The sequence below is a fragment of the Sphaerodactylus townsendi genome, linkage group LG14 (assembly GCF_021028975.2).
Source record: "Sphaerodactylus townsendi isolate TG3544 linkage group LG14, MPM_Stown_v2.3, whole genome shotgun sequence".
NCBI lineage: Eukaryota > Metazoa > Chordata > Lepidosauria > Squamata > Sphaerodactylidae > Sphaerodactylus > Sphaerodactylus townsendi.
The window spans coordinates 26916059-26977036 of NC_059438.1; the positions used below are offsets into that span (position 1 = coordinate 26916059).

The window sequence follows — 60978 nt, forward strand, 5'->3', positions numbered from 1 at the left end:
TTTGATAACATGGTGTTTAAATTTGACAGCAAACTTTGAGAAATGTAAGTTTCCAACCAGACTCTTTGTTACAAAAAGATCAAGCTAGCTTAATATTTGCATTATGCATAGACTTCCTTGAACATTTCAGCGGAGATTTCAAATAACCAAAATGTTAATGGAAGTAAAATGTCATCTGAACTTTCAATCTGTCTTGGGTGCTGTGTGGTTTCCGGGCTGTATGGCCGTGTTCTTGCTAGAACACGGCCATACAGCCTGGAAACCACACAGCACCCAAGTGATTCCGGCCGTGAAAGCCTTCAACAATACTTTCAATCTGTCCTTAACTTCCAGAGGAGAATCAAGGCTGGTCACAAAAACACTTTTTAAAAAATAAAACAAAAATCTTACTGCACCTAGAAGTTTAACATCACTTATTCCAGCACTAGATTTCATGAGTCAAAGCTAACTTCTTTGATTGCTATGATGGAATAAATTATTCTTTAAGGTGTCACCGGACTTCTCTTTCATTTTTCTACAACAGATTAACACAGCCACTCCTCTGTAATTGTCTGAAATAATACATCTTAAAGACCCTGTCAAGGTAAAATGGTTTGTGCTGTCCCATTCAAAATCACGACGACAGTTGCATTTAACTGATAATCTTACAATGCATTTAACTGATACAGATAATTGTGACAATTCCTCAACAAGTGGAGTCAGGGAAAGAAATGCAACTTCAGGCATCTTACCGAGCTCACATCCCAGATTTTTAGAGTTTTGTCATCAGAGGCAGAGACAAGAAGGTTGGAATCTGATGACCAAGCAACATCGGAGATTCCCTGTAATGAAGAACCATTTAATTCACTGAAATGTGAATTCATGAATGTCTCATTTATCAATCCTGTACATATTGTGCAAAATAGTGGCAGAATTATGGTCAGTATGCTTTCGGAAGGAGAAACAGCATTTTTAGTGTTCACCTAGGTTATAAAGGTTCCCTGGCTTGGAGTAAAATAAGACATAGGTATACTGAACTTTCCCTCTTTACTACATGCATCCAACTAAGTCAAAGGTGACCATGTTTTCCGATTGCCAGGTCCAAGGTAGAATACACACACAAACTGCCACTAAGTTGGTCCTTGATTAGAAGAAGAAGAGTTTGGATTTATATCCCCACCTTTCTCTCAAAGGGGCTTACAATCTCCTTGCCCTTCCCCCCTCACAACAAACACCCTGTGAGGTGGATGGGGCTGAGAGAGGACCGAAAAGCTGTGACTAGCCCAAGGTCACCCAGCTGACGTGTGTGGGAGTGCACAGGCTAATCTGAATTCCCCAGATAAGCCTCCACAGCTCAAGCGGCAGAGCAGGGAATTAAACCCAGTTCCTCCAGATTAGAATGCATCTGCTCTTAACCACTATGCCACTGCTGTTCCTTACCTTGAAATGATTACCTCAAAGTAACCCTCAAAATCCAGCCGGCAACATTCCCTAAACAAAAAGCAGGAGCAAATGAAGCTCTCTAAAGGAGTCTCGCAGGTCAGGCCCACAGCTATCAGCAAGGGTGCTGCAGGAGTTTCAACCTCCTTTCATATGGAGTCATAAGGAGAAGAACGCAACATTCTCTGCAACTGCTAAGAGGGAACCTGCATTGATTCCATCAGTTGTGGTGCATCAGTCATATACAAAATCAATAAAATAGTTGGCTGTTGTGGGTTTTCCAGATGGTGAGACTATGATCTAGTAGTTGTTTTTGCTCCTAACATTTCGCCCCTATCTACAGTTGGCATGTCATGGCACGATGTGTTTCTCATCTTACCATGACATGCCTCTGAAGATGCCAGTTATAGACATGGGAGAAACGTGAAGAAGAAGAAGGAGGAGGAGGAGTTTGGATTTATATCCCCCCTTTCTCTCCTGCAGGAGACTCCGAGGGGCTTACAATCTCCTTGCCCTTCCCCCTCACAACAAACACCCTATGAGGTAGGTGGGGCTGAGAGAGCTCCAAGAAGCTGTGACTAGCCCAAGATCACCCAGCTGGCGTGTGTGGGAGTGCACAGGCTAACTTGAATTCCCCAGATAAGCCTCCACAGCTCAGGTGGCAGAGCTGGGATTCAAACCCGGTTCCTCCAGATTAGATACATGAGCTCTTAACCTCCTACGCCACTGCTGCTCCTGGTCTGGAAGCAAAACCTTCCAGACCACAGTCACAAAGCCCAGAAAACCCACAACAGCTAGTTGATTATTGCTGTGAAAGCCTTCCACAATATAATAAAATGGAACACTGGTAACAATCAGCAGTTCTCCCCTTTTCACCCACAATGCTCCCAATATTTCCAGGAATCTTTGACAGTGGCAGTTCTTTTTCCTATTGTAGAGCAGAAATGTGATTTCTGGGTTGCCGATGAAATTTGCACAACTATTCAGAGGACTGCATCCAAAGTTTGTGCCAGACAAGAGGCTGCGGATACCCCAAGAATATCAGAGGGGCTTTGCTTGATCCTATTCCTTGCTGGCTGTGATGCACCACGTCCATGTCCAGGTCCTTGGAAAAGCAGCTTTAATAGAGACTGGATTTGATTCCCTGACTGCACATTTCAAGGTGACAAAAAACAGATTTACCTGCCTGTTGTAACCAGCTGCTTTTATACAGAACTTGTAACAGGAAAGAAGAAGAAAAACAAGAGTTTGGATTTATACCCTGCTTACAAACTCCTTTCCCTTCTTCTTCCCACTAAAGACACCTTATAAGGTAGGTGGGGCTGACAGAGTTCTGAACGGACTGTGACTAACCCACCGTCATCCATAAGGAATGCAGGAGTGGGAAACAAATCTGGTTCACCAGATAAGAGTCCACTGGTCATGTGGAGGAGTGAGAAATCAAATCCAGTTCTCCAGATTACAGTTCACTGCTCTTAACCATACCTTCATCTCCACATTTCAGCACACTGACCAGGGCAGGCATTAACTGAAATTCAAAGATTCTCTTGCTGTGGCAATTGGGGCAAGGTGGGACAGCCGTCTTGATGTCTGACGAAGGGCAGGTTATAAATAAAGGCTGGCCACCCCAAGAATATCTGAGGAGACAGAGACACAGATGTGCATGCATCAATATTTATACCCTTCATCTTTGCATGAAACTGACCCCTCCATCACTTCCCTCTGGCTCACCCAGCCAGCATGAGGAAAGATCCACCTGAGATGCTCTCACTGATGACACCAGGGATTGAAGCCAGAAGCTTCTATAAGCACAGCACCTGCCCTGCTGCTGAGTTACTGGGGTCCATTCCAGAAATAGATGAGGTCACCTCTTCTGAACTCCTTATAAACACCTCATGTTTGTACCACAGTGATTTGGGATATTCCAGCAGAATCACAGACTAATAGATAATGCCACGTCTCAATAAAGATCTTGGAGGACTGAACATTGCTTTGTGCATCAGCTGCAAGATTAGGTCACCCAAGAGCCAGTGATTAGACCAGGGGTAGGGAACCTGCGGCTCTCCAGATGTTCAGGAACTACAATTCCCATCAGCCCCTACCAGCATGGCCAATTGGCCATGCTGACAGAGGCTGATGGGAATTGTAGTTCCTGAACATCTGGAGAGCCGCAGGTTCCCTACCCCTGGATTAGACTGATGGGCCAGGAACAAGAAGCCAGAGGCCCCATTTCCCATTGTACTACTCCTGAACCTTGAGAGATCTTGAGCTAGGCATTCTCTCTCAACCTAAGCTACCTCACAGGGCTACTGTTCTGAGAATAAAATGGAAGAAGGGTGAACAATGTTATAAGCGGCCTGGAGGGGAAGAACAGTGGAGTATAAATAATTTAACATATCTCTTGCTTTGGCCACTGACCAAAACTTTACGGAGCAAATTTGCTGGTCTCATATAGCAGCATTCTTGGTATTGTGTTCAAGAGTTCCTTTTGCCCCCTTACTGGGGTGGATCCTCCCTATCCTACCAGCCTACTGGGCAAATTTTATTTGTTATTTATACCACACCTTTCTTTTTGGCCCAGTTTTGAAGCCCTCCTCCAATTTAATGGACTGTAAGTGGACCTTCCATTACAGGAAGGTTCACTTAAGTGGGGTAGAGGAAGGCTACTTGGAGGATGGCTGCATCCCACTCACTGATTTTAACTAGTGTCTCAAGACAGCCTCATTTAATTCTTGCCCAGTGTTCCCTTCCTTAACTGACAAACCCTGAACTGATCAGCTCACCTTAAGATCTGTTCTTGGCAAGGAGAGATCCTTTTCAGAAACTTGTGGAACACGGCGTCTCTCTTCTCAACATCACTCTTCTCATATTTCTCACCACAACTGTCAGCCATGTTGCTGCAAATAACAGCCGTCAAGTTACATACGTGGATGCCCCTTTTTATTAATTCTGGTTTTATCCCCCTCTGCCATGCAGAAGATAGACAAGACCAAAATGGACTAGACCAGACAGTCTCACCTTTCTGACACCAGCTGTTCCAAATCAACCCCCTCCCTCTGTTGATATTCCTTTAAGAGTTTTTGGGCGTGGCCCGTATCATCATAGGTAAGATAATCTTCCTCCTCCACAGCGCTGATGTAGTATGGTTGCCATATGGGAATGTTTGGGTCTTCCCCAATTGGATTATCACAGTTTCCTGAGACGTCTTGCAGGCTAAGACCTTGCAACCAAGATGCACAGTCTCCTTCTCTGGGGAAGGGATCTGATGCTGCGAGTGAGGCAAGGTTTGGGCTGCACACGTCTTCAGTCAAGGCCATGTCACCGTCTTCTCCCCAGTCATCTGCTCCATCACACCAATCCTTGGCTGCAATCAGACTTTCTTGGTTCTATGAATTCAAGAACACAAGCATAAGCACAGCAGGCATATTTCAGAAAAGATCCAGGTCAGATTATAGGTTTTACAGAGAGCCCCAAATTTGTGGGCATTTAAAAAATGACCGGTATTGAAGTGATTACCTTGCTAAAGGGTGCAAACTTACTAAACTTAAAGAAGGAAGTCCCACTGAACACAGGAAGATTTTCCTCCAAGGAAGTTATGCTTAGGAGTGACTGCAAAGATAACAAGGGCTGCCCTCCTAGTGCCTTTGTTTCAAGAATATGTTTGCAACTATCATTTTGCCGACATCTTAAGGGTTAAAAGGATTTGTTATGGCTTGAGGGAGCTATGTTCGCCACTGTTCAGGGCTGTCGGTGTGTTAGAACACATATATTGCTGCAATGCTATGAACATGTACTTTGAAGGAAACCTAAGTGAATATCATGAGACTTACTTAAATCTGAATCAGCTGAAGCTACCAGTTATTATGCAAAATGCTAAGCAATGTAAATTCTTGTGCACCTCCTACCTGAGGCCACTTGTTATATAAAGCAAAACAAATGCACTGATTGGCATAGGATACCTGCTTTGGTTTGCAGTCTTGCATTTCTTCTCTGTGCACTTCCAAATATTGGGACCGTAATACCTTCCAGCTGCAGGAGAAGGTGAGCATGAAAGAAAAAATCAGCAAGGTTTGCAAAGAAAACTACAACACACATGAATCTGCCTTATATTGAATCAGCCCCTCAGTCCTTCAAGGTCAGGAAGAAGAGTTTGTATTTGTATCCCCCCCCCCCTTTCTTTCCTGTAAGGAGACTCAAGGTGACTTACAAGCTCCTTTCTCTTCCTCTCCCCACAACAGACATCTTGTAAGGTAGGTGGGGTTGAGAGCATTCTGAGAGAACTGTGACTAGCCCAAGGTCACCCAACAGGAATGTAGGAGTGCAGAAACACATCTGGTTCACCAGATAAGCCTCTGTCACTCAAGTGGAGGAGAGGGGAATCAAACCCAGTTCTCCAGATTAGAATCCACCTGCTTTTAACCACTACACCATGCTGGCTCTATTAGCTACTCAGGCTTAAAACGGCTCCATGGGTCTCAGGCAGAGGTTTTTTACACTTACTGCCAGATTCTTCAACTGGAAATGCTGGGGCTGAACCTGGGACTTTCTGCATGCCAAGCAAATGTTCTGCCACTAAGTTATGACTCCTTTCCAAATTTCATAGCATTAAAAAAATTATTGACAAACCAGCATCTTAGGTGAGGTGTGACAAGAACTCTGTAGGAAACCTTAGAGAGCTCCCCCACCCATCTGTAATATGAGAATAATAACACTGAACTACCTTACAAGATTACTGCACAGATTGCTGAGCTAACGTACATGAAGATCTCTGAACATCTAAAATATTACATAAATGCTTGTCATCATCATATCTGCATTTTAGTACCAGCATCTATGCAAGGCACAAAACAGATCAACCAGTAAGGTTGCAAAACACCCTTCCGCCTGCTCACCTTTCCAATTTCCCCCAGCAGCTTTTCGTTGCACAGGCAAACACATTAAGGATTCGATGGAATGGGGAGGCTTCAAGAGGGCAATACAGTTGCACAACATGCATCAGGCCAGCCCTACAAATCCCACAGAAAGGATGTTCCCAAGTTACAGAAGGGGCATGATCCTGGAATCAAAGGAAACAAAGCAGCCTCAATTAAAGATGAGCTTTTGCTTTCAATAGAGAATAGTTCCATTGCAATGAAGACAAGCTCTTCTAGCATAGGGTGGCTCTGAGTTGATGAAGGCACAAAGTAGGATTTTACCACATCAGCAAAACACATCAGCAAAATGTATCCCGATGTATGCTTATGCAAATTAGAGATCTATTCCACAGCCGCACTTAAAACGGACACACCAATGCCTCTGATAAAGTGAACTCCATGCATCACAGCCTACTGGACAGCAATTTGTCACTCAGGCATTTAACCACAGACCTATAGGTCAAAACCTCTACCCTATCTCCAGGAAATTTGGATAGATATACAACTGAGTGTCATCAACACATTGAAGGGACCCAATTCTGAAACTCTGATTTATTTATTTCTCATAAGGGTTATTTTTTAAAGTAAATATTGAACAGCATGGGGGATAAGAAGACTATGTGCTGCGGAACCCCATAGGTGAGATCCCATGCAGAACTTGGGAGAGGAGTTTACCTACGAGTAACAAGGCGGATACTCCTAAGTCAGCGACCTCGAAACGTGTCCCAAAGTAACAAAAAAGTGGGATACGTGTGATTTGGGGGCGGGGGGGGGACGAGCTGCCCCTGGGGCGCTGCTACAGAAGCTGCCGTCGCCACCGCCGCCTCCTCCTACTCACCGGAGCTCCGCCCAGCTTGCTTGCAACTCCTTGGAACTGAAGGCGGCTCTGGCAGGAGCTCGCCGGGGGGACGGTGGCATCGCATAAGCCTAGAAGCACCGGAGGCCGCCGAGAAGCTGGCGTAGAGGCAGACATCGGGCATGACACACACGTGCGGGGTAAGGGAACCCGGAAAAACAGAACCATTCTGTCGTCACAACTCATGTGGGTACGGTAGGTGAGGAGGGACAAATACAGTCGTCCGCGAGAAAAATGAACACTAAGAACGGGTGTCAAACTCGCAGCCCTCCAGATGGACTACAGCTCCCACCATCCCCTGCCAGCATGATGGTTACAGGGGATGATGGGAACTGTAGTCCATAATATCTGGAGGTCCGTGAGTTTGACACCTAGAATAGAGGCCACACACAGCTGCTTCCTTTTAAATAGATTTAGGAAACGTGTGGTTTCAACCCAATCACCCAATCACCAGTCCAATGTCTATTCCTGCAGTTATTTTTAATTGCTTTCAGCACCTGCTCCTGAAGACAATGCTGGTGTCAGAAATTTTGCAGCCCAAGGAAATCTATATATGCATGTTCAAAATATATATACTTTTCTAAGTCTCCTTATTTTAACAGGCTTAGATGGGTGTAACTGTCCTGGTTGCAGAATTTTGATGTAAAAAAAGGTTAATTGGGGTTTGCCTCTTCAGTCCCTAGTCCCTCTTTTTAAACTTTAAAAATATTCCGGAATAAATAACCAGAATTTGGGAGTACATAGCATGAGTTCTTGATTTATTTATTTCTGAAACCTTTCTCCTGCATTATTCCACCACAAAACCCTCCAGGTGACTTCCAAAAATGTAAGTTTTGTATAAGCTATGTGACAACTTTTGTGATATTTTTGTTAGTATTATTTATAAATATTATTCATGATTTAAATCTCTAGTCAGTGAGACTTGGTTTAAATCATGGTGTTTTACAAAAAAACCTCATGCTTACTGGTATAATGTTAATATTTACAACCAGATGAAGGTTCCGTTTTTTAGAATGATGAGCACCTTAACCATAGGTAGAGAAGTTTCATTAAAATATTCCCAGACCATGTCTCTTTTATGGCCTGCTGTCATCATTACAGATTTTCTCCTCCAGGGAGAGAATTATATGATAAACCTCAGATTATACACAGAAAGATCCCAAGGCTTGTGGAATAGTCTGCTCAAAAGATTTTACTTTCATTTTTACTGCTTAGTGAGATGTGTCTGATTGCCCCTGATGTTCCCTTAAGAATGGAAGAAGAACCCATGATCAGAGATCGTGTTTTCTTATTGGCAGATTTCCTCTGCCTGCTCAACCTGATAGCTATAACTTTGAAATCACAACTGGCTGTTCACATGATTATGTTTTCCTTCCGAAGTCTTCACATTGGTGTAACCCGTAGCAGGACAGTGGCACCGGGACTTCCACGTGGAGAGTTTCCCTGCTACCCGTGATCTCCAGCAGGTCTTTCGCACCATCTGCATCCTAGGGTCCTTTAGCTGGAAATGGTCGGGATGTTGTATTTCTGAGTTACAGCTCTGTTTCTGATCCTGTTAATTCTCTTTGATAGCACAAATGTGGGGTGGAGGGGAGCATTTTAAAATAAAACAAATAGCAAACATTGTTTTTGTTTTATTTATTAAAGTATTAATGCTTCAGATTTCTCCAGAGCCAAAGCAGATTGACTTTATTTGATACCAGAATAGTTCTGTAGAAGAAAATGACAAAGAGAATAGTGGATTGTTGTGCATTGTGGGAAACAGAGATCTCCCCAAGGGACTTAAGGGAGCCCTTTAACTCTTCTGCCCCCATGTACTCCAAAAGTGTGGCTGTTCCAAGTATCTTTTCTTCATTTGGCCAGATGTTCAATACCTTGATTGTTTGGCATTTTTCCTTTCACCTTTTTCCAGCATCAGAATGTGCATCTTTCTGAGGTGACCACAACTGTCTAACAAAGCAACTGTAATCACAAGGATTATGCAAACTATAGGAAACATGAGTCAGTTAAATCTTCTGCAGCAATTTATGACAGTATTATGAGAACAGGAATGCACACAAATGCTATTCAGCAGAGAAATTTGTTGTTCTTGGTTTTCATTTTGGAACCCGAAAAAGATGCTAGAAAGTTAGAAATGTTGGCTTAGTTGTTCTGACTTCACTTGTAGATCTGCAATCATACTTCTCTCCATTGGTGCCCTTCTAAATCCGTTGCGGAGCAGGTTCTTTGGATGCAGAGTGCATGTTTACAGCGTTAGGTGTTTCTGCTCAAGCAAAGCTAGCATCTTTCACCAGAGGACTCATTTCCTAACAAAGAGGGATCCACACAAAAGCAAGGCATAAGATCTAGACTGTTATCTTCAGCCAAACCCAACCTATAAACCACACATCATAGCTATAAAAGAGCCAGTAGCTTCTGTCTGCAGAAGCTCCACTGAAGGACACAAAGATTTCAGATTGCAAACAGGTGTGTTGGAAGAGAAGCAGTGAAGGTACTTCGGCAATATAAAAATCAGAAGTTACCTGTCATTAATTGAGATCCTCAATTTTCTTGGACGAAGAGACAATTTTATTGAAAAATTCCCTGTCATTCTCTGCAGCATCATTTTGGTAGGACCAGCAGGAGAGAATTTGATTTATAGTAAATTTGACAATAGATGCTTCTGGCAATTAAGATCCCTGGTGAACAGCAGACTGACCAATATCACAACCCAAGACAAAAATTCTCCAAAATGACAAACAATCCACCAGAAGAAAACAATTCATTTCACTTCTCAATAGCAGCATGGCTTCTTGATGCCACTGAGGTCTTATAATTCTGTGCGCACTCTTTTGATTTCAGCTATCTTCTCAGGCAAGATCTTGGTCCAGAAGACAACTTGCTCCTCTTTTAGCTTTGTTGCCACCTTTTGCGTTAAGCCAATTTCCAGGTATTGCTCCTTCTGGTCATACTTGGGCCAGGTCGGCAGACCTTCACCATTAGGGTTCCTAAAAACATTACACGTGGAGAATTAGTTTGCTGTTGAATCCATATGGGCAGTTAGAATCATAGAGTTGGAAGAGACCACAAGGGCCATCAAGTCCAACCCCCTGCCACACAGGAATGCACAATCAAAGTACTCCTGACATATGTTCATCATCCAGCCTCTGTTTAAAAACCTCCAAAGAAGGAGACTCCACCACTCTCTGAGGCAGTGAATTCCACTGTTGAACAGCCCTGACAGAAAGTTCTTCCTAATGTTTAGGTGGAATCTCTTTTCCTGCGCCTTGAATCCATTGCTCCATGTCCTAGTCTCTATTCTATTCTATTCTATTCTATTCTATTCTATTCTATTCTATTCTATTCTATTCTATTCTATTCTATTCTATTCTAGTCTCTGAGGCTGCAGAAAACAAGCTTGCTCCCTCTTCGACATGACATCCCTTCAAATATTTAAACATAGCTATCATGTCCTCTTTTAACCTTTGTTTCTACAGACTAAACATCCCCAGCTCCCTAAGCCTCTCTTCGTAGGGCATGAATTCCAGACCTTTTACCATTTTGGTTGCCCTACTGTGGACATGTTCCAGCTTGTCAATATCCTTCTTAAACTGCAATGTCTAGAACTGAACACAATACTCTAGGTGAGGTCTGACCAATGCAGAGTAGAGTGGTACAATTACTTCCCTCAATCTAGACCTATACTCTTATTGATGCACGCCAGAATTGCTGCGCTTTGAGGAAAAAGAGGCAAAGACTGCTGTAAACTAAAAAAAAGACAGTGGGTTCTTCATGGGAGACTTGAGTCCAGCTTTGCTAAGCTGGTGCATCAAACAGACTACTTGTTCTACTGAGATCACTTTTAAAACCAAGGCTGCCCCCAGACTGACTGTGTTAAGGAAGACAATTCTTAGACCTGAACACAGGAAGCTGAATTATACTGATGGACCCGTGGTCCCTCTTGTTATGCTAGTCTACTCCACAAATGCTACTGAGGCCGTTTCCCCACTTTTAAAATGACATCCGTTTCGTCTGGTCCAGGACCTTTTTAGCGCAAGGGTCCTGTTCCCTGGGCCTCCCCACTGCCCCGCGCCCTGCGCAGGGTCATCAAAAGGCGCCGTTTTGAGCAGTGCCAGAATGACCTGCACTGAGGGGACGCAAGAGCAGCAGAGTCGGGGCGGCTGCATTGTAGCCGCCCCTGTAGTGGGGAGTGCAGTTGGACCCCGCGCTACTCGGCCAGAGTAGCGCGCAGTAAACAGTGAGTGGGGTAAGGGCCTGAATCTTTCCAAAGAGAAGGGCAGGGCTTTCACTCCTCTGGGGAGGGTAAGATCAACGTCTTTGACTGGAACCTAAAGTACTACAAACAGAAGGTTGATAAGAACGGGCAGAAGGCCAAGCCAATCTAGGAGCACCAATCTGCCTCCTGCAGATGGTTGGAGGTTGCAGGTTCCATTTCAGGCAAAATAATCCATGCCCGTTACTGCTAGATCTTTTTCCATTTTACATCGCCTAACTTTGCCACCATAACAATATGCTTACCCAGTACGAGCAAAATTAGCCCAGTATTTCATAACTGTTTTGCTAAGATTTCTTTCTTCTTTGGTGGTATCATCTGCAAAGCAAGGCATACAACAGTAGCATCAGCTATCATCAAATTGTAGATTTGTGGCTTTTATAAAGAATTAAATAATTGCTCAAACAAGCAACCTGGTGATTGTTATAGTGGAACGTTGAGTGGAACAAAAAAGGAACAGCTGCAACAAAAATCAAAACCAAAGGATGAGAAGTTGCACACAAACAATTTTTTTTGGGCTGTCAAATCACAGCTGACTTGTGGCAACGCTGTAGGGTTTCCAAGGCGAGAGATGCTCCGAGGTGGTTTTGCCACTGCTTGCCTTCCCAGCATGTCCCTGGTATCCCTTGGAGGCTTCCCATCCAAATACTTGCCAGGGTCGAGGCTGAGAGTGTGTGACTGGTCCAAAGTCACCCTTCAAGTTTCCATGGCAGAGTAGGGATTCGAACTGGGTTTCCCAGATCCTAGTCCAGCACCTTAACCACCGCACCACACTGGCTCCTCAGACTAGCTTAGCTGCAAGACAATCCTCCCTCCTTACAGCTCCATGTCTGTCTCGTGCAACCACCGCAAATCTTGCTCATGCCAACATCATCCTGAGATTTGGCTGTCATGACCTTATGTACATGGCTTTGTCTACAAGGAGTACTTAGGGCCTACAATAACAGCCACCTTCAGTTTGTGCATGATCCCAACTATGAACATGCTTCGGGCCCTCAAGGGAGACCAAAATGCTCTTAATTGCTACAGTGTTTTTGGTCAGGAGGAATGTCTGTGTGGGTAGATTTTATCCCACCCTTTCTCCAATGTGATAGAAATGGTCACGCTTCCCATTTTTAGCTTCACAACAACCTTGAGAGGTAGATAATGCTAACCAAGAAAGAGCGACTAGACCAAGAACACTTAATTAGCTTCATGGCAGGAGATCTGACTCAAGCACGGGTCTCCCAGGCTATGACATTCTAACCCCCGCAGCACACCAACTCACCTCCTAAAAGGGGCCTTCCAAAGACAAAGCCGATTTCATCACCGTGGTCAGCTTTAACAAAGTCTGGCTTAAGAGCTCTGTGTAAACTTGGCCGATGCTGGAATTCATACACGTAGGTTGGATATCCAGTATCTGGACAAAGGAAGAAGATTCTGTTGCAGCTGGATTCTGCTCAAACCAGGCACAGACTCATCTCTGCGCATTGCCTCCCCTCCCCCCTCCCTTGCTTCCCTTCTGGAATTCCACATCTCTCACTCAGAAAGCAAACACCCTCTGTGATCTTTTCCCTCAGTCCCTCCTGGCTGTTTCAATGATTTTAGATTGATTGAATTATGATATTATTTTGGTATGTGCATGAACTCTTCAGTGCATGAATTACGGTATTATGTTGGTATGTGCATGAGCTCTTCAGTCATGAAAGAGTTAATGATGCTGTTCATTAGTAAACACTAGCTAGTTTAGCATAGCTAATGGGGAGTTGAGTAACTGGTAACCTGTGTTAACGAAGTGATCCATTGTCATTAGGTAATCAATGCATTGCCATAGTAGATTGTGTGCTTTCAAGCACCTATGTACTTGAGAGGAAGTTGTAAAAGTAGTGTCGAAGGCTTTCACGGCCAGATTCAACTGGTTCTGGTGAGTCTTCTGGGCTGTGTGACCATGATCTGGTGGAAAACCCTGGAAAACCCACCAGAACCAGTAAAAGTAGCTTCCCATCTTTGTTCTCAGAGTCGCACCTTCTCGCAATGTAGAAGCAGCATGTAGCTCAGAATAGAGAGGACTGTTTTACTGTTTTATACCATATTACTTTTCCCTTCTATTTTTTTTAGTAAACTGGTTGTGGTGGGTTTTCCGGGCTGTGTGGCCGTGGTCTGGTAGATTTTGTTCCTAATGTTTTGCTTGCATCTGGCCTGCATCTGGCATCTTCAGAGGTGTATCACACAGAGAAGTCTAGCGACATAGTGCGTAACAGTGTCTAGACACAGTGTGTAACAGACTTCTCTCTGTGATACACCTCCGAAGCGTCAGCCACAGACTCTGAGCAAAATGTTAAAACAAGATCCTGAACCAGATAATACCACAACCTAAATCAGACAATGGTGAATCGACCATGAAAGCCTTCGACAATACATTTCTTAGTAAACTTTATTTAAGCAAGGCAGCAGAGTTTGTGATTATTTACTCTATTTATGTTTTTCATCAACATATTATCTTTACTTACAAGATGAACAGTCAACAAGGTCTCTGGAGAGACAACAGATTCCCCAAATAAATAAATCTTTGCCATTCCTAAAACTTGGCTTTGTTCGTCTGACACTGACACTGTTGCTGCTCTCTCATTTGGAAGACTTTGCTTGTCCCGCACACTTCCCCCTGAAGACTACTGTGGTGACCTCCTACTTTCCAAATCCTGCTACTTCCAGGCCTTACTGTTAACCCCATGTAATTGCTTTTTAACCATCAAAATTAATTCAATAAGCCTCTACTCCCCTCGGTAGCTGCAGCCAGTGGTGGGATTCAAATAGCTTAACAACTGGTTGCATATAAGCCCCATGTTAACAACCGCTTCTGCTGAAGTGGTGCGAACCTGCTGAATCCTACCACCGGCTGCAGCCCAATATTGCTCCCTCCCCCCAGCCTTGAGTTCGACCTACCTGGTTACCTCATTCAGCTGGCCCAGCAGTTTCCAATTTCCGAATGTCTGAGTACCACTTACATGCATTGCCATGTGTTCACTCCTGATCTTGTCTTTATTGATTTAGATATTTATACTCTACTTTTCTCCCCATCTGGGCTCAAAGCAGCTTACAACATTGTTCCCCACTCTGCTCCATTTTATTGCCTCGACAACTCCACAAAGTAGGTTCAGATAGGAGAAAGTGACTGACCTCTGGTAATCCAATTAGTATTACTGAATCTAGCAACAGGTAATTCTGTGTTGGATCCCACTACTGCCACCACTTTCTCCCTTGACCACTGCTTGAAGGGTGGATTGTTTGCTGAACAGTTGTCCTTCAAGGCCTCTTCCTGGCAGAGAGCTGTCTTTGTAAACCACTCTTGTGGCTGTCATGAGAACCATTCCCAAACCAAGCTGTTGTGACAGAAACTCACCTCTGTGGTACCTCGCTGTTTGAATGGTGGGAACAACAAAGACCACGTCTCCCAGCATATCAAGAAGCTGATCCCGGAGTTGTATAGGATCTTCAGTATCCTTCAGATATTCGTTGGTAATGAGGTGAGCATATTCGGAGTCAACGTTCTGCCACAGGCAAATAAAAATCATGGAGTGTCATTGGTCTTCTGTAATCTTAGGAGGATTGCTTGCTCTATGGCTCACAGTCAGAATAGGTAAGCAATGGTATTAGGGCCAATAGGTATTAGGGCCAACAGCAGCATACCTTGAGATGGAGCAGCTGCCAGGCTCCAGTGTTTTTGGCTGCCAGGCTCCAGTGTTTTGGCAGGGTCCTCTGCTGCCAGCACCCCCTGCCCACTCATTTGCTAGCATTCTACCACCCATGCTCTCTACTGCACACACTTTCTGGTGCCACTGGGGAAAGCTGTACAGGCTGCTGTGAGCATGAGCAGTGGAAATGCTTGTGAACAGACAAGAGAACGTCACACAAACAGATGGGAGGCATGCAGATGGGTGGGAGGAAACGAGGGCATGGGTGCAGATGGGGGGGAGAAGAAAAGTTGGATTTATATCCCCCCTTTCTGTCCTGCAAGGAGACTCATAGGGGCTTACAAACTCCTTTCCCTTCCCCGCTCACAACAAACACCCTGTGAGGTGGGTGGGGCTGAGAGAGCTCAGAAGAACTGTGACTAGCCCAAGGTCACCCAGCTGGCATGTGTTGGAGTGCACAGGCTAATCTGAATTCCCCAGATAAGCCTCCACAGTTCAAGCGGCAGAGCAGGGAATCAAACCCGGTTCCTCCAGATTAGAGTACACCTGCTCTTAACCACTACGCCACTGCTGCTCCTCAGGGAACCCAGAGAACTCTCTGCCTCAGCCCCCTCAAAAATGGAACCTATTTTCCTCTTCACAAAATCTCAGTATTTATTTCCCTGGACCATTTCACATTGGTCTCAAGTGGGAGGGGACACCTCTTTTTACACATTGAGCAACCAACAACAGGCTACAACGGGTCTCTGAGAATCTCTCCCACCGACACTTGTTTCTCCCATCCCTCTCCCCTCTATATATTAAAGTAACACAATGTTAAATTCCATTTGGGGAAAGGATGAAATGTACAGGATGGCTGCAAACATAAAATGAAGAATTTCTTTCTCACCGTGAATTGATCTAAGCCGGGGAGCAGAGCATTTACTGTTGCTTTGTCTAGGCCCTTTGTTAAATCTGGAAAGCGCAGCATCTAGAACAGTGGACATAGAATGTGGACAGCGTAGGAAACACAGGGAGTTTCTCAAATGGCAAACAAGCTTAAGTTGTGGCATTAAAAGAAAGAGAAATATCTTACATGTGGAATAATCCATCCAGACTCATGATTATTGACCCCAATCATGTAGGGTACGTTATTGATTTTTTTTGCTATTAGGAGATCCTTGGGTGGTTTGGGGAGAAACACACCATCGATAACTGCGGTAGTAAGCACAGTGTGCTGAAATAAGAAAATAATTAAGAACATTAGAATGGCATTCAAGCTATAACTTATTAATTTATTTATTGGCAAGGATTTTTAAATGCCCCCTCTCTGGAGAGTATTTTTAGCAGAATAGCTGTCCCAGAATAGCTGTCCCAAGAAGGAAAGACAGGCCAAAGGTGGCCCAAATTCACAAACACCTTGACCCCTCCACCACCATGTCCCAATACAACCCTAGCTTCCAAGACCAGCGGATGGCCAAGAAACAGGGAAATTGGTGACAGGAGGAGCTGTTCCACTCTGCAGCCTGGAGAAGGGGGTGAGCACACTATGCCCCCTAAAGGAGGGATCTGAAGGCTGCCCTAAGAACTCAGAGACACCCACCTTGTCTAGGAGGCTGAGAAAAAGACCTGTGGTGCCCATAGTAACCTCATCCAGAATGGTGAGATATTTGCTGCACAACAGGAACTAAGATGACCCTTTTCCTACCCCATCACTGAGCAAACTTTGAAGCCTCCCTCCAGCCTAAGGAGGCTTTCTCCAAATTAAGTGGCTCTTCCATTAGAGGAAGGTTCCTAGGTGGATGGTTGAGTCCACCCCTGTGAAAAGAAGCTGAGGCATCCCCTTTGTAACCTATGTGCCTGTGGAGCTTGGAGGAGTATGCCAGGCACAAGGACAATTTAACACATCTGTTGAATCCTTCAGGCTTCTCAGTCTTAGGTTCCAGCCTGAAGCTTAGCTAGACAAATGGGATCCACCTTACCAACTTTTAGTTGCTTCCATTTACACCTTTGCCATGTTCCCTGCTCTACTCTCATAGGTGTGGAGAACTGAGCTTGAGAAGAGACTCCCAGATAATGGGAACTCTTTAGAACCACTGTAACTTTTAAGTCAAGGTGCCTATTTTAGATTAACATCAGTTAGGGCAAGTACATAGGAATTGCATGTTAATGCTTTTTAATGTCTTGCTTTATTTGCTGCTATGATGAGATTGTGCGTGTGGGCATTTTTTAAAAAATAAATGTTTTGTAACTTTTAATGTCGGTAGCTGTTCTCTGTGCAATACAGACCTCCACTGTTTCAGACAAGCTATTTTAAAATGAGTGCCAGGAAAAGAGGACAAGTTGCTACTCCCGCAGTGGTGCACAGGTATAGTAAGGTATCCCCATGGTAACCAGATACTGGGTAGCAAGGGACACAGGCACAAGGCAAGGCCATTAAAAAGCAATGCATGGAAGTGAAGTTGAGAGCCCTAGTCCTCATAGTGGGTAGTTTCTCCAAAAGTCGGGTGGTGGCAGTGGCTGAACTAAAAGGAGGACAAAAAAGCCCCTCTAAGGGTTGGAAAAGCTAGGTGGGTGGCACATGCTAGATCAGGGGTCTGCAACCTGCGGCCATGCTGGCAGGGGCTGATGGAAATTGTAGTCCATGAACATCTGGAGAGCCACAGGTTGCAGACCCCTGTGCTAGATGAAGACCTTGGATGGCCACTGGTGCCCAGACACCTTGAAGGGCAACATGGAATAGGGCCTGCAGATCAGTGGAGCTGCTCTGCCCCACTATCCATTGTCATTTTGGGTTGTAACTGGAAGTAATGTCATCACATCACAACAGTGCCCCCCTACCCACCCACCCACCCACCCATCCCATGCACCAGTTGTCAGGCTAAGCTTGGCAACCTTAACACTTTGATAGAGAGAAGCAGCGCAAGACACTTGTGTCAGGATCCAGTCTTTGTTGCTTGTCCATTTCTTCTCTCCTTTGAAAACCAGAACTCCTGTTGCCAGTTCCCTACTTCTCCAAGGAGATTTTTTTAAAATAAAAGGATTGAGCTGTTGTTCTTCAAAAATAGGTTAGCGGTCAGCAAAGATGTGCTTACTTTTTCTTCTGCACTGTCCATTCGGATTCTCATGAGATCCTGGAATTGTAAGAGAAGTCACAACAGCAGGTTCATTAGTACAAGTATGGACACAATCTTCCATAATGTTCCTGCACAAACCCCACAGAAATAATGAGAGCTGCACAAGAGTATCACTGTTCACAGATAAATTCCTAAATGAATCTTTCTTCTTTTAAAAGCACCTTTTGTTTTTCCATTCTCCTAAACATCCAAGGGTCCTCGGAGCACAATTTGAACACTCGGAACACAATTTGAATCATCAGCAAGGCCTTTAAATACTTAAATATGTTCCATTCCCAAGACTGCCCATACATATTAAAAGAATGCTACCTGGCACAGTAGGCCACCTTCATTCAAGAAAAATAACTTCAAAGGGAGACTCCAGGTGACTCCAAGCTTAATTCTACTCATTTAGGACTCACTCATGAAGACCACAGTTTCTCTGCGGTTAATCTTGCATTGGAGCTTGGCACAGAAACATCACAGCCTATACTTTTGCATGTCAAAACTATATCTCCCCAGTATTTGTTCTTTCCCCCACTTTATGTAAGCATACTTGAGGATACTCTGACAAAGTGAGCTCCAGTTCATTCAAAGCTTTTGCCAAAATAAATAGTAGCCTTGTAAGCTTTGCAAAGCTCACTTGCTTTTGCTGTGACATAACACAATTACTCCTGCTGAATCTTTACTTGTTTTTGGACTGTGACTACGGAAATAAATTATTTGTTAAAAGAAATCTCCGACCCATTACCTAACTACAGCTTGGGTTATTTTTTAGCCATTATAACAAAATGACTGGGCATTCTACAGGTTGCAAGATACAAGGATTGGCCAAAACTGGAATCCTATCTTGCTGTCTCCTTCCCCCCAAATCCTCAGATATGCAGAACATTTACTTCAAAGTGAAGGTAGCTTCCCGAGTGCCGATATGCATGTTAAGCATGAGCTGGATGTCAGGGCAGAACTGAACTCTGCCATACAGTTCAACCCAAAATAACATGAATTAAATCATTGGACAGTTCAGACCCACAATTTAATGTTTCAGGTTGGCATTCCTTCCAATGGCTGTAGGTAGTATACATCAAACATGCCCTTCCGATACTGGGAAAGATGTATATGTAGGAGTAAACTTTCAAACCAGCACGTTATGAAACCAGAAATAATGGGAATGACCAATTATGTAACCTTCTTCCTATGTGTGACAATGCCACTATTACTGTTTCACCCATGGAAAAATAGTGGTTTGCACCCTCATCAAAATGATTATTAAATCGCTCAAACAAATGAAATCCAGTGTGTGCAGTGGTGGACAATGATCTGGGAGGTGCAGAGCCAAATTCCCCATTCTGCCATGAAAGCTTTTTTGGGTGACCACATTTGGGTGACCCCTTGAGTTTTTCATAGAAAATTTCACAGTGATGCTGTAAGGATAAAATGGAGAAATGGAGAACCCTGTAAACTGCTTTAGGTCCCCTTGACAGATAAATGTGGGCTACACATTAAATAAATAATGACATGCTTTCCATCTCTGAGATGGAGCAGGGAAAGAAAATGTGATTGACGGAGGAGAATTTGACACAGTGCCATTCTTGGCAAGAGGCCGATGTCGTTTATAGCGGGCAGTCTATTAATAAAAATGACCAGAGCAGCATATTTACCATCTTGTGAGCGGCCTGCAAAATTTCATCCTCCGTCTTCCCTTTGAGACAATGAACCATCTCGCTTGAGCTTGACGTCTTACAGCCAGCAGATTCTGCCATTTTCTGCAGTCAAGAGAAAGACATTTGCCACAATTTTCATGGGATTGAAAACATCTGCCTCAAGGCCCACTGTAAAAGGGTACAGATATCAGAGGTCATGGAAATGGCACAGATCACTGAGGGTCAGGTGTGATTAAGGCCGACCCTACTTAGCTCCTAAAATCTGCAGGAAGTGGGCTAGCTAGGGCCAACCTGGTCAGGGCAAAAAAACCCCAAACCCAACTAAGGTAATCTTAAACAGAATTTGTTTGATGGTGAGGGAAGAGAAAACATTGCTGTGGCCACTTAACACATTACAAGCAAACGGGTTGGAAGGTGATAGTTAAGTAGTACATGTGGGTTTCCAACCGCCAGGTAGATCCTGGAGATCTCTTGTAATTACAGCTAATCTCCAGATTAGTTCCCTTGCCTTGGAGGCTGGACACAGCAGCATTATACTACACTCAGTATCTTCTCCTCCCAAATTCTGTCTTCCCCAGACTCCGCCCCCCAAATCTCCAACAATTTCCTAACCTGGAGTTGACAGCCCTAATAGTACACCTTTCTGCTGGATTGTGGCCCACACTTGAAACAGGATGTTAGGGAGAAATGCCAGCATCCACAGGTATTTTCTATTGTGACAGCCTACAGTCATATACAATAAGTTACTTCTTCTTCACAGGTATTGATTTGAGATGCTGACACAAAATGTTAGCCATGACTGGTGATGGTGTTTGTTGACCACACCGCCAAGTTACAGCCAATTTATGGTGACCCCATAAGGTTTTCAAGGCAAGAGACATTCAGAGGTGTTTTGCCATTGCCTGGTAGTACACACTGTCAACTGGGTACTATTGATGGTATACCTTTGGTTCTTTTCCTTTACTCCTCCCTATGATGCTCCTGCCCACACACAATTTTTTCCCCTGGTCATTACTCAGTTGCCCACAAAGAAACCCCTTCTTTTTTCAATAGAAAATTCCTCCCAGGAATCTTCCTTCTCTCCTTTCCCTTCTATATATAGTCCACCACAGTGACCACAACCCCAGTTCCTTCCCTTCCTGATGGCACACTATTTCCATATCAAACGCATGGCAGAGCGTTATATGTGTCTGTGTGGAAATCAATCTAGGCTTAACTCATCAGTAGATAAACATAAATATCTCAGTGTGCCAAAAGTGAACCTGACTTATGGTGACTCCAGCAACGGTCTTTCAAGGCGAGTGAGAAGTCATGGTGGCTTGCCATTGCCTTCCCCTGCACAGTCTTCTTTGGTGGTCTCCCACCCAAATATCAACCTTTCATAGCTACTGAGATCTGATGAAATCAGGTTATGCCAAGGCACCTTCCTTCCTGACAATACCTACTATGTACTTAAAATTATCCATCTCTGCTCTTCAAACTGCAGGCAAAGCCAGCAAAAAGAAGACAGGTTCCTTACAATTCTGGTGTGAATATCCTTTGATCATCCTCTTCTCTTGAGCATCTTCTGGTGTGAATATCTCTAGAGCGTCCTCCACACTCCAACAGCATATTATGTCCATAGGCTCTTTTCACCTTTTTCTGGTGAATACTGGAACCTTCAATTTAAATTCCAGCACCCCCTTCAAAACTTACCTTAGCTTGCTTTTCTGGATGGAGGTCTAAGAGACCATTCAGGAGGCAGACGCCGCTTTCAGAGATGGCTTTATGGAACAAGTCCTTTGCCAGTGGAGATATGACCTGAAAAGGGAAGGAAAGCAGAAATATCAGTGGTGGCTTTTCCTCCGCTAACTCTATTTCCATTGATTTTCCCAGTTTGTCCAGGGTTTCTCAGTGAGAAGTTCTGCAGTGTGGGACATGTTTCCTTGAAAGGCTTACTGACTTTCCCTGAAATGCAGGACCATGGGGAAGGGTTCCCAATAATGTCACGTTTTAAGAAAATATTTAAAAAACCCCAAATCTCTGGATCCTTCTTACAACAGTTTAACAGTATGGCAATTCAAGAAAGAGTAATAATATCAATATCTCTAATCAAATAATAGTAATTATGGGATGTTTTGGTGCTGCTAATTATGAAATGTTTTGGTGCTTCTAAATTCTAATAATAAATGTCTCAAAGCCCTGAATGATTGGAAAATAAAAGCAAAGCTTTAGAGATCATCAGCAACCTACCAGGGCACAAGTACTGAATCCACCTGCAGATTCACCAAATATAGTAACAGATCCTGGGTCACCTCCAAACTGTGCAATATTCTCTTGGACCCACTGAAGAGCTGCCACTTGATCAAGAAGGCCCCAGTTTCCACGGGCTGTTGTGTCACCAGTACTGGAAGGAAGGAGAAACTCAAAACATATACACTCAGGTGTTGGAAAATTGATGGTGAAAGCTGGTACCGAGTCAAAAGGAATGTTATTATTCGGCTTGGTGAGGTTCTGACAAAGAAAACTGGCACGCTTTCATTTATTTAAAATATGCAACTGTAGTTGCATATACTTTCACTCTTCCAACTACAGATTCCAATCTTTGATTTAGACGAGGAGTCTGCAGCCGATGGCACCAGAGCCAAATGTAGCTCAGCGCAGAACCAAATAAGGCTATTTAAAAAAGAAAACAAAAACTTTCAGTGAAAGTACTGCATATTGGAGAGGTATGTAGCATGCTAGAATAACCAGAATGGTACAAACGTTTTTAAGAGGACTACAAGCCTTCTTAAGGATAGTTTCTTAAGGAAATGGTAGCGAACAGATGCCAGTATTCTAACTGCAAACCATGTGCAGCTCCTTGCCAATGCGCTAAAGTAATCATTCAGGGTGCTCCTATGTATATTTATTACTTACCGTAATAAATACAGTGAATATTGTATATATTTAAATTTTTCACACAAAAAATCCCCCCAGAGAACTAAAAGCAGAATAAAATCACCCACCCCTGATGGCTTCAAAATGTCCAGAAATCTTACATCTTTATAGAAGTGGCGCTTCGCAGCATTTTCTTTACGAAATTCTCAAGGCAGAATGTTTTTATGCATGTGATTGCAAGGTCTCCCCCCACCCCCCGTCTTTCAGTACAGAACAGACATTCTTGATCCATATTAAACAGTTGATGAGGCATTGCGACCCTCAGATGTCTGATCTTGACTATGCGCAGCCCCCCTCCCACCAAAGAGATAATTATCACCTGAATAGGAATACCACTCCAGATTTGCAGCTGTTGTGGTGTCCACGTTACTGATCTTAAACCAGAGCAGTTTTGATTCAAATTCATATTCAGCCACAAAAACTCACTGGTGGACCTGAGGCCAGCCACTCCCTTCCCCCCTAACCTGCTTTTCATATTGGTTGCAAGAATAAACTGGAGATAATAAATGAAGGAGTTTAAAGGAGAATGGACAATGTAGAGAAAAAAGAGGGAGAAGAATGTAATAAGCAAAGCATTCATTTCAGCTCTAATGGCATCTGTTGCCTCTACCACCAAAAGAATCTGCCAGTGGCCCAAAAGAGCACAGTGGGCCACAGAGGCTACCACGCCAAGGATGGGGTTCACTGGAAAGATCAAATTAATCACTGGAAAGATCAAATTAATTTCCCTCAGGGAGACAGTGCTGACAGTTTCTAATGCTCACTACACATCCTGATGTTGGCCAATTGGAGAGGGAGGGGCTAGTGAAGACTAAAGCGGATGAGCACATTTAGACTACAAGAATGAGATACATTATATAGGGTTTGAAAAGTCTGGAGCAGAATCTTTTACCTGAAAAAACCAAGGATGCCCAGCCGATACTGAATCGCGACAACCACCACATCTTCAGAAGCTGCCAACGCTGCCCCATCATATGTGGACGCTGCACCCACCAGTAACCCTCCTCCATGGATCCAAACCATCACCTAGAAATCAAATATGCAGTGTTATGTTCAATACTTTGCTCTATAAGGTAGAGTCTTACATAGGCTGACCAACTGTCCCGCTTTTGGCGGGACAGTCACGCATTTAAACAATTTGTCCCGCGTCCCGCGGGTTTGACAAATTGTCCCAATTTTTGGGAGGTTGCTGCACTGCCTTCTGGGGCGCAAGGCAGTGCGGCAGCCTCCCGTGTATAGCCATTGAGCATTATGGCCTTCTGGGGCTTGCCGCTTGCCGCCGCCTGGTCACAGGGCTGCAAACGGCACTCTCCCAGAAGTCGCGTGCGCTTCCTACAGTGTTTATCGCAGACTGGAGAGTTGCCGTTTGCTGCTTGGTTTCAGGGCAGCAAACGGTAACTCCCCAGAAGCTCCGCGCGCTTATGCTGGCAGCGCACGTGTATGCGCGGCCACTTACCGTCCCTGACCGCAAAGCTGACCATCTGGTCACCTTAGTCTTATAAAAAGGTTAGAATGCATCCTGCACATGGGCCCCTTCCGCACATGCAGAATGTTGCACTTTCAACCTGTTTTCAATGCACTTTGAAGCTATGCGGAATAGCAAGATCCACTTGCAAACAGTTGTGAAAGTGGATTGAAAACACATTATTCTGTGTGTGCGGAAGGGGCCATGGAGAAATACCCCTCCTATCAGGATCCCCCACCAGGTGAAAAAAACTACCCATCAGGCAGGCAGGAGTCTTGTTTTGTGATTTTCTACACTATTATCTTTCTTGCCAGTTGCCTCAGTCATAACCCATATCAGCATTCACAGTAAGTAATTCTTACAATTTATGACTGAGGCAACTGAGGTAAATATAATCTTCCTTGGTGGGAAGTCACCAAGGAAGCTTTCCACCTACCTAATGAGCAAATTTTCCCTCAGTAAAAATAGCAGCATCCGCTCGACTATGAGTAGAAGTTGTCACTTTGGCAGCTTTTCTTCTGTGAAACTGTGGATATTCTTACCTCTTTATCTTACCCATTAATTGATAATACTATGATTTCTTGGTTTTCTCTTTCTGCAATAAAATATAGTTTGAATTTAAGAACCAAATGCAGGTTGGTCCTGATACAAAAGGTATTCCACTACTGTTTGTTTGGGAATTTTTTGGGTCAAACACAAAACACTGTCTACAACTTGTATTTTCACTGTCAGGCCTGACCCAGAGATGGTGTTGTTTTACAAGCCATGCCTCTTCCATTGGGCCTCTGGAGGAGAGCTGATAAATGCCCAGCCCTATTTAAACACACATCCGTTGCACAGCACCCATACAAAACTTCATTAACCAACATCCCTGCATCACATACACTAATCTCTTTACCTCCAGTGACCTTCCAGAAGAGGCTCAAGGGACTTTTGCAAGCTGTAAGAATCCTACTCACACTGAACCAGCATTTTCTGTCAGATACATTTTTGTTGGTTGTTGTGAGTTTTCTGGACTGCGTAGCCGTGATCTGGTAGATCTTGTTCCTAACGTTTTGCCAGCAGTGTGTAACAGTGTGTAACAGACTTCTCTCTGTGATACACCTCTGAAGATGCCAGCCACAGATGCAGGTGAAACGTTAGGAACAAGATCTACCAGACCACGGCCACACAGCCCGGAAAACCCACAACAACCAGTTGAATCCGGCCGTGAAAGCCTTTGACAACACATAGATACATTTTTGTTGGAGAAGGCGTTTGTGGATAGTGGCTCACAGTTATACACATTTTTTAAAAATACGTCTTATGTAGACATCTATATCTGTTGTGGCCAATGCAGAAGTTATTACATTAGGGAGCTGGCATACCAGCTGGAACTATTTTTCCCCTCAGTGGCGAGCCAAAACAGCTTATAATATTCCACAGCAGAGTGGGGATTTAATCTTGCATGTACAAAATCCAAGTTCTGTCAACTGCCTTCAGGCTCCTGGGACGAGGGTGGGGGAAGGGACAAGCGGCAAATACGAGTCAGTCTGTATAGTGGTTAGAGTGTTGGTCTAGGATCACTGGGAAGAAAGTTGGGGTAAAAATGAAATAAATAACTAAAAGCTGCTCCTAGAGTAGCAAATGTGCTTACCGGTAACTTTGGTTTCGTGTCCGAATGAGCCACTGTGTAGATATTTAAATATAAGCAGTCCTCAGAAACAGTCAGTTGGACTTTTTCTTTTCTGGTAGTAAAGGCATCCGACAGACCTTGCCCAAGCTCTGGATCCTGCAGACACCTTCACAAAACAAAGCAAAATACAGCTAAAACAAACTGGTACAATGGGAACAAAGTGTTTCCTCATAATCCATCTCTAATAAACTTCTAAAAAGACATTTCAGTGGCATAATACAGCCATGACTACTTGTATGGATACCGTGTTTCCCCGAAAATAAGACAGTGTCTTATATTAATTTTTGCTCCCAAAGATACGCTATGTCTTATTTTCAGGGGATGTCTTATTTTCCCGCTGCACAGCTGCATGTTCTGGTGTTCTGTTCAACGAGCATGCTGCCAAACAAAAACTTTGCTTTCTCTTACTTTTGAGGAATGCTTTATATTTAGCACTTCAGCAAAACCTCTACTATGTCTTATTTTCAGGGGATGTCTTATTTTCGGGGAAACAGGGTAGCAGCAACTAAATCAGTTCATATGGAATGCATGGAGGGAAGCCATTCTGGGAACACATTTCCATCCCCACTGGTTTCCCAAAATGAAACAGTCCATTGGGTGAATTTGCATATTAGGATTGTCAGCTCTGGGTTAGGAAATTTCTGGAGATTTGGGGACAGATCTTTGGAAGGGTAGAGCTTGATGAATGGAGGGAACTCAGCAAGGATGTGATGCCACAGAGCCCATCCGCTGACGTTGCCGTTTCCTCCAGGGGAACTAATCTCTGTGCAAACTCATCTCAGTTGTAATTTCAGGAGAATGCTAGAACCACGTGGAAGAAGAAGAGTTTGGAGTTCTACTCCAAGGAGACTCAAGGTGACCTACAAGCTCCTTTCCCTTCCTCTCCCTATAACAGACACCATGTGTGGTAGATGGAACTGAGAGAGTTCCAAAGAACTGTGACCAGCCCAAGGTCACCCAGCAGGAATGTAGGAAACACATCTGGTTCACCAGATAAGCTTCTACCACTCAGGTGGAGGAGTGGGGAATCAACCCCGGTTCTTCAGATTAGAATCCACCTGCTCTTAACCACTACATCACGCTGGCTGGAGGTAGGCAACCTTGCATATAGCCTATGTATGTTTCCCCAGCAGAAGCGTAGCTCCAAGGGGACGGGAGGGGGGTGTGACGCACCAGGGGCACACCCCTGTGTAGGTGTGGCGAGGGCGTTCCGGGGGCCTGGCAAGGGTGTGGTGGGGTGTTACGGGGTGTGGCATAGCATTCTGGGGCGGGGCAGGGCGGAGGACACACCAGTGCACCGGGCGCTTTCCCCCCTTGCTACGCCCCTGTTCCCCAGCGAGTTAAGTAGTGGGTTCCTGAGGTTGTTTCAGGCCTTTTAACATTGATGTGAGAACACATGGTTCCTTCTTGGAGGGAAGTAAAGATTTTATTGTTGTGACTCACATGGGTGGGTAGGATGTTGCATCTCTTTGACCACTCCATGGGTCAGCCTGTACTGGTGGGGCAAACCGCAAGTTTCCCACTGGTGGCTTTGCATAAGGAATTCCAAGGAAAACATCCACGTCTCTTTCTGCAGCACTGACTTTCACCCGCTGGCCTTGAAGCCTCCCGTATTTAGTAAGCACTTCTGGAGGAGCAAGATCATGACCTATGCAACGAACATAGAATAGTTATCAGTTATGAAGCAGGGATGGACTTTGCCTCAAGTTAAATCTGGCCACCAATCAGCAGAACTGTGGCATCATGTGGCCCAAGAAAGAGCAAGCCCAGCATAAATTCTCCTCCAGCATATTTTCTGCTTCGTTGATAATAATTAATGCAGTGAAGGAGTTGTTCTAATGCAATGTTCTTGTTCTCGACACACCTCTTCATTGTATATGAAATAGCTGAAATCCCTGCTGACAGAAGGGAGTAGACGTTAGAAACGAACAAGGGAACTCACAAAGACTCCCAAGGATCATGTAAGCTTCCCCTCTATCCCGTTCCCTACAATATATTTTCCTGAGTCTCCATGTCCTTTCCCTGCTTCTTTCTCTCCTTCTCACACATCAACCATTATTTCTTTTATATCTTCCCAAAGTCTGCAGCATTATTTATCATTTACTTCATTTATAACCCGCCTTCCTCAGGTGTGTGAAAAGATGTCTTTCCATTCAAGTCTCCAGTCTCTGGATTTAAGTATCAACAGATGGGACCATGTTGTGGATTAGACGTATTGATTAATGTGAAATAATAGGGGCGCCCCCTTTAGTCTAGAAATCTCCCAAGTTGTCAACTCTGTCAGAATCTAGGTATTTTTAATTGGTTCCTAGTATACAGTTATGTATTTATTACTACATGTTTAAGCTGCCTTTCACTAACAGAAAACTCACAACAGTATGCATAATGATTTTTCTTTGAGCCTACATTTAGGAACACAGCCTGAACAAAACCAAGTATTAAAATTAGGGTCGTGGCCAATTAGTCAATTATTATAACAGTATTGATAAACTAATCATAGACGTGAATGCTCACAAAAGCTTATTCTGGAAAACATTTTTATCTGTCCTTTAGGTGCTAATGGACATTATTTAATTTTACTGCCACAGAGTAACACATCTGTCTCTGCAATTAAAATCAATTAACTGCTTGCATTTGCTTATGGACAAAAGTCACAAAACAATGAATTCTGAATAAAGAACATTTCCCCATGTTTGAAAATTCATTAACAAGCCATTCGCATGATCATTAAACAGAAGTGGCACTTTAAATACTAACAATATTTGACTCCAGTACTAGACATCCAACCACTCATTCTGCTCACCAACCCCCTAGCTTACTGTGCTGTGTGCTCCCATAAACCCCTTCCGCACATGCAGAATAATGCACTTTCAATCCACTTTCAATCCACTTTGCAGCTGTGCAGAATAGCAAAATCCACTTGCATACAATTGTGAAAGTGGACTGAAAGGGCATTATTCTGCATGTGCGGAAGGGGCCATAATTTCTGAGGAGTTTTTCCTGCTACAAAAAGACATCAGTCACTGTCATGGCAAATGGCACCAAGTGTGGGAGGTGTTTGGGGGGCTAGGGGGTTCCAGCTCCCTTCATTTTTGGCACTGCAAGTCCCAAGTTCATCTTAAACTGGGTGGCTAATTTGCAAACACCGGTCTATTTTCTGATGAGACATGCCTGCTACATTGAAAGTACCTTAGCTTCCATTGCAAATAGCAGGGGAGTGGGGTCTCTGGAGATAAATCTTGGCCAGGATGTTCCCATTCCCTTCATTTATGGCACTGCAACGCCCACAATCATTGGGGTAGTGGCCAATTGTGAGATCACAGTTTTATTTTCTGATGCCTCCCACAGCCCAACAGATGGACAGATGGACACAAAGACAGATGCATCTTTTTATTACCATACATACAATTTGAGGATTAGATTACCTGGATGCATGTAATGAGTAACCAGGCTACAAAAATGCATATATGGAATTGTTGGGTTTTAAAAAATGAAACCTAATTTCCTCTGCAATGTGCTAACTGGTCAGTATTTCAAATACTGCTCAGCATTTCAAATAAAAGTGCTTGATGTTAGTCAGCAACAATATTACAGCTCTATAATTGTGGAGACTGAGGCTCCTTCCGCTCATGCAGAATAATCCATTTTTAATCCACTTTCAATGCACTTTGCAGCTGGATTTTACTGTGTGGAGTAGCAAAATCCACTTGCAAACAATTATTAAAATGGATTGAAGATGCATTATTCTGCATGTGCGGAAGGGCCCTGAGATCCAGCCATTTAGAGCCAGGGTGTGTTTTTTTTAATGAATTAGAATGCAGTTCTTATCACAATGTATGATTAAATGTGGAATTTGTTGCCAGAGGAGGTGGTTGCAGACACAAGCAATAGACAGCTTTAAGAGAAGATTAAACAGATTCATGGAGGGACACTCCAACTGTGGCTACTAGCCATGGTGACTAAAACAAACCTCAACATCCAGAGACAACAAACCTCTAACACCAGTCAAGGGAAGGTCTCAGCTTGTGGGCCCTGGTGTTGCCCCTCTAGAGAAACTGGTTGGCCAGTGGCCACTCTGAGAGACAGGAGGCTGGACTAGATGGACTTCTGATCTGGTCCAGCAGGATTCTTCTTATGTTTGGTATATTCCATCTCCAAGGGTATATTTTGATGTAAAGGGTGGATGGAGAAGAGAAATTTAGTCTGAGCAGTTAAAATTCCCTTACAATCTCACATTCGTCTTTCACATCTTGGGGGATTGGAATTTCAGCACAAGAGGCTCTGTGTGTAACCCAAACACAATAATACCAATAACCAAAGAGAGGCTATAGTATATATAGAACAGTTTGTTCTGGTGTGTTTAATCCAAGATGCTAACCTCCAGCTATCTGTCATTTGGAAGAAATGCTAGAATCTGACTAGCATGTGATCTGCGTTAAGATTGAACTTGCCATCTGAGAACACAATTCAAGTTAGCACATAGAGTAATGTCTGTTTGCGGTAGAGGTGGATTCTTTCTTGGCCAAAGACATAATGATATTATGTCCTCTGTTATACACCAGCATTCCTGTTCTGCTGCTATTACTAACATTACCTTAGAAACTAACATGAGGGTTGTTAGTGATTGTTGGTAACGCCAACCTACAAGTGACTTCTGCCTGGAGTTCTCCTATGATGCAAATGATCTGCAGAACCCTGAAATCACTTCCCCAAGAGAAAATGGCACCTTAATAAAGTGGTTTCTATTCACATTCCCACTGAGCTCTCAGCCTTCCTTAAACTCCGCCCCTCAAATCTCCAGGAATTTCTGAAATTGGCAACCCTAGTCAGGCATCAATTCTGGTAGTAGCCCATGCGCCATTTTTCTTAACACTGCAGAAGTTATTTAGTTCCAAGCGTTACTGGCTAACTTCTGTGAATCAGACCCCAGACTCAAAGAAAAAGGTTAGGGCATGGTCAATTGGCTATGCTGGCAGGGGCTGTTGGGAACTGTAGTCCATGAACATCTGAAGCGCCAGAGTTGGACACCTCAGGATTAGAGCATTTTTTCCCACCACTTGGCAAGTATCATTCAGGACCAAAGAGACTTTCTAGTGCAGGAGTAGGGAACCTGCGGCTCTCCAGATGTTCAGGAACTACAATTCCCATCAGCCCCTACTAGCATGGCCAATTGGCCATGCTGACAGAGGCTGATGGGAATTGTAGTTCCTGAACATCTGGAGAGCCGCAGGTTCCCTACCCCTGTTCTAGTGTCAAAGGGTAGCAAGAATCCACCCAGTTCTTGAACCATTTTTTCCTGTGCCCTGCTTTGAATACCAGCACCAGAACCTCTCTTTCCTTCCCCAGTGCTTCACCTTTTGAAATACGGTTGCCAACTCCAAGTTGGGGAATTCCTGAATATTTGGGGATGGAGCCTGGGGAGAGCATGATTTAGAGAGGGGATGGGGTCACCGCAGGGTATAATGCTGTAGAGTCAACCATCCATAGGAGTCTATTTAGGCTGCTTCTGCGTACGCTGGTTAGGTGAAGATAATGTTCTTTTCTTCCCCATTGTACGTTACTTCAATTGTAACTCATAGGAGTCATTTGCTCCAGGTAAAATTACCTCAGCGATTTTAGGATGTTGTAATTCTGGGAGATCTCCAGGCCCCACCCACAGAGCACCACCCCTATTTTGAATATTTCAGTCCACTTCACCTTTTCCTTACATTCAGCTTTCTCTACATCAGTGAGAGTGAGACATTCAATGAAGTGAACGCCTTTGTAAGTGCATTCAAATCAATGAGTTTAGAAGGGTGTAACTCAGCTTGAGGAATGCACCGCTAATCACGATTAATTCCATATGCCACAAATGCCTCCTTTCACCTTTTCTCTCCCTTTCCTTATTCATTATTCTGAAAGGTGTAAAGCCGTTAAAAAGAAGTCTCTGAATCTGAACTTTCTGAGAGCAACTCCTCTGCCAACATGGGCATGTAGAAACAATACCTGGACAGGAACATGCTGGTTTTCTTATTTGCAAATTCACTCCAAATAAATCCCTTTGACCAATAGACAGGAATATCTTCACTTTATATATCTCAGGACAAAAAAGGGGGGAAGGGACATCTGGGCTGTTCCTGCACACCACAATTATACTGGGTTACAATCAGTATCTTACAATCTGGGTCTATTTTATCCCAGGTTCTCCTTTTGCATGCTGCCCTTTTCTGTGAAGGAAGCAAGTGAAGACTGGGAGGAAATACTCCAGTTTGTTTTGCACGAACCTGGGTCTTTTGTATTTACCTTGCAAGCATATCCGCACTTGCGCAAATATCCCCGGTGTCCTGTGTTCTGATTGGCTGTTGTTTTGGGGTGGCAGCTTGAATGAACGTCTCTGTCCTGCCTTTTGAATTGCTAGCGCCTGATCCCTCCCTAACACTGAACTCAAATTGGCTGTTTCCCGCTCAAGGTCCTTTTCAGGCTGTTGCCACCCCCATAAAAAGGCTGTGCCTCTGATTGGTCGACCCACAGCAAGTGGGGGAAACCCCCCCTTTTTTCCAGTTCTAGATAGGGCCCAGTGCAGGCCTCAAAAAACTATGGGGCACTGCATCACATCACATTCCCACTCACATTCTTTTATTTTTTTTGGAAAACGAGAGACTCCCCACCCAAGCCCTTCTGATCACTCTGAAATGGTGGTCTGAAGAGTGGGGGAAGTGCTGTGGTGTGGGCACGGGAAGGTGGGGAGGTGAGAGAAAACCCAAAGAAAGCTAAATGCACAGTGATATCATTCACTCTCCCTGCAGAGAGAGAGAAAAAACTGCTTTAAACCATGGGGATTATCTGATCTGAAGGCAGGGTGACTGCCAAAGAGGGGAAAACATGTGCGTAACTGAGAAATCAAACCCAAGCAGAACGTACACTCAATGCAAAGGAGACCACATGTGTGTAAATGCCCTTTGCGTACTGAAGGTGCCATCAAGTCACAGGTTTCCAAGGCAACAAATGGGACAGCTTCCTGGAGATTCTCCCCTAACCAATTGCTGCCATGTATTTCTGCAGGGACCTAAGCTCTTTGGAAATTTGCAGGTTTGCAGAGAGAAGGTGGGAAGAAAGCTGCCCGAGGCCAGAGGGTCATAACTGCCAACTCTACTCCCTGGCTAATCAGACAAGGCTTTTATTCCCTGGGATAGTTTAAATTTTCTGGATTTTTGGTGCCTGGCCACTGTAAAAAGTTTAAACTATAGTGTTGGTTCCTAGCCAGCCTATTCTGTTCCAAAATATTGAGGTTTTGAGTGGTAGTTCAAACCTTTGGCTCTAGAACTTGTCCTCTCTCTGTCTGGTCTTTGGAGCATCTGTCTTCATGGGGGTCACCTGCACACTGAAGAGTTGCTTGTGTGGAGAAGAAAGTGTTAAAGGGTTTGCCTGAATCAGTTTAAATTTTAAATAATATTTACCTTTAAAAATTTTAATTGCTGTTTTAGTTGCTTTTAGTTGGGCTTGGTGGGGGGAGGCTGAGGACCTTGGCCCAAGAGTCGGGGGAGGCTTCAGGCCTGGTTTGACCTGGTTATTTAAAAAATTCTAAAATAAAAAGAAATACTGTTTGTTTTTCCTTTTTCTTCCCTTTGTCTGATTCTGTAAATATTATGTAATTGGTTGTTTGTGCTTGTTAAGAGTTCTGATTTAAGCAGTGGTGGGATCCAAACATTTTAGTAACAGGTTCCCATGGTGATGGGATTCAAACTGTGGCGTAGCGCCAATGGGGCTGGGTGGGGCACGACAGGGGCGTGGCCGGGCATTCCGGGGATGGGGCATTCCTGGGCGGGGTTATGGCAAGGACGCAGCTGCTGCGCTGGTCCTTGGGCGGGAAACGAATGCATGCAGGCGCAGGCTGCCACGCACGCCGGTGCACCTCCTGCTAGACTGCTTCAAGTTCTGCACGCTACTGCTGAGAGGAGTGGCATAACTAAGGCAAAAATCACGTGGCAAAATCACCAATTAGTAACCCCCTCTCGGCACACACAAATAATTAGTAACCTACTCTCGGGAACCTGTGAGAAACTGCTGGATCCTACCTCTGGATTTAAGACTGTTGTTGATAGTTTTTTTTTTTTAAAATATTTTTATTGATATTTCGGAATTATTACAAATTTATAATGTATACTTTATATACATCCTCCATATCTTTTTTCCCCCTTTTTCCCCTCCCCCTCCTTCTTCTTCTCTTCTTTAGATGCGCATAAGTATAAGGTCCATTCTTTTCAATCTTCTTGTCCATTTTTCTTCTGTAATTCCAACTTCAAGAAGCAGTCTTTGAATTCCATCCAAACCTCCCTCATGTCCTTTTGTTTTTCTTGCCATATTTGATTTCTTGACATTGTGTCAAAAATTTCTAATTGTATTTGCTCCCATTTATATTCCAACCATTTCTGCATTGTCCAGATTTTTTTGTCCTTCCACCCCAATGCTATTACTGCATGGGTCATTTGATCAAGTGAATCTGAAAAAGTTTTCTTTTTCTTTTGTTCTATTATAATATAATCCACTATACCTATAAATAGTAAATCTATATTTATCTTTTATTCTTACCTTTTACATATTTTTTCTATGTATTTTATCACATTTTTTTCCACATATTTTTTTACTTCTATACATTCTAGCCACATATGGGGTATATACTACATTTTTTATTCTCCACAATGCCAACATTTCGGACTGAGTCCAATTTATCATATATGCCAACTGTTTCTCGTGTTCTATACCATTTTAATATTAATTTCTTTCTCTAGTTCTGTATATTTATCTATTTTTATTTTATTTATATTGTTCATAGTCCTTTTAATAAGCTCTATGTCTTTCACTCCATCTTGTTGCCATTTTTTCCATTATGATTCTTAATATAAATCCTTGATCTTCTATCATGTTTTTGTATAAAAACACCTAAGATTTGTCCTTTTTCTTTTCCTCATATATTTTTATACAACTTTTCATTATACACTCTTTCCTCCCTCCTGGAGGCTTTTGTCTTTTCCCATATTCCTCTTAATAGTAACCAGTTTTCTTTACCTCCTTTCTCTAAAAAATTTGGAAACTGTATTAATTCTCCCTCTTTCATTGTACACAGCAATTTTGTATATTCCTTGTCTATGTAGAGATCTTATTGCTTGTGTTCCTTCCTGTCCAACCATGCTCATGAAGTGGTGTCAAGATCCAGTAACTCTACATCCATTTTCCCTTCCATTTTCTCCCAGATTTCCATTGATACCTTTCTAGGGCCTTTTAATTTTTTTGTTCTTCTATTTTTGAACAACTTGAATATATTCCAAAGCCACCATGGTTCAAATTTATTTCATTTTCTAACTTCATCCATCTGTCTCTTTTGTATCTATTTGAATTCCCATCAAACTTTGTATTTGAAATGCCTCAGAGTACCTCTGTACTCTGGGGAGCCCCCAGCCCATTAGTTTTTTAGACACATAGACTATTTTATTCATCACTCTTGGTTTCTTTTTGATTAAATGCTCCATAGTTTAATTTTCTTGTCCCATTCTTCAAATTGTTTTTCTTAACTTAATCTCTAAAGCAATTTACGAAATAGATAGAAGAGTTTTGGCATTATACACATTTTTAATGCTACTATTCTCTTAGAAATAGATTGTGATTCTTCTCTCGCCACTCCTTTAATTACTTCATTATTTTTTCCCACATCACTTCGTAATTATATTTAAACATCTTTTTCCTTCTTGTTTGTTAATGTTATACCTAAATATTTAATCTTCTTTTCTTCACCATTTCCTTCCCTTAGTAGTGTTTTTTTCTATATTTATTCTGTGATTTTCAGTTTTCTCCATATTAACCACCAAACCAGAATGCTCTTGAAAGTCTTCTAATATTATTTTTAATTCTTTTTAAAGTTTCTTACAGGATTAGTTGTTATTAGTAATAAATCATCTGCAAATAAATTTATTCTTATTTCTTTCTTATTGATTTTATACTTCCTTTGATCCTACCGTTATTTCTAATTCTATCCTTAGATATTCCATTGTTAATACGAATAATGATGGAGAAAGTTTGACATCCTTGTTTCACATTTCTTTTCTATCCCAATTTTTTCCGACCATCCATTGTTTATCATAATCTTTGCTTTATTGTTTTTATATAATTCTTTTAATATCGTTATTAACTCTTTTCCAACTCACTGTTCCATTATTTGGAATAAATATGCATGGCTAACTGTGTCAAATGCTTTATAGACATCTAATTTTATCATGGCATATTTTTTATTCCTTTCCATGTTCCATCACATTCAATACATTTCTTATGGGATAACTAATATCTCTATCTTCTCAATGAATCTGTGATTGATCTTGGACCAATTATTTTTGGTAATATTGCTTTTATTCTATCTCTATTAATATTTTAGTGAATATTTTATAATCCTGGTTTAATAAACTTATAGAATTCTATATGATTCAACCTGTTCTGGATTGCTGGTCCTGGTTTTAATATAGTGATTATTTCTGTTTCTCTCTCCATGTTTCTGGTATGTTCTGTCCCTTTTAATATCTTATTATATAACCTTTTGTAATTCAGGGTATTAAAATTTCTGCCATTTCCTTTGTAATAACTCATGCTGTAAACTGCCTAAACCAGGAGACTCTGTTGTTCTTTAATTCTTTTATTACTAAGCCTATTTCTTCTTGTGTTATATCTTCCTCCATACTTTGTTTCCTCCTCCTGTGTTAGGATCTTTTTATGTATTTCTTCTATCCTTTCTGTATCTATCCTTTTAAATAATTTTTGATAGAACTGTGCAAACCTTTGTCTAATTCTTATGTTTCCGTTATTCTTTTCCATATTGTTTTCACTTATTATTGATTTTACTCTTTTGTTTTTCTTTCTTTTCTTTTAAATAATTGGCTATTGTTGTTTCATTGACTTTATATTGGTTCTTTGGAAATTGATTTTTGACCCATGTGTCTTTTTTTTTTCCATAACTCTGACTGATCCAATTCTTTCTAGTTGTTTTTATTTAGTAGTTTTAATTCTTTATAGTCTGTTAAATTATTTTCTATTCTGTAGTTTCTATCTCTGCAGTTCTTTGATTTTTTTCCACTAATTGATGTCTTTTCCCTTATTCAGTGCCTTTTTTCTGTCTTTTTTTTTGTATTTCTATACAATACCCTCTCATTACTGCCTTCGAGGTGATCCCACAACATCCCTGGCTCTTGAGGCGGTGTTTCTATTTTCTAGAAAATAATTGTTTATTCCTTCCTGTAAAATCTTTCTTATTTCTTTTCATTCTTTCATTATAATATTATTTCATCTCCATCTATACTGTTTGTCCCTCTTTTGCCAGTCTGAATGTGAAGCTACCACCGGAGCATGGTCTGAAATCCACTCTTTATGTGTCTGATCTCTACACATTGTATAGACTCCATGTTCTTTTGTCAGAATATATAGTCTATGTATGTAAATTTTTTTATGTCTGTTAGAATAGAAAGTTGGTTGTTGTGTTTTTTCCCATCTCCTCATACATATTAGTTATATTCCATTGTTTAAAGCCCTTATAAGTTCTCAAATCCATATTACAGTCTCCCACTATTAATGTTTCTCCTTTTATATTCCCTTTCTTTGTACTCTGTTAAATTGTTTTAGGAAACTCTTTGTTTTTTTTTTTTGTTAGGTGCATATAAGTTCATTAGTGTTATTTGTCTCATTAAGGAAACCTTGTAACAAAATCCATCTCCCATTTTGATCCTTCAATATTTTTTTTTTGCACTTGTATGTTTATTATTATTTTTCGGCCAAAATAGCAAACATCCATTCTTCTTTTTTTTCCTCTTGCTCTTGATTCACATAAGGTTCTCTCAGCCCGTATCTTTGTATTAAAGGAGCAATATCTCTCTTTCTTTTATGTATGCTTTTGATGCAAATCAAATCCCAGTTTTCTTTCTTAACTAGGTTTGGCTAGTTTAAATCTTTTGAAATTGGAATTTAATCCGTTAATATTTACAGATACAAGTTCTTAAATCTCCTGCACATAAGTAATAATTCTTTTGTCTACTATTTTCGGGCCTGCTGCTGTTTCATATATTCATTTTTTTTCCCTCGCTTTCCCCTTTCCCCCTTTCCAGATGTTCTGAGGAGAGATTCCTCCCTCCCACATCTTGGATTTTCGGCTTCATGCGGTCTTCCCCTCCTCCCCCCCAGCTTATATTCTTGGACAATTCTCTGTTAATGCAATCAATCAGTTTAAAAATTCTTATAACATTCAAATAAAAAAAGATACTCTCTTAATACATACATATCCACTAGATTGCATTTTGCATAAACCTATTTTTTTCCAATCAGAAGAGAGTTTTCTGTCTGGGCATTCCGCTTCCATTTTGATGTTTACTGAAGCAGTGTTGAAGCTTGATAATGCTATTCAAAACAAATTTCTGGGAAACTTTTCCCAGGATTGTTAAAGTTAAACAATGTTAGAACAGATTACTGTTTTTATATCTTCTAAAAACTACATACAAGAGTTATTTTAGTTAGTGATTGTTATTCAGTTAAGTTCTCTATTAGTACTTAGAGAGTGAAATGTTATATAGCCATTTAAAAGAATTTTGAAGAAGTCTTGACTTATGTTATTCCTTTTCTTTGGCGCTTTGAACGCTCCAGCCCAAGTGGTATTCAAGTGGGTTGCAGCCTGGTCCTGCATGTCTTCTTCTTCTTGAATCCTCACTGTCTTCGTCTTGAGGTTCTGCAGCTTCCCAAGGAAAGACCCAGTTTTATCCAGAAGTTGTTGTGCCTCCCCTTTGGGGTTCTTAAGCTATATATTTCTGGATTGCTTTTCTCAAAATGGAGGATCGCCATTGGTAAGATCCATGATGAATTTTTTTTTATTTGCCTTTTATATAGAGCATTTGCATAGGCATTAGTGCTTTCTTTGATTTTGCAGCGCTTCTTAAGGAGAGATCTTTGTCTCTAATAAAAAATTTTCTTGCCTTTTTATATCAATTTGTGAGGCTGAGCATTTCTCAGCTTCTTGTATAGTGCGTTTCTTTGATCTCTTCTGTAGTGCATTTGAAAAATAATGTCTGAGTTCTGTTTCCTGAGAAAATCCTCTGTGGGGCTCTATCTATCGATTCCGGTGTCGCTTGGAATGTTTATAGAATTGAGCCACTGAATTACTTGTTTTTTTATATCTGTTTCATTCTCCATTCTTGGGACTCCACTAAACGGTTTGCACGCCTTTGTCTATCTGAGAGAGAGGCTATTTTTGGATTTCAGGAAGTCAATATCATCAGTGTTTTTTCTTTTATATTTGTCTCTCGTTTTTAATCACTCTCTCCACAGTGTTAGAAAGTTTCTTTGACATGTCTTGTATGTCTTTATCAATTGCAATCAGATTGGTCTGTGTTGTCTTAGTAAAGTCATCAAAGGAAGCTTTTATTTGATTTGTTAGCTCTAACAAATCTGTTTTGGTTACATAGTTTTCCTTGGGCGCCATATAAGCTTTGCTTCAGCCTTTATCTTTTTTTAGTATTTTAATTGGACTCACCGGTTTGTTTTTCGTCTCTTCGAAAGCTGTCCGGTGTTCTCCCTTTTGAGTTCTCTGTTTTAAGTTGATTATTAGTCTTTATCTTCTCTTTTATGCCATTAAATCTTTGTTGCTTGCCGGGAGGGTGTCGAAAAGCGTCTAATCCTTGTCGGACATGCGCAGAAAAGCGACTGTTGTTGATAGTTACCTGGTTTGGGGGGAGAACCTTAAGCTTGCTGGGTTTTGGTTGGTTTTTGACTGATTTTCTTGTGGGCTAGATAATCCTGTGAATCTCCCTCCATTGGTTTATCATTTTTGGGGGAGGGGTGTTGATTCTCCGCTGGGAATTCTCCTATTTGAATTGACTGGCTTCCATTGTAGCCAATAATTGTTAAGCCAGAAAAACCTGAACCTGAATTTTACTGAATTTGTTATACTCTCTAGCCTGTGGGCTCATTCCGCACATGCAAAATAATGCACTTTCAAACTGCTTTCAGTTCTTGGGTGCTGTGTGGTTTCCGGGCTGTATGGCCGTGTTCTAGCAGCATTCTCTCCTGACGTTTCGCCTGCATCTGTGGCTGGCATCTTCAGAGGAATGCTTTCGACAATGCTTTCAGTTCTCTTTGAAGCTGTGCGGAATAGCAAAATCCACTTGCAAATAGTTGTGAAAGTGGTTTGAAAATGCATTATTTTGCATGTGCGGAAGGGGCTCTAGTTTCTAATAATAAAGTCATACTTTTCTCTACTGGAACTTATGCTAACAATATCTAACCTTCAAAACCCTAATCAATTTTTTTCTGTTTTATCAAATTATTCTTTCAAGTGTTTACACCAGTCCAAAACCTTAACTAAATTATTTTCTTTATGTATTTGCCATTTCTTCAATTGTAGGTTTAGCTGGAGTTTTCCATTTCTGTGCACCGATTATTCTTGCTATGGTTGTCATATATAAAAACAAAGTTCCATGTTTACTTTCCAGAGATCTATCCATACGTCTCCACAGGTAAGCTCGAAGGTTTCATTTGTATATTTGTCTTTAAAATATTTTGAATTATTGTATGTATTAACCTCCAGTATTGTTTAGCTTTTGCACAAGTCTATGGGAACTCTGTGCCTGTGGATCACAATATTGTTTAGCTTTTGCACAAGAATCTGTAGGAAGAAATGTATGCTGCCAGTACCATGTTGGGAAATATAATCCCCTATAGTGTACTTCTGGAGCTCTTAAAAGAAATTTCTGTGTCTTTGGATGAGTAGGCAAATTATCCTGAGGGCTACCGTTCTAGGGGGATCTCTATGTTAGTCTGTTGTAGCAAACTTAACACCTTAAAGATTCACAAAATTTAACTTTGCAGGAGCTTTTGTGAGTCAAAGCTCACTTTTTCAGATACATGAAAAGAAGCCTTCTACCTCAGTGCTGGGAAGTTCGTGAAGATCTGGGGCAGAACTCGGGGAGCAGAAAATGATAAGCACATAGGTAATGCCAGAGTCTGTAATCCAAAGTCACCATTTTTTTCAGGAAACTGATTTCTGTAGTCTGGAGATCTGTTGTAATTCCACAACCCCAAGCTCCCCTGGAAGTTGGCCAGGATCCTATGTGGAAACCAAACTGGAAATACTACTTATGGGGAAGATATGTAGAAATCACACTGTAGAAAGCCTCCTCATAAAAAGGACCACCCATTTGATTTCCACATAGGAACAATCTAGATGCAGCCAGTTCTGGAGATGCCTTCTGAAGACAGCACTGCCCTACAAAGCTACATTAGCGAACATGCAAATTTAGTAAAGTAAGCCTTTGACCAGAATTGATCCACAGGAACAGAATTAAAGTTTTGCTGAATTTGATCGCGATTAGACTAGACAAAGCACATTTCTGTAAGTAGCTAAGTTTTATTCAGCTTGTGTTGCTTTTTTGCCTCAGTAGATTTTGCCATTTCACATAGCTTTCTCACCTGCCACGCCCCAAACTTTGCCTGTTGATGGCTTCAAAAGGAGCTGCATTCTAGAGCCGCTGCCTTTTGCCTGGGCAAAGATTGTTAGTTAATAGTTTATTTGATGTATTGTAATAGGACTTCATATTTGTTAGTCGCTTTGGGTGTTCTTTTGAACACAAAGCCGGGTTATGAATAAATACAACAAGCCTGTACTGATATATTCAAACACAAAAACTTATAGAATGCAATAGAAGAAGACTCTGTCCAATTCAGTCTCTCAGACCCTTCCTCCATTTTCATCAGCCTGGGTTAAATTCCCCTCATGAGTAGTTAAGTCAGCCCAATGGATGTAGTTTTCTATGCATTTGGTAAAATTATCCTTGACTCATGAAAGCCCATACTGAAACAAATGGCTTGTGAAAACTCATACTGAAATAAATCTTTGAGGTGCTAGTGGACCCCTGTGTCACAATCCAAAGGGTAGAGCCTGTTTAGCCCAAGCAAACCCTTGTCCAAATAATGCTATTTTCTTGCATGTTTCATTTCTGCCACAGAGACCAAAAATAAAACACCCCAACCAGCTTCTGCTCATTTAAAAAATCTTACCTTGGGTCACCCACACAGCAAAAATCAGCAGGACCAACAAAATCCCTTTTCCGTTTGACATGGTGAATCTGCCTAGAAGCACCCGTAACACCAGCGTGGGATATCTTTGCTGAAGTTCAATTGAAGCAGAGGCCAGAACTGCACTGAACCTCAGACCTTGACAGACCTCCACAGGCTGAAGTTCGCATACCAGCCCCTTTTTGGAAATGAGCCCAGAAAAGTAGTTCCACCTCCACTGGCAGTTGAAAGGATTTAAGCAACACTGGAGAACAACAAGGGAGAGAGAGCGAGAGAGCGCTGGGAACCATTTGCAAGATTTAATCCTGCGTGCTGGTTGGGCTGCAAGAGGACACACAAGCCCCAAGTCACCAGTTCATGCCCAATTCAGCCAGCTTTTATGAAAAATTGCTCTGCAAGGCATACAAAATAAGCTTTTTTTTAAAAAAAGGTACAACTGTAAAGAAATTGATTCCTTTGAGCAGTTTCCCTGTTCTCTATTCAGTTTGTGGATAAAGTCACAGACCAACATAAACCACACTATGGTCGAATTCCCACTGAGGATTAGATGCGTGCTCGTCATACAAAATATCCAGGTTTCCAGCAGAACTCCTCACTGCACCAGTGCTGAACACCCTTTCATCCTGTTTCTGGTGCTCCCCACCCCCAGCATATGTTATTTTAGAACCTGCAAGAAAGTAGACCTTTTCAAAAAACACGTGGGCAATCTGGAGCGGTGGGGAAGTTGGGGCGGTGGGGGTGAATCCGGATTAGTTTTTCCTGCCACTGGTAGTGACGTGGAGCCTCCCATCCAATGAGAATGCAGTGGGCTGTGCATGATGTGCGCGCAGCCTTTTTATTTTTATTTTGTGGACCAGAGATCCACATGGATACGAAGCAACATGGGGCCAGTTGTCACTGATTAACTGAGTAGAAGGCAATACAAAGCAGTGCTACATGTCTTATCCACGTGGATTCGACTACATGGAGGCGTGCGGAAACAGGGCTTCGCTTTAATCACCTGTTTCTTCGTTTCTGCGCATGATTCCCTTGGGGAAGAGGCGGCCTACAAGTTCGAAATATAAATAAATAAATAAATAAATATGGATCCAGAAGTTTGAAAATAATAATAAAAATTCCCGCCCCAACACAATGCAACAGCTAATCAGGATAACCCCTGAGCGGATCGCGTGTTCAATCCGCCTCAGTGGGGAATCCTTCGTTGCTGCTGCGTTTCTGGGAACAAAGATCGTTTGTGGGGCAGAAGCTGCAGGGTGGATGCTGAAACTGTGCATTTATTGCAAATCTTGCTTTGGCCCAGCAGATCAATAATCATTGAGGAGATCTCCCTGAATGCTTGCACTGTTTTTTTCCAGATGGCTGGAAAACTTCGGCTGTTGTTTATCTGCATACCATTCTGTTTCTGAAAACAGACCTTTAACCTGGCTACCCATAACAGCTTTTGCTCTGAAAATATCTACATCCATAAATATGGGGAGGGTGGGGGAATGGCCAGGTGTCACATCACAGTTTGCTTGGGTGTCCCAAAAACCTTTGGGCTGGTACACGCTCAAACTCACTCCACCTCCCCTCTTTTAACTGGTTGTTGTGGGTTTTCTGGGCTGTGTGGCCGTGGTCTGGTAGATCTTGTTCTGACGTTTCACCTCATCTGTGGCTGGCATCTTCAGAGGTGTATCACAGAGGGAAGTGTGTTACACACTGTGTCCAGTAACACAGGTTACAGATGTTCTTATAGTTTTCAGTCAGATGCTAAGCAAATTAGCAGACAGTTGTATAATTAAAATTGGTTTTTATTAAAGAATAAAAATAGTAAAACAAATATATTTTAAGCAATCAACAGATGCATACAAAGCACTCCAGAGCTGACTAAGAGAAGAGGGAGGGGATGGATAAGAATTAACAGTCTTGAAAGGGCGTCCAGGGAAAACAGCGTGAGAGGAAAATGACCACTGTTTCCAGGAGCAAAGGAAAGAGGCCTCATGCAAGTAGGGGTGCCTGCACAGATCCAGAACATACACACACTATGAAGGGCCAAAGGACTAATATTTGTACCCCCAAATGGGCCCTGATATGGTATAAGCTGGCAGGAAAACCAGAGACAAAGGGTTCAAACAAAAGGATAGGAGAAGCTTGATGAGTCATCAGGACCCAAGAAAATGCCTCTTGAATACTGATTGATTGTTGGGATAAGTGCAGATAGGCTAAGTAATGGTCTGCTTGGAGTACAGATTAAATTACTTTAGGGTGACACAATGGGAATTAGCTAGCCCCGTTATCTACCGTGTTTCCCCGAAAAAAAGACAGTGTCTTATATTAATTTTTGCTCCCAAAGATGCGCTATCTCTTATTTTCAGGGGACGTCTTATTTTTCTGCTGCACAGCTGCATGCTCTGGTGTTCTGTTCAACGGGCATGCTTCCAAACAAAAACTTTGCTACGTCTTACTTTCGGGGGATGCTTTATATTTAGCACTTCAGCAAAACCTCTACGACGTCTTATTTTCCAGGGATGTCTTATTTTCGGGGAAACAGGGTAGCCAGGCACATTTTAGGGCTGGGCAAAGGTTCAGCAGTCAAACGCCTTCCTGCTCAGGTTTGACACACAAGACATATCGTAAAACACTTTGAGTGGCATCCATTCTGTGGGAAGCAGAGTCTTACTCCTATGCCAGTCTTTGGCCCCTGTGCCTTCATAGCACCCCTCAGCAAGAGAAGGGGCCCAATTACTTATACTCTAAATAGTTCTTTTAAATACTCTTTAACAAATAAATCTCTTCCCAGCTTCACATGATATGGTTCTCGAATTCTATGGACAAGGCTAATGTTAGTACCTTTCCTACTTATACTTTTCTGCCACAGTCTGGTTAACTCATGGATGTCAGATGCAGTGGCGTAGCTGCCACGGGAACATCTGGGGACAAACGCCCCAAACGACCCCATGGGAGTCACATGGGGGGCCGGAAAAATCACCCCCCACACTTCCAGGAAGGAGGAAGGGCGTGTCTAGGTGCACCCGGGCCAAGCTTGGACGAGGCCCATGCCTGTCGGCTGGCCTCCAGCCGTGTGCATGCTCTCCGTCTCTCCAGAAAGCATGGCTGGAGGCCAGCCGATGGGTGCAGGCCCAGCCAAAGGCCCAGCCAAAGGTGCCAAGGACCAGCCAAAAAATGGCGCTTGCCCCCCACCCCCAGCGCTCAGCCCACATGAGCTGCAAGGTCTCTTGGGAAGTGTAGTTCCCACCAGGCTGCTTTTTCAGCTGGCTGCTTTTTTCAGCCAGCTGAATTCAGGTAAGTGGAGGGGCTAGGGGCCCTGGGGAGCGCCACGGGGTGGGCGGGCACCATTTTGCCCCAGGCGTAATTTCCCTCCCTACGCCACTTGTCAAATGCCCCATGCATGCTTATCAATGTTTTATGTTCACTGTAATTTGTATTATTGAGCTACAATTAAGGCAAAATGTATGGTTTGGCACTTCCCCTTTTCTTAAAATATTCAGTAATGTGACTAAAAATGTCTATATTGCTTTTAATGGATTGGCCTAATCTGTAGGCACTAACAAATGAAGATAAATAACGGTTCTGAAGGGAAAATATACTGCATTTTTAGATGATATACACATAGCCCATATGTTTCCCCAGTGAGGCAAATAAATCTCCATGACTGTTTCATATAAACCCACTCCTCTCTGAATTGGGTTGCCAAATACTTAAGGCAGGGGAAAGCTGAGAGCTAGACAATCCAAAATCAGTTTTTTTCTGATTGAGTTCTGAGACAACTCCTGTGTCCGTATAAAGTGCCATCAAGTCACAGGCACCTCACGGCGGCCCCAGCAAGGGGTCTTCAAGACAAGTGAGAAGAAGACATCTTCTAGCATTCCTGTTTAAAACAGTTTTTAAAATGTTAACCTATGCTGTTCATTTAATTCCAGGCATCCTGCCAAGCCACCTAACCCATTAATTGACTAAAAATAGCAGCCCTGATTTCAATTCTTAAACTTCACTGACAGCATTTGACAGCAAACCCACACCCTGAAGGTGAAATGCTTCATAGCATTTCCTACATGCTGATAAGAATCACCTGAAATTTGCTTTTTGATATATACGCCAGCTGATAGCAGTCAAAGCCTTGGATTACTTTTTAGCCTTTCGTGGCTAAAAAGCTTTGGAAATTACAGTTTTTAGGAACCATTTGTAAGAACTTGGTGGTGCAAGACAACAGAAAAAAAAAACACCACCAAATAACATTGCCAGTTAAAGATCCGAATGTGTTTCCTGTTCTTTCCCAGTTTTCTTCTTTCTACCATGTAAGATCTCGAACCAGAAGTCAACCAGCTTCTTTTTCAGTTTCTCCGCTTTCCGTTGCTGCAGGTTCAGTTCCAGGTACCCTTCGTTCCGGTCATAGCGTGGCCACTCCACCAAACCTCTGCCATTTGGATTTCTAGAAAATATCAGAACCAACAGTTGTTTTGTAGCAGGTTATGTGTTACTTGCAAGTTGCAGCAATCGAGCCTCGTTGCTTCAAAATAGCCAAGAATCTCACCCTGTGCGAGCAAAGTTGGCCCAGTATTTCATCATTGTCCTGCTAAGCTGTTTCTCAGCCTCTGCATCATCGCCTGAAGATGGAATAGGAGAGACAAAAGGAAAAATAGTCCCATGATTTGGTAACAGAGTCTCTGCTTTGCATGTGGTTCCTGCTTTGCTCTGGTTCAATCCCTGGCCTCTCCAGAGCAACATTAATAGAAAGACAAAGAAGAACTGGATAGAGTGTACAAATGGAAACTAACCGTATCCTGGCTGCTGCAATATATAAATATAAAGCATACTCTTGGGCAAGTGATTTAATAAAGCAAAAAGATGTCACTCATGCAATAAAGTGCAAGATGCATAATGCATCAAATACAAACAGCACACAGCGCTTAACGTAAAAGGAAAATCCCAACATACATAGAATGAGAACTCTCAGTGTAAATAACCAAATCCGGTGTTCATAATAAGATACAAGTTTCATATAAACTGCTTTGAGGTCCTGACTTTCAAGCCGCAATAAAGAGAAGAGCTGGTATCCTCTCCCTGGAGTTACCTGGTGTTCAGGATTATACAAATTCAATGTCAACAGAAGACAGCTTCAGGTGCACTATTCACTTGAAATGTGACGGCAGCCATAGCTTATGTATCACTGTAAAAGATTAGGCACGTTTACAGGCCTCTCAGCCATGATAGCTAAAATGTCCTGTTCAGAAGCCGTTCATCACTGAATACCAGATCCTGGGCACTGACAGCAGAGGGGGATGTCATTATGCCCCAATATGAGGTTTTTTTCTGGGGGTATCTGGCCAGTGGTGGGATTCTATTAATTTAACTAATGCTAGGAGCAGCAGTGGCGTAGGAGGTTAAGAGCTCGTGTATCTAATCTGGAGGAACCGGGTTTGATTCCCAGCTCTGCTGCTTGAGTTGTGGAGGCTTATCTGGGGAATTCAGATTAGCCTGTGCACTCCCACACACGCCAGCTGGGTGACCTTGGGCTAGTCACAGCTCTATGGAGCTCTCTCAGCCCCACCCACCTCACAGGGAGTTTGTTGTGAGGAGAAAGGGCAAGGAGATTGTAAGCCCCTTTGAGTCTCCTGCAGGAGAGAAAGGGGGGATATAAATCCAAACTCTTCTTCTTCTTCTTCTTCTAGGTCACTCCAGGGCTTGAAAAGCCCCTCACTTGCCCTCCCCTGGGGTGGTGGGATTCAGCTGCTAGCTACCGGTTCGGCTGAACCAGCACGAACTGGCTGAATCACACCACTGTATCTGGCTGATGTCTTGGTTTGAACCAGTAAGATGCTTTTCAAGCCCCTGTTTTGTGTGGGAAATGTCTTGGACAAAAAGTAGCTGGGTGAGCTTAGGGCTTTTGAGGAAGAGTACTAAGAGCAGAAGGTGAAATACTGGCAGGTGGTGATAAATATAATAATCCCCTTACTGAAGAGGAGGAGAGAGGTTCAATGTGACCTCAAGTCTATGGCTCATTCCGCACATGCAGAATAATGCACTTTCAAACTGCTTTCAATGCTCTTTGAAGCTGTGCGGAATAGCAAAATCCACTTGCAAACAGTTGTGAAAGTGGTTTGAAAATGCATTATTTTGCGTGTGTGGAAGGGGCCTATCATTCTTTCTCTACCAAGCCTACCCCACAGAGTAAAATGGTGAGGGGCATGAACACAGTCCTGAGCTCCTTGAAGGAGAAAGGTGAGTTCTAACTGGGAGGCACAGATTGAAAAGTGGCACATGAGGAAATAAACCAATAACTGCCTGTTAATGTGAACGAGTCACAAGATCTGATTTCACATGACATTTGCGATGGGTTTGGGTGACACACTCAGGGGAATCTTGATAGGGGGCTCTCCGCAGCCTTGCTTGAATCCTCCATTTGGAGAGCAACACGACAGATTAGAAGCTGCTTCATAGGAGAGAAGCATGGGTTGTATTATATACAGGTGTGTTATACTACCCTCCCAACAATAGCAACAGAGTGCATTTACACACAATAGCAACAGATGTCCTGCCATCTGTGCAGTGTAACAAGAAAGGGGGCGATTTGTGAGGGTTAAGGTTGACCCAATTTCCTACCCTTTTTGTCTAATCACAGGTGAAAATTTGCCAGTTGGGCAGAGAAAGTTTGTTCTGTAGGAACAATATAGGAAGATTTCTATGAAGGATGGATTTCACTCTGGAATTTACGGAGCAGCAGTGGCATAGTGGCTAAGAGCAGGTGCACTCTGATCTGGAGGAACCGGGTTTGATTCCCAGCTCTGCCACTTGAGTTGTGGAGGCTTATCTGGGGAATTGAGATTAGCCTGTACACTCCCACACACGCCAGCTGGGTGACCTTGGGCTAGTCACAGCTTTTCGAAGCTCTCTCAGCCCCACCCACCTCACAGGGTGTTTGTTGTGAGGGGGGAAGGGCAAGGAGATTGTCAGCCCCTTTGAGTCTCCTACAGGAGAGAAAGGGGGGATATAAATTCAAACTCTTCTTCTTCTTCTTCTTCTTCTTCTTCTTCTTCTTCTTCTTCTTTCTGTTTACTGTTGCTATAATTCACATAGAGAATTCCATTGAGGAAAATCACAATAATGTAAAAGCTGCAAACATTGCAATTCTGAAGCATGAGCAATATTAAATTAACCCACAATCATAGCCTTACTTATGAAGAGTTCCGGGCCATTTAAGAATGGCACTCCGAAGACAAAAGGGATTTCATCACCATGGTCTGCCTTCACAAAATCTGGCCTGGTGTTGTTGGCCATGTTGAGCGGGTGCTGGAATTCATAAAAGTAGACAGGCGCGCCAGCATCTTGAGGAAAGAAAAGAGAGGCAAACAGTTAATTAAATGGCCTTTATTAGGCATAAGATACAGTTTTAAAACAAGGATAACCAAAATAAGATCAAAGTCCAAGTAGCCAGTGTTTTAACAAAGCCAGAACTAGGAACTTTGCTATGTCTTCAGTCCGTTTAGAACAGCAATTGTTTAAAAGTATCTGGAACTTGGCCCTATCGGAAAGAGTAGGGTTTAAATTGATGTGTGGCTCAATAGTGAAATCCAAAATTTGAAAATCAATTAGAGTTTTGGCCAAAAGGGCTTCTAAAGGTCTGCTGTGAGAGTTAAATCATTTCAGAAAGTTCACACTCACCTCTATAACTTCTAGCTGTTTGAATAGAAGAAACCAAAAAGACGGAATCTCCCATCAACTCCTGGAAGCCATCTCGTATTTTGATAGGATCTTTCGTGTCTCCCAGATATTTATCCAACACCTTCTGTGTGGATTCAGGTGAGAGCCCCTGCAACAAAAGGAAATGGCGGACACGCTGAGGCATTTATAACGTTGGGTATTTACAGTGAACAGTAAGGCCTCATAGGCTGATCTAAGTGGTAATGGCTTGGGGAAACCAGACCCTTTGGTAATGTTTTTTCCTTGACTGGTTTCAAGCAGTTCAAGAATAAACTCTGAAAAGTTTTTAGAGGAAAATAATGTGTCACAATGCAGCCCCATTCCATAATTTAGATATATTAACTGAAGGCATTCTTCCCAGCATCGTGTTCTTTGGTTCTGTAATTTCAGTGCTGTGAATCTCCCTAGCGTAATCCAGTCTAATCTGCAGAGCTACACATTTAGTCTGTGAATTAAGATTTGTTGACAGGTGCCTTTCCAAAGTTCTTCACTAGGTGTCAGGATTTCTTCTCCTTTCACTATCACCACAGTTGCCAATTCCAGTCTGGGAAATTCCTGGTGATTTGGGGAGCAGAGGTTGTGGAAGTGGAGTTATGGCAGCAGGGGCGTACCATTCATGGGGACATATGGGGGCAGATGTCCCCACATGGAAAATCGCCCCCCCACACACACACACACACCCTTCCTCCTTCCCCACAGATCCATTTGGTCGTGGTGGGGGAGGGTGGGCTGCGTTTGCCTGCCCTTGAAAGTAAAGCCTGCTGAGTGCTGACTTGAACATGCCACTAAGCATGCAAAGGGTCACTGCAGACTGGTGGTGCAAAGTTTCCTGCCCGGAACCCCACCTGGCAGCCCTCCAGCCTGTGCAAAAGGGCCTGGGCTGTGCAGGGAGTCATTTCTGCCTGATAGCAAGAGAGCTGGAGCACAGCCACCACCAGCAGCATGCAAGTTCGGTTGTGAGGGGTGATTTTTGGTGGAAGGCCCAGGCAGGACCGGTGGAGCTGGCAATCCTACAACTACATCTTCATGCCCTTCTCCCCCTTATTCCCATTTTTACAGATTCACAGCATGACTCTGAAAGCCAAAGCACACATAATATGATGCCGATCTTTCAAAAAAAATTTCCCAAAGGTTCTGTAATATTAAGATTTTCCAGGGACACTGGAATTTGTACCTAAACAAGACATTTTGTGATCTCAAAAATATATCGAGTATCGGCTTCTCTCTTACCCATATGGTGGCCACAACCTGGAACCATGCAGTGGCATTCTCCCGACTTATGCCACGTGTTACGTCGGGGAAATTCAGTATCTGTGTGTTTAAAAAAAAGATTTTTTGGGTATTTGAATTTAATGTTGTTCAGTTTGAAATCGTATCAACAGAAAAAAAAAGGTGTGGCAGAAAAATGCCAGAAAACCAACAAAGCTACTAGATTGCTACCACAGGTAACAATATATATAACAGACAGTTAAAGTGCAAGTGTAATAAAGTGTCATAATGTATAAAGTGAACATGTGCACAAGCATTACAAATTATAAACCATATCCAAAAAGGGCTATACACCCCATATACAAAGCAACGAACATACAAACATTAAAAATACAGGTGCACTCAATAGGACGAATACAAAGGTCTTATTAGCATAGTCCTTGGATCTTTAAGGAAATAAAAAAAGCTTGGATATGGTTTGTAATTTGTAATCCTTGTTCACATGTTCACTTTAAACATTATGACACTTTATTATAAACTAGCCCTTTTAACTGTCTGTAGATATATTGTTCCCTGTAGTAGTGGTAGGTTTGTTGGTTTTCTGACAGTTTGAGATCAAAGATGTGATGTAATACTCAATTAATACATGGGCCTTTTTTAACCTGATAAAGACTTCTGGATCTGGTTGTTTTAACAATGCTATTTATGATTCATGTTTTATGCTCCGTTTATGTCTATGTGGTTGATTGTAGCGGCCTTTGGCCAAATACAGTGTGCTCAAGTAACGTATTGACATCACTGCTTTTATCAACAAATAACTTTTGCAGAACTGCATTCATACAAGCACATGAAGCTGCCTTATACTGAATCAGACCACTGGTCCATCAAAATCTACAAAGAGAGGCTTAGGGAGCTGGGGATGTTTAGTCTGGAGAAGTGAAGGTTAAGGGGGGACATGATAGCCATGTTTAGATGTTTGAAGAGATGCCATGTCAAAATGGAAGCAAGCTTGTTTTCTGCTGCCTCAGAGACCAGGACACAGACTAATGGAGGAGACTAATGGAGACTAACGTGGAGGAAGACCCCTCCCGCCTCCCGCTCCCCCACCCCGCCATGCCCTGCTCCTTTATAGCTACACATCTGCCTCCTACCTGATCCTTGTAACTGAAGATGCTTGGAATTGAACCAGGGGCCAACTGCAAATGCTCTTCCACTTGAGTCATAGCTCCTCAGCCTTTTATGAATTGTTGTTTTACTGGTTGTTAACGGTAAATAAACCTGACCTTGAACTGATCTGATTCAGGCCCCTTTGCAACAGGTGGCTGAGCTCCTAGTGGGGAATTCTAGGCACACATTAGACCAGGGGTAGGGAACCTGCGGCTCTCCAGATGTTCAGGAACTACAATTCCCATCAGCCCCTACCAGCATGGCCAATTGGCCATGCTTCCCCCACCCCCCCCCCCCCCCCCCCCCCCCCCGAGCCCCCCCCCCCCCCCGCCCCCCCCCCCCCCCACGCCGCCCCCCCCCCCACCCCCCCCCCCCCCCCCCCCCCCCCCCCCCCACCCCCCTCCACCCCCCCCCCCCCCCCTCCCACCCCCCCCCAACCCCTCCCAACACCCCCCCCCGGCTCACCACCCCCCCCCCTTCCCCCACCCCCCCCCCCCCCCACCCCCCCCCCCCCCCACCCCCCCCCCCCCCCACCCCCCCCCCCCCCCACCCCCCCCCCCCCCCACCCCCCCCCCCCCCCACCCCCCCCCCCCCCCACCCCCCCCCCCCCCCACCCCCCCCCCCCCCCACCCCCCCCCCCCCCCACCCCCCCCCCCCCCCACCCCCCCCCCCCCCCACCCCCCCCCCCCCCCACCCCCCCCCCCCCCCACCCCCCCCCCCCCCCACCCCCCCCCCCCCCCACCCCCCCCCCCCCCCACCCCCCCCCCCCCCCACCCCCCCCCCCCCCCACCCCCCCCCCCCCCCACCCCCCCCCCCCCCCACCCCCCCCCCCCCCCACCCCCCCCCCCCCCCACCCCCCCCCCCCCCCACCCCCCCCCCCCCCCACCCCCCCCCCCCCCCACCCCCCCCCCCCCCCACCCCCCCCCCCCCCCACCCCCCCCCCCCCCCACCCCCCCCCCCCCCCACCCCCCCCCCCCCCCACCCCCCCCCCCCCCCACCCCCCCCCCCCCCCACCCCCCCCCCCCCCCACCCCCCCCCCCCCCCACCCCCCCCCCCCCCCACCCCCCCCCCCCCCCACCCCCCCCCCCCCCCACCCCCCCCCCCCCCCACCCCCCCCCCCCCCCACCCCCCCCCCCCCCCACCCCCCCCCCCCCCCACCCCCCCCCCCCCCCACCCCCCCCCCCCCCCACCCCCCCCCCCCCCCACCCCCCCCCCCCCCCACCCCCCCCCCCCCCCACCCCCCCCCCCCCCCACCCCCCCCCCCCCCCACCCCCCCCCCCCCCCACCCCCCCCCCCCCCCACCCCCCCCCCCCCCCACCCCCCCCCCCCCCCACCCCCCCCCCCCCCCACCCCCCCCCCCCCCCACCCCCCCCCCCCCCCACCCCCCCCCCCCCCCACCCCCCCCCCCCCCCACCCCCCCCCCCCCCCACCCCCCCCCCCCCCCACCCCCCCCCCCCCCCACCCCCCCCCCCCCCCACCCCCCCCCCCCCCCACCCCCCCCCCCCCCCACCCCCCCCCCCCCCCACCCCCCCCCCCCCCCACCCCCCCCCCCCCCCACCCCCCCCCCCCCCCACCCCCCCCCCCCCCCACCCCCCCCCCCCCCCACCCCCCCCCCCCCCCACCCCCCCCCCCCCCCACCCCCCCCCCCCCCCACCCCCCCCCCCCCCCACCCCCCCCCCCCCCCACCCCCCCCCCCCCCCACCCCCCCCCCCCCCCACCCCCCCCCCCCCCCACCCCCCCCCCCCCCCACCCCCCCCCCCCCCCACCCCCCCCCCCCCCCACCCCCCCCCCCCCCCACCCCCCCCCCCCCCCACCCCCCCCCCCCCCCACCCCCCCCCCCCCCCACCCCCCCCCCCCCCCACCCCCCCCCCCCCCCACCCCCCCCCCCCCCCACCCCCCCCCCCCCCCACCCCCCCCCCCCCCCACCCCCCCCCCCCCCCACCCCCCCCCCCCCCCACCCCCCCCCCCCCCCACCCCCCCCCCCCCCCACCCCCCCCCCCCCCCACCCCCCCCCCCCCCCACCCCCCCCCCCCCCCACCCCCCCCCCCCCCCACCCCCCCCCCCCCCCACCCCCCCCCCCCCCCACCCCCCCCCCCCCCCACCCCCCCCCCCCCCCACCCCCCCCCCCCCCCACCCCCCCCCCCCCCCACCCCCCCCCCCCCCCACCCCCCCCCCCCCCCACCCCCCCCCCCCCCCACCCCCCCCCCCCCCCACCCCCCCCCCCCCCCACCCCCCCCCCCCCCCACCCCCCCCCCCCCCCACCCCCCCCCCCCCCCACCCCCCCCCCCCCCCACCCCCCCCCCCCCCCACCCCCCCCCCCCCCCACCCCCCCCCCCCCCCACCCCCCCCCCCCCCCACCCCCCCCCCCCCCCACCCCCCCCCCCCCCCACCCCCCCCCCCCCCCACCCCCCCCCCCCCCCACCCCCCCCCCCCCCCACCCCCCCCCCCCCCCACCCCCCCCCCCCCCCACCCCCCCCCCCCCCCACCCCCCCCCCCCCCCACCCCCCCCCCCCCCCACCCCCCCCCCCCCCCACCCCCCCCCCCCCCCACCCCCCCCCCCCCCCACCCCCCCCCCCCCCCACCCCCCCCCCCCCCCACCCCCCCCCCCCCCCACCCCCCCCCCCCCCCACCCCCCCCCCCCCCCACCCCCCCCCCCCCCCACCCCCCCCCCCCCCCACCCCCCCCCCCCCCCACCCCCCCCCCCCCCCACCCCCCCCCCCCCCCACCCCCCCCCCCCCCCACCCCCCCCCCCCCCCACCCCCCCCCCCCCCCACCCCCCCCCCCCCCCACCCCCCCCCCCCCCCACCCCCCCCCCCCCCCACCCCCCCCCCCCCCCACCCCCCCCCCCCCCCACCCCCCCCCCCCCCCACCCCCCCCCCCCCCCACCCCCCCCCCCCCCCACCCCCCCCCCCCCCCACCCCCCCCCCCCCCCACCCCCCCCCCCCCCCACCCCCCCCCCCCCCCACCCCCCCCCCCCCCCACCCCCCCCCCCCCCCACCCCCCCCCCCCCCCACCCCCCCCCCCCCCCACCCCCCCCCCCCCCCACCCCCCCCCCCCCCCACCCCCCCCCCCCCCCACCCCCCCCCCCCCCCACCCCCCCCCCCCCCCACCCCCCCCCCCCCCCACCCCCCCCCCCCCCCACCCCCCCCCCCCCCCACCCCCCCCCCCCCCCACCCCCCCCCCCCCCCACCCCCCCCCCCCCCCACCCCCCCCCCCCCCCACCCCCCCCCCCCCCCACCCCCCCCCCCCCCCACCCCCCCCCCCCCCCACCCCCCCCCCCCCCCACCCCCCCCCCCCCCCACCCCCCCCCCCCCCCACCCCCCCCCCCCCCCACCCCCCCCCCCCCCCACCCCCCCCCCCCCCCACCCCCCCCCCCCCCCACCCCCCCCCCCCCCCACCCCCCCCCCCCCCCACCCCCCCCCCCCCCCACCCCCCCCCCCCCCCACCCCCCCCCCCCCCCACCCCCCCCCCCCCCCACCCCCCCCCCCCCCCACCCCCCCCCCCCCCCACCCCCCCCCCCCCCCACCCCCCCCCCCCCCCACCCCCCCCCCCCCCCACCCCCCCCCCCCCCCACCCCCCCCCCCCCCCACCCCCCCCCCCCCCCACCCCCCCCCCCCCCCACCCCCCCCCCCCCCCACCCCCCCCCCCCCCCACCCCCCCCCCCCCCCACCCCCCCCCCCCCCCACCCCCCCCCCCCCCCACCCCCCCCCCCCCCCACCCCCCCCCCCCCCCACCCCCCCCCCCCCCCACCCCCCCCCCCCCCCACCCCCCCCCCCCCCCACCCCCCCCCCCCCCCACCCCCCCCCCCCCCCACCCCCCCCCCCCCCCACCCCCCCCCCCCCCCACCCCCCCCCCCCCCCACCCCCCCCCCCCCCCACCCCCCCCCCCCCCCACCCCCCCCCCCCCCCACCCCCCCCCCCCCCCACCCCCCCCCCCCCCCACCCCCCCCCCCCCCCACCCCCCCCCCCCCCCACCCCCCCCCCCCCCCACCCCCCCCCCCCCCCACCCCCCCCCCCCCCCACCCCCCCCCCCCCCCACCCCCCCCCCCCCCCACCCCCCCCCCCCCCCACCCCCCCCCCCCCCCACCCCCCCCCCCCCCCACCCCCCCCCCCCCCCACCCCCCCCCCCCCCCACCCCCCCCCCCCCCCACCCCCCCCCCCCCCCACCCCCCCCCCCCCCCACCCCCCCCCCCCCCCACCCCCCCCCCCCCCCACCCCCCCCCCCCCCCACCCCCCCCCCCCCCCACCCCCCCCCCCCCCCACCCCCCCCCCCCCCCACCCCCCCCCCCCCCCACCCCCCCCCCCCCCCACCCCCCCCCCCCCCCACCCCCCCCCCCCCCCACCCCCCCCCCCCCCCACCCCCCCCCCCCCCCACCCCCCCCCCCCCCCACCCCCCCCCCCCCCCACCCCCCCCCCCCCCCACCCCCCCCCCCCCCCACCCCCCCCCCCCCCCACCCCCCCCCCCCCCCACCCCCCCCCCCCCCCACCCCCCCCCCCCCCCACCCCCCCCCCCCCCCACCCCCCCCCCCCCCCACCCCCCCCCCCCCCCACCCCCCCCCCCCCCCACCCCCCCCCCCCCCCACCCCCCCCCCCCCCCACCCCCCCCCCCCCCCACCCCCCCCCCCCCCCACCCCCCCCCCCCCCCACCCCCCCCCCCCCCCACCCCCCCCCCCCCCCACCCCCCCCCCCCCCCACCCCCCCCCCCCCCCACCCCCCCCCCCCCCCACCCCCCCCCCCCCCCACCCCCCCCCCCCCCCACCCCCCCCCCCCCCCACCCCCCCCCCCCCCCACCCCCCCCCCCCCCCACCCCCCCCCCCCCCCACCCCCCCCCCCCCCCACCCCCCCCCCCCCCCACCCCCCCCCCCCCCCACCCCCCCCCCCCCCCACCCCCCCCCCCCCCCACCCCCCCCCCCCCCCACCCCCCCCCCCCCCCACCCCCCCCCCCCCCCACCCCCCCCCCCCCCCACCCCCCCCCCCCCCCACCCCCCCCCCCCCCCACCCCCCCCCCCCCCCACCCCCCCCCCCCCCCACCCCCCCCCCCCCCCACCCCCCCCCCCCCCCACCCCCCCCCCCCCCCACCCCCCCCCCCCCCCACCCCCCCCCCCCCCCACCCCCCCCCCCCCCCACCCCCCCCCCCCCCCACCCCCCCCCCCCCCCACCCCCCCCCCCCCCCACCCCCCCCCCCCCCCACCCCCCCCCCCCCCCACCCCCCCCCCCCCCCACCCCCCCCCCCCCCCACCCCCCCCCCCCCCCACCCCCCCCCCCCCCCACCCCCCCCCCCCCCCACCCCCCCCCCCCCCCACCCCCCCCCCCCCCCACCCCCCCCCCCCCCCACCCCCCCCCCCCCCCACCCCCCCCCCCCCCCACCCCCCCCCCCCCCCACCCCCCCCCCCCCCCACCCCCCCCCCCCCCCACCCCCCCCCCCCCCCACCCCCCCCCCCCCCCACCCCCCCCCCCCCCCACCCCCCCCCCCCCCCACCCCCCCCCCCCCCCACCCCCCCCCCCCCCCACCCCCCCCCCCCCCCACCCCCCCCCCCCCCCACCCCCCCCCCCCCCCACCCCCCCCCCCCCCCACCCCCCCCCCCCCCCACCCCCCCCCCCCCCCACCCCCCCCCCCCCCCACCCCCCCCCCCCCCCACCCCCCCCCCCCCCCACCCCCCCCCCCCCCCACCCCCCCCCCCCCCCACCCCCCCCCCCCCCCACCCCCCCCCCCCCCCACCCCCCCCCCCCCCCACCCCCCCCCCCCCCCACCCCCCCCCCCCCCCACCCCCCCCCCCCCCCACCCCCCCCCCCCCCCACCCCCCCCCCCCCCCACCCCCCCCCCCCCCCACCCCCCCCCCCCCCCACCCCCCCCCCCCCCCACCCCCCCCCCCCCCCACCCCCCCCCCCCCCCACCCCCCCCCCCCCCCACCCCCCCCCCCCCCCACCCCCCCCCCCCCCCACCCCCCCCCCCCCCCACCCCCCCCCCCCCCCACCCCCCCCCCCCCCCACCCCCCCCCCCCCCCACCCCCCCCCCCCCCCACCCCCCCCCCCCCCCACCCCCCCCCCCCCCCACCCCCCCCCCCCCCCACCCCCCCCCCCCCCCACCCCCCCCCCCCCCCACCCCCCCCCCCCCCCACCCCCCCCCCCCCCCACCCCCCCCCCCCCCCACCCCCCCCCCCCCCCACCCCCCCCCCCCCCCACCCCCCCCCCCCCCCACCCCCCCCCCCCCCCACCCCCCCCCCCCCCCACCCCCCCCCCCCCCCACCCCCCCCCCCCCCCACCCCCCCCCCCCCCCACCCCCCCCCCCCCCCACCCCCCCCCCCCCCCACCCCCCCCCCCCCCCACCCCCCCCCCCCCCCACCCCCCCCCCCCCCCACCCCCCCCCCCCCCCACCCCCCCCCCCCCCCACCCCCCCCCCCCCCCACCCCCCCCCCCCCCCACCCCCCCCCCCCCCCACCCCCCCCCCCCCCCACCCCCCCCCCCCCCCACCCCCCCCCCCCCCCACCCCCCCCCCCCCCCACCCCCCCCCCCCCCCACCCCCCCCCCCCCCCACCCCCCCCCCCCCCCACCCCCCCCCCCCCCCACCCCCCCCCCCCCCCACCCCCCCCCCCCCCCACCCCCCCCCCCCCCCACCCCCCCCCCCCCCCACCCCCCCCCCCCCCCACCCCCCCCCCCCCCCACCCCCCCCCCCCCCCACCCCCCCCCCCCCCCACCCCCCCCCCCCCCCACCCCCCCCCCCCCCCACCCCCCCCCCCCCCCACCCCCCCCCCCCCCCACCCCCCCCCCCCCCCACCCCCCCCCCCCCCCACCCCCCCCCCCCCCCACCCCCCCCCCCCCCCACCCCCCCCCCCCCCCACCCCCCCCCCCCCCCACCCCCCCCCCCCCCCACCCCCCCCCCCCCCCACCCCCCCCCCCCCCCACCCCCCCCCCCCCCCACCCCCCCCCCCCCCCACCCCCCCCCCCCCCCACCCCCCCCCCCCCCCACCCCCCCCCCCCCCCACCCCCCCCCCCCCCCACCCCCCCCCCCCCCCACCCCCCCCCCCCCCCACCCCCCCCCCCCCCCACCCCCCCCCCCCCCCACCCCCCCCCCCCCCCACCCCCCCCCCCCCCCACCCCCCCCCCCCCCCACCCCCCCCCCCCCCCACCCCCCCCCCCCCCCACCCCCCCCCCCCCCCACCCCCCCCCCCCCCCACCCCCCCCCCCCCCCACCCCCCCCCCCCCCCACCCCCCCCCCCCCCCACCCCCCCCCCCCCCCACCCCCCCCCCCCCCCACCCCCCCCCCCCCCCACCCCCCCCCCCCCCCACCCCCCCCCCCCCCCACCCCCCCCCCCCCCCACCCCCCCCCCCCCCCACCCCCCCCCCCCCCCACCCCCCCCCCCCCCCACCCCCCCCCCCCCCCACCCCCCCCCCCCCCCACCCCCCCCCCCCCCCACCCCCCCCCCCCCCCACCCCCCCCCCCCCCCACCCCCCCCCCCCCCCACCCCCCCCCCCCCCCACCCCCCCCCCCCCCCACCCCCCCCCCCCCCCACCCCCCCCCCCCCCCACCCCCCCCCCCCCCCACCCCCCCCCCCCCCCACCCCCCCCCCCCCCCACCCCCCCCCCCCCCCACCCCCCCCCCCCCCCACCCCCCCCCCCCCCCACCCCCCCCCCCCCCCACCCCCCCCCCCCCCCACCCCCCCCCCCCCCCACCCCCCCCCCCCCCCACCCCCCCCCCCCCCCACCCCCCCCCCCCCCCACCCCCCCCCCCCCCCACCCCCCCCCCCCCCCACCCCCCCCCCCCCCCACCCCCCCCCCCCCCCACCCCCCCCCCCCCCCACCCCCCCCCCCCCCCACCCCCCCCCCCCCCCACCCCCCCCCCCCCCCACCCCCCCCCCCCCCCACCCCCCCCCCCCCCCACCCCCCCCCCCCCCCACCCCCCCCCCCCCCCACCCCCCCCCCCCCCCACCCCCCCCCCCCCCCACCCCCCCCCCCCCCCACCCCCCCCCCCCCCCACCCCCCCCCCCCCCCACCCCCCCCCCCCCCCACCCCCCCCCCCCCCCACCCCCCCCCCCCCCCACCCCCCCCCCCCCCCACCCCCCCCCCCCCCCACCCCCCCCCCCCCCCACCCCCCCCCCCCCCCACCCCCCCCCCCCCCCACCCCCCCCCCCCCCCACCCCCCCCCCCCCCCACCCCCCCCCCCCCCCACCCCCCCCCCCCCCCACCCCCCCCCCCCCCCACCCCCCCCCCCCCCCACCCCCCCCCCCCCCCACCCCCCCCCCCCCCCACCCCCCCCCCCCCCCACCCCCCCCCCCCCCCACCCCCCCCCCCCCCCACCCCCCCCCCCCCCCACCCCCCCCCCCCCCCACCCCCCCCCCCCCCCACCCCCCCCCCCCCCCACCCCCCCCCCCCCCCACCCCCCCCCCCCCCCACCCCCCCCCCCCCCCACCCCCCCCCCCCCCCACCCCCCCCCCCCCCCACCCCCCCCCCCCCCCACCCCCCCCCCCCCCCACCCCCCCCCCCCCCCACCCCCCCCCCCCCCCACCCCCCCCCCCCCCCACCCCCCCCCCCCCCCACCCCCCCCCCCCCCCACCCCCCCCCCCCCCCACCCCCCCCCCCCCCCACCCCCCCCCCCCCCCACCCCCCCCCCCCCCCACCCCCCCCCCCCCCCACCCCCCCCCCCCCCCACCCCCCCCCCCCCCCACCCCCCCCCCCCCCCACCCCCCCCCCCCCCCACCCCCCCCCCCCCCCACCCCCCCCCCCCCCCACCCCCCCCCCCCCCCACCCCCCCCCCCCCCCACCCCCCCCCCCCCCCACCCCCCCCCCCCCCCACCCCCCCCCCCCCCCACCCCCCCCCCCCCCCACCCCCCCCCCCCCCCACCCCCCCCCCCCCCCACCCCCCCCCCCCCCCACCCCCCCCCCCCCCCAC

General features: G+C 49.9%; 3 protein-coding genes across 3 annotated transcripts; all 3 read right to left on the minus strand.

Moving 5' to 3' along the window:
* Window positions 1–2196: 2196 nt before the first annotated feature.
* On the minus strand, window positions 2197–7382 carry PDCD2L (programmed cell death 2 like). The gene is made up of 6 exons (XM_048515951.1): window positions 7171–7382; window positions 6312–6475; window positions 5379–5448; window positions 4438–4805; window positions 4203–4316; window positions 2197–3056 (listed from the first exon to the last, which is right to left on the minus strand). The coding sequence occupies exons 1-6, from the start codon at window positions 7372–7374 to the stop codon at window positions 2879–2881; spliced, it is 1098 nt and encodes a 365-aa protein (XP_048371908.1). The 5' UTR covers window positions 7375–7382; the 3' UTR covers window positions 2197–2878.
* A 1429-nt stretch (window positions 7383–8811) lies between these two features.
* Window positions 8812–42161, minus strand: LOC125443680 (fatty acyl-CoA hydrolase precursor, medium chain-like). Its single transcript, XM_048515950.1, has 14 exons — window positions 42001–42161; window positions 27391–27595; window positions 25909–26053; window positions 23700–23833; window positions 22121–22274; window positions 21584–21688; window positions 19886–19990; window positions 18207–18245; window positions 16208–16348; window positions 16022–16102; window positions 14841–14988; window positions 12729–12860; window positions 11707–11779; window positions 8812–10175 (listed from the first exon to the last, which is right to left on the minus strand). The coding sequence occupies exons 1-14, from the start codon at window positions 42059–42061 to the stop codon at window positions 9998–10000; spliced, it is 1701 nt and encodes a 566-aa protein (XP_048371907.1). The 5' UTR covers window positions 42062–42161; the 3' UTR covers window positions 8812–9997.
* Window positions 42162–44442: 2281 nt separating this feature from the next.
* On the minus strand, window positions 44443–52148 carry LOC125443315 (carboxylesterase 5A-like). The gene is made up of 6 exons (XM_048515336.1): window positions 52077–52148; window positions 50947–51027; window positions 49678–49825; window positions 49191–49340; window positions 46550–46622; window positions 44443–46447 (listed from the first exon to the last, which is right to left on the minus strand). Exons 1-6 carry the CDS (start codon window positions 52146–52148, stop codon window positions 46261–46263), a joined length of 711 nt encoding a protein of 236 aa, XP_048371293.1. The 3' UTR covers window positions 44443–46260.
* Window positions 52149–60978: the final 8830 nt, after the last annotated feature.

What these genes read in the sequence shown, in the direction of transcription:
- PDCD2L (XM_048515951.1), bottom strand. Translation starts at nt 7,374, where the DNA reads ATGAGTTGTGACGACAGAATGGTTCTGTTTTTCCGGGTTCCCTTACCC. An exon ending in TGCTGGGGGAAATTGGAAAG is followed by an intron (nt 5,449 to 6,311) that starts GTGAGCAGGCGG and finishes CTTCTCCTGCAG; the next exon opens with CTGGAAGGTATTACGGTCCC. An exon ending in TGCCAAGAACAGATCTTAAG is followed by an intron (nt 3,057 to 4,202) that starts GTGAGCTGATCA and finishes CTGTCTCCTCAG; the next exon opens with ATATTCTTGGGGTGGCCAGC.
- LOC125443680 (XM_048515950.1), bottom strand. Translation starts at nt 42,061, where the DNA reads ATGTCAAACGGAAAAGGGATTTTGTTGGTCCTGCTGATTTTTGCTGTG. An exon ending in AACAGCGAGGTACCACAGAG is followed by an intron (nt 12,861 to 14,840) that starts GTGAGTTTCTGT and finishes TCCTTTGTCCAG; the next exon opens with ATACTGGATATCCAACCTAC. An exon ending in GCTAATTTTGCTCGTACTGG is followed by an intron (nt 10,176 to 11,706) that starts GTAAGCATATTG and finishes TAATGTTTTTAG; the next exon opens with GAACCCTAATGGTGAAGGTC.
- LOC125443315 (XM_048515336.1), bottom strand. Translation starts at nt 52,148, where the DNA reads ATGACTCAAGTGGAAGAGCATTTGCAGTTGGCCCCTGGTTCAATTCCA. An exon ending in AACAGCTAGAAGTTATAGAG is followed by an intron (nt 49,341 to 49,677) that starts GTGAGTGTGAAC and finishes TCTTTCCTCAAG; the next exon opens with ATGCTGGCGCGCCTGTCTAC. An exon ending in TGGCCCGGAACTCTTCATAA is followed by an intron (nt 46,623 to 49,190) that starts GTAAGGCTATGA and finishes TTCCATCTTCAG; the next exon opens with GCGATGATGCAGAGGCTGAG.